Raw genomic sequence first — 72,089 nt, 5'->3', positions numbered from 1 at the left:
AAAACACCAATAACAACTATAAGCAGATTATTAAAGTAGCTTTCACTGCATGTGGAATTAGGTTAGACAAAGCACACACTTCCACTCTGTCTTCTGAGCACTGCTGAGCTGTTCATTTGTCATGTCCAGGCATTCAGAATGGAACCAGCGGTTGCAGTTATCACACTGGATCTGTAAACAAAAACATATGAACTTTCATAAACACATTACATAAATAATTCTATGTTTTAATCAATTACAATCATTAAAGACACAGAGTCAAATATTTTTTGGAAGATAACATAAAAAATTTTTTAAAAATACTATACCCAGTCAGTGATGGAGGGTCCTGGATTAGGTGATTTCACCGTTGCACACATGGCACAGTTGTTGTCACTGTCAAATACTAAAACATAATATATATATATATGTTAGTGTTCATCAGTTTGACACAAATAAATATGTCCATTTGAAGAAGATATTACACACCGGAGGCCTCAAGTATTGTCTGTGCAAATGTCCTTCGTGCCTGGGCCATCTCTTTTTTGGTCGTCAAAAATGTCATTTCTGGTTTATTTGGGAATGCTTCCATTACTTCTTTGGCCATCTGAAATAAAAAAAAACAACAAAAACAATTAATTGAAAACATCTGCAAATGTTACACTTCCTGTTTAAACAATTTAACCTTTTAAGATTATTTTAACTTCCCCCGCCGTTCCTTCTTATCTAATTTCACAGAAAAATATTATTGCGTTAATGTGGTACCATACCATGATGACCATTACTCCACAGCTAGAACCATCGCGTTGAAATGGATGTGTCAGTACTCCTCCTCGAAGTCTCACATTCACCCAGTCTGTTTTGTTGTAGCATGTCCTCCTCATTTTGAAGTATTCACTTTGTGAACATAACATACATCACATTTATATAATAATGAAAGATAAAAGTCACACAGAAAAAGACACATATAGTACATATCACTGTTTTTAATGGTGTGTCAGAAAGCCCTGTGCTCTAGATTATGTTAGATGAAGTATCAAAATTATTAACATGTTCTTTTACATCTACAAATGTTAACTGTCTCAAATGTCTCACTGCTTAAACACTGTCAGTGGTTTTTTTATTATTTAAAATTACATATGTGTGTAATTTTGAATTATTTCTTAAAATTCATTAAAGAACTAATAACCACAGATTTTATTAAACTTTAATCTACAACCATACGTTCACCTTTCGAAAAAGACCTCCTAAGTCCTCCTGTCACTTTTCTAATACTTCATGTTATTATATACATGTAATAACGCATAATTACCGGAATCTTTTGGCTGCACGGTCAGACTCTTCCTGCTCCAAAGAGTTTCTTGAAGGATCGACCAAATACAGACAGCTGTCATCTGCATTTATGTACTGCGATAGATATATAAATTTAAAAAGTACATAAATTTTCAATAATGTGTTATTGAAACAAACTGTTTTCACAGAAATGCTGCTCATACTAACCAGAAACTTCCAGTGTATATTTCCAATGTTCACAAAGGATAAAATGGCTCTGTAGTTGTCAAAGTTCACCTGTGACATATTAGTAATTAATTACAAATTTGCAACAATACCTTTTCCATTTCGAAACATTAATTAACTTTTAAAAAATTTATTCTAGAATATATAAAAAAATTTATTACCTTGGACAAGCTTTGTCTCCTGATTAGTTCTCTCTCTCCATAGAGGATCACACCGCTTGTGTAGTGGTTCATAATGTAGATATTATTCCCCTGATTTAGCCGAATGGCCCAGTGGTACAGGAGACTTTCAATGACCTGAGGAGTATAATAAATAACCTTTTATTACTTTGTAAACATGATAAAGTTTTGGAATACAAAGTTTAATAAAGATTATTTTTACTTACGTATACTCAGTATTCAGTCATGAGGATATGCCTGGAATGTCGATCTAAAGCAGTACTTACTGAATGTGTAGGGAAAAACTATGTCCTGCCCCAGCTTTAACATTAACCTTATGCAGTACTTTTATTTTTTTTAAATAACTAGTTTACATACCTCTCCAACAAGCCAGCTGTGTGGTCTAAGGGTCAGGAACTCACTGTGACGTATGACAAAGTTGTTACCTCTAATCTGAGATGGGACCACAGAAACAACAACTTCCGTTTCCTGTTGTTTCCACAAATATGCGACCTGTGTTTCAACAAGACAATAGTAACTAAATTCAAATAATCCTTCTTATGAGAACATTCATTGTAATCAATTGCAACGGTTTTAAATCTAATTTTTAAAAGAATTTTATGTACCTAATGCAACAACATGAAAACATCTCCAAATTTGACATAGATTTTAATGTAATTTATTTGAGATGTTAAACTATATTAAGAAATTAAAAATTGAGTCAGTTACTGTTGTTTTTGTAATATTAAGGCCAGTAACATGTAAAGTTACATTGATTGTTGGACTGACATTTGTCATTTTTCTGTGGTCTGTTATTTTTCATCCATCAACACATACATATAATAAAATCTAATACATAATTACAAAAATATGTACAAAAAAAAATTGGTTTTTCAAACAGATGACATAGTTAATGAATTAGAGTTTGTTTGTGAAACATCACCTGTGATGCAGTCTGCTTTGTTGGACCGGTTGTGTTTCTCTCAAGGTGCTCTGTCATTTCCAGTGTAGATGGAGAATCCTCTGGCCCCTTGATTTGTGGGTTGAATTTAAAAGAAAATATTTGTTACTGCTGTGATCATTTTAAGTAATTTTTTTATTAAGGAAAAATTGGGTGTACTCACTGTCCTCCTGACATCAGAGAGTGGCTCCAAAAAGATCTCTTTGAAGGCCCTTTCCATTTCCTTCACGGTTGGATCATCGTTGTTTACTAGGTGTATTTCAAATGGAGGACTTGTGGGGTTCTTATGTTCAATGTACTTTTTGATTGTGGTGACTACAACATCAGCACAAATTGAGACTGGAAAGTTGAATATTCCAGAGCTCACTGCTGGAATGGCAACAGAGGAAAATTTGTGCTCTTCTGCACATGTCATGACGTTCAAAATACCTTTCGTTAAAAGGTTCTTTGCATGGGTTATCATGTGCACTGTGGGGTCATTCTGCAGACACGGGCCTACCAAATGAATCAGCTTCATGCAAGGTAGTTTGCCTGCTGTGGTAACTGCAACTTGTCCAGCCTGTAATTTGCCATTTTTGGCAATGAAGAGATCACTCTGTGCTTGGATAGTATGTCCTCCAGTAGCAGACAGTGCCTTTGCAAGTCCACCCATGTGAGAGAGACTTTCATTAGCTGCATTAACAATTGCATCCACTTTGAAGGCACATAAATCTCCTTTCCATACTGTGACCGATGCTTTATTAACCATGCATGTTGCTATTTTTTGGCAAACGGCTATTTGTTCCTGGCTCTCATCCTACAAAGATAGACACATGTCAATTTTTAGAGTCATTTATGACAATAACACACAAAAGTTAAATGTAGACATTAAAAACATTTCTAAAAATACCTGGTTTTGACGAGCATCATATTGTTGGTGCTGTTCCTGTTTAAAGGTTTGAACAGTATTCTTCCCTTTTACCTGTTAACAGATAACATTTTTGAATGACTTAATATAATATAATATAATATAATATAATATAATATACAAAAGCATATGGTCATAAATGAGACAAACTTGTTCTGATTTGAGATGTATGTAACGAGTGAGCATCTGTCCTGCTGTTGGTGTACCACATAGGAACTGATATGACTGTGTATGAGTGCCTAGTCCCCTTAAAGGACTCTGTCCAACATTACGTCCCAAGTAAACAGAGGAACTATGAGATAAAAACACGGGCAGTATGTGATGCCCGGTCCAGCTGTACAGAGAACATGCTAGTGTATGATTGCAAACTTGCTTGCCTGCAGTCAGGGAACGCGAGCTGTGCTTAATACAGTAGGTCTCCAAAAGACAATAATCAGCCTTGAAAGCTTGTTTAATTCAAATGCCCTTGGCCTACAACTGCTGAAAACGAAGCTGTACATAGTGTGACCAGCAAAAAGCAAAAAAATTGAGCTTCCTCCTGCACTTATGTCACCTATGGACATGCATTTTTTGGCATTAAAGTGGGGGTTCACTAAGGCCTATGCGTAGGTGTAATACAATGTCAAAACACATAAAGATTTCAGGTAATCAGTTGTAATACAGTTTGATAAAACATTGAAACACGGAGACGGATGATAATTTATAATTCATGCTTTATAAATATTCAAAGCAGACGCTTTACCCCAGAGGACAAAAGGAGTATGGCAATCGGGAGGACATCACAAGGTTTAATTATTGAAAATAATGGGAACATGATGACTTACCTCAGTTCTCTTTTTCTTCAGTGGCAGTTCTGTCACTAACGGTGACACATACACACCTTTTCGTTTAATGCGTCTGTCTTTCCATTTCTCCATTTCCACGCAAAAAGACTGTTGATTACACATACATACTTTTAATGCTTACTTAATTTTATCATCTCTTAATTATATAGTCACTTTTTCTTAGTTTCTTGTTCTAGTTGTATAAAACACATTTTTCATTATTAGGAAGTTATTCATACCTTTTGTCTTGATTTTTTCATGTCTGCATATTCAAGCAGGAGGGCATCGTGCATTTTTTGATAAATTTCCACAAAGTCATCAAGCCTTGTCAGTCTCCTTCTCTGGATACGGATTTTTTTCAAATCCCACTGGCTTTTCTCCATGATTCCTTGGGTTCTATTGTCTTGTGTAAAATTCTTAAATGCAATAGTACATTGTTTAATTCAGTATCTATGTATTGTAAATTTATGTACAATTTATGTTTCTTTTTCACTTATTCTTCTCAAAATGATACCTGGTTCTTGGATTGCTGAATGTCATCATAGAGTTTACTGAGCTGCTGGTAAGCAGGACCAGTACCATGACGTCCAAGATCCCCTAAGGAGAATACAAGTAATTCAAAAACATATTTAAAATAGATAATTCAACATTTAGCACATTTACATTAATTAATAACTGACAATTTCAGATAGTAATACAACAAATAAAAAAACATACCGAGCATCATTGATGACCACAAAGTTGCATGTGGTAGAAGGTGATTTACCAGACCGGCAATAAATTTGGGTGCATGAAAGCGGTTTCTTTCGCCCTCACAGTCCAGTGTTGCATTGTCAACAATTGCCTGGAAATGGGTCTTCAAGGGGGGATTCTGAACGTCAGTCTGTAAAACAGATATATATCTGTATTCAGCAAGTTATCAAACCAAAGAAAAATTAATTATATAAAATGTTATTGTGGTTTAAAATATATATTTTTAAAATAATGTGAATTCATTAATTCATTTGGGACAGACACAAGTAAAAAAGTTATTAATATGGTTACTTAAAAAATAAATCTTAGCTAACCTTGTAATCTTCAGCAATCACAGTCTTTTCATCCAAATCCAGGGTTCCCCGTTTTTGCATAAGGATTTTCAAGTTGTTGTAGTGTTTTGTTACATTCCTTCCACTACAAGGACTGCAAAACACTATTGCTGCACTATGGACAACATCATCCATGTCTTTTAAGTTATCACAGCATGCAAGGAGCCCAAACACATGCATTCCAAGCCTGTAGTTCTCTGGAATGCTGGGAAAATGAACAAATGAAATCACTGTTAGTAGGACCTTTACATTACAAATCTTGTATTATTTTTTTAAATTATTCATATAAATGTACTCACTGTTTTTTACAAAGGTCCTTGGCATTTTTCATGACATGGCTCAGACATCGATGAAGAATGGGAATGTTGAATTGCTGTGCTGAATGCTGGCCAGTGAGTAAGACATAGTACTTCTGCAGCAGATCCTCTAGACTTGTTCTGCAGAATGTCATGGAAATGGATCGGAGGAGTACCAGGGATCCATCACACATGAACATGACAGGCCTGTTGTAGGCCCGATTACCAAATGCTCTTACAAGATCAGTCTGAAAGGCTTGCAAGAAGTATGTCACAGAGGCTGTAGTGTGGTCACATGTGACATATGTAGCAACTGGAAGAGGAGAAGCACCTTTGGATGGGTTTCTGACAACCAACTCATACACATAGTAAGGTGGCGTTCCAGCACTTTCTTTTCTTATTATACTTCCAGTGGCATCAAAGTACACAATGTCTTCTTTGCATCTTTGATGAAAAACTGACAAGGTTTTCTTAGACCACAGCATTATGCCCTTTGGATGCATCAGAATCTTCTGCAGTACGTCCTTTTCAGTGTACTGATACTGTTGAATTATCTTTTGTAAGCTAATCAACTCGTTGGGATCTGCTCTACTGGCTTTTCTTTCAGACCATGCAATGTTTTTCAACACTTCTTTTGTTGGAGCATCATCTCTGTTTCCAGATTGGATCACCTTTTGTGGCACTTTCTGTAAAGACTCCAAGTACAAGCTCCTTGGTAATTTGTTTTTGAGGAGCCTGTGCACGCACAGGCCGCCTTTTCAGCTCTTTGTTATTATGGCAGACCTCACCTCCTTTGAAAACGACTTCTGCTTTCAGTGTCTCTTCGTCATAAACCACCACAGCCACAGTGACAGGGCAGTCCTGAAATCTGCAGTACCCCATACACCTGAAAACTGGTGCCTTTGATCTTGAAGAGAGTTTTTTCACACTGTGTCTCCGAAATCCAAAACTGCAGTACGGGTTAAGTGTTCTGATTCCACTGGCAATTATATTTGTCCACTGCAATCCTTTAAAATGTCTTCCTGACTGATGTTGCCGTAACTCCTTCCATTCATTCTCATTTATGAAAAAGAAAGTTTTCTGCTGTGGCAAACCAGATGTGAAAAATTTGTCTTCAGAACTGCTACTGTCTGTGTTGACTTTAGCTGATTCATCTGATTCATTCCTCTGCAACAATCAGATATACATTTTTAAAAAATATATAAACACTTTCAATGTTTGTCACTACAGTGTCTCTATGAAAATCCAACAGCATCATTATGTTACAATTTCACTAACGAACCCATAGGACAAGTTTCACAATCTCTTAGTAAATTTGTCTTAGTAAGTGAATATGACTAAGAAATATTTATTTTACCTCAAAAGATCATCACAAAAAGATTTTAAGTTTAAATTTAAACTTTGGATTACTGTTCAAAACACTTGAAATTTTAAATATAATAATTACATGATAGTGTTTAACAAACATATAAACTCTGTGTTTTCTTTCTCTGTTGTGTATTAAAAACAGTGTAAGTTATGAAATTACCTTAGCATTTGCATTTGAAGACGAAGATTTAGAGTCACTCTCGAGGGATTGTGTGTCTGGGGTATGGATGCCGCTCTCTGCAGTTTTTTGAAGTGCATCCTGTGAAGAGAAAGCGATTTCGTTTCTTTACAAATTAATGTTTTTCCAAAGCATCACAATGTAATACTGAATAAAATACAAATAATTACCTCGTATCTTGAAGGTAAAGGTACATTTCCTACAGCTTGTGGAGACTTTGGCGCAACAATGTCTTCCTCACTCTAACGAATCACAAATTAATTAAAACATAACAATTAGACTGAAATTTCTGTATGTCTTTGTTAAAACACATTGTTACAAAATATTTTGAAAAAAATCACTATGTAATGAATGTTTTATAAGGGAATAAATATTCATTAAAGGAATATATTACTGTAATTATTGTAAATGAAAAAGTAATCTTCTGATTCAGATTTTGGAACTTGATTGGGCAATAACAAGATCAAATGGAGAAATTAGAAGAGTGGAAGACATGGAGTGAAAAGTTAGTCAGCAGCAGGAGGATGAGTTGGTTACTCCTTTAAAATGGGGGTCAGATGTGACACTCAGGTCTTTGTGTGGCTCTCTTGTGGGTGCTTAAGGCTCATGGTTTGGTGGCTTGCTTTCATATGTGTTTACCTGCTGAGAAGTCTATTGTAATCTACTTTCTTGCTCTCCATATGACTCATTATTACTCTGTTTCAAGATTTAAATTATTTTCAAGATGACATTTTGGAGTGAATTTGTTTTATTTGTATCTAAAAAGCAGGATAACTACAATGGCTGGATAAGGTTGTCATGATGGCTTCAAATTTTTAAATCTGACAGTAAGTGTATGACACATTGCTTACAATGGAAGGAAAATCATCTCCAAGTGTTGTCTCTGCAGTAGGAAAATCAGTCTGTAGCAAGGGACCCTCTACCCCTGATGTGGTCTGTAAAAATATTTGATTTTTGCATAATAATTTTTAGTACAGGAAGTTCAAACAAAGAAAGAGCTGTTCTTTTTTTAAAGTATTTTTTAAATGGACTAAATATAAATACTAAAAAAACATTGCTTACCTTTTCATACTGCAGGACTGCCTTGACAATTTTTTTCCTATTAAAACATGTATTAGGCACTCCCAAATCTCTTGAGACATTTTCCCAAAAGCCATGCACTTTGTGAACACTGTAGGTCTTTAGACTGGTCCCGGGTTCAGCATACTTGTGAATGACCTCTAATATATTTGGCAGGGGTTTTGAAATTGTCCGTGCCTTTTAATGTAAAAGAGAACAGTGACATTAACACATCATACCTTTATTGTGCTGTAAGTGTATATTATTATCACATTATTGTTTGTTAAATTACTTGCCTTTCCAAAAACTGAAAAAGTGCAGGTCCTGAAATTTTGAGACAAATTAAAATTAGTACAAAGAAAAAAAAAACATATGAACATATCTGTTATACTGAGATCAACCTTGCAACACTGATCAACAATAACATATGAAATGTGAACTCTTCATTAAATTTTAATAGACTTCAGAAAACATTTTGGGGCACTCCAAGTACCCACACTCTAGTGATTGATGCCAAAAAATCTTTTTGGTGACTTTTTCTATGCCAACAACATAACAGGTAGCATTTAGATTTTTGGACATACAAGCGCTAACTAACACAGCCCTCGTTAATGTTTATTTACTAATAAACTATCTCTAAGTTCTAAATTTTAAAATTCACAGTGCAAATTACGGTACTGTAATTAACACTATAGTTAAAAAACACAAGCAATAATCCACTGTGTGTAATACACATTCCCTAATTCCATCCATCCATCTTCATCCGCTTTATCCGAGGCCGGGTCGCGGGGGCAGCAGCCTAAGCAAAGAGGCCCAGACCTCCCTCTCCCCAGCCACCTCCTCCAGCTTGTCTGGGGGAACACCAAGGCGTTCCCAGGCCAGCCGAGAGATATAATCTCTCCAGCGTGTCCTGTGTCTGCCCCGGGGCCTCCTCCCGGTGGGACATGCCTGGAACACCTCGCCCAGGAGGCGCCCAGGGGGCATCCTTGTCAGATGCCCGAACCACCTCAGCTGGCTCCTTTCGATGTGGAGCAGCAGCGGCTCTACTCTGAGCCCCTCCCGGATGGCCGAACTTCTCACCCTATCTCTAAGGGAGAGCCCAGCCACCCTTCGGAGGAAGCTCATTTCCGCCGCTTGTACCCGCGATCTCGTTCTTTCGGTCACTACCCACAGCTCGTGGCCATAGGTGAGGGTAGGGACGTAGATCGACCGGTAAATTGAGAGTTTCGCTTTTACACTCAGCTCCCTCTTCACCACGACGGACCGGTGCAGCGTCCGCATTACTGCAGCTGCAGCCCCAATCCGTCTGTCGATCTCCGGCTCCCTTCTCCCATCACTCGCGAACAAGACCCCGAGATACTTGAACTCCTCCACTTGGGGCACTCTCCAGAGTTTTATGGTCTTCTACTCAAAATCTGGCATTTTCTCATCGTCACCATTCCCTAATTAATTTAGTAATATTAATAATGTTATACTATGTTACATATACATTTTGTTATCACAAAGTGTTATCACTTCTTTTTCTCAATGAATATATATATTTTGGAAAAGATACAACATCAAAAGTCAAAGGACTGAGCAGTTTTCACTAAGCTTAACTGGAGGGTGTTACTTTTAAATGTACGCCTAAGACTACAAAATCTAATCTTCGGTATATGCTATATTTCTATATATGCTCTCTATTGGTTAGTATATCAATATTATTGAGGTTTTCAAATTCTAAAAATTTCGATTTTAGACACATTTCTGGACGAAGACTATACACAAAGCGCAAACAATCTAAAACAATTTTCTCTAATTAGACTGAGGAAAATAACTGGCATTAAATGGCTAGAATGTTCTCGTTTCTTGTTAATAGTCCCATTTGTAGTGTTAATTACTCACCTTTCCATTTTATTGTTGGTGGATAAACCAAAAATTTTAGTCCACGTAGGCCTCGATGAAAAGTTCAGTGTACTAATAATAATTATATGTAATGACAGCGTAACCACATATAAACGTTTCCTGTCGCAATGAAAGCTACGTTATCTGTCCGAGCGACGCAACACCTCAATAAATACTGAAAGATCAAAAGTGGGTTGGCTCTATGTCATGTGACTCTTGTCCCACACATCAGTTTGCATTGAATTAACAAATAATACTAATTTAATTCTAATAATGAAGCAAAAACTAAAAAATGTTAAGGCAATGTACGGCCTTGTTATTTCATGTATAAAATATAATCAAAATAGTATTGGCAGAAATATTTCTACGAGTTACAGTATGAAAAAAAAATTATGAAACCTGTAATCAAAAGGCAAGATATTGTATAGGTAATTCATAATATTAATGTTAAAGACAATGCGTGTCAGAGAAAAAGACAAAAGCATATTGCTTAAAATATATTGTAAAAGATGTGATTAAAGACTTTCATATAAATTATGAGAATTGAAAGTTGTTTTTATACTTCTAAGACTACTATTACTTAGAGTGACGTGAAAATTAACGAACAAGAAGGAAAATATTATTTTCTATTGAACAAGTGAGTTGAATTAGATTTTCAATGTTTTTGCAGTTAACATATTTACTGAGACAATCAAAATTGAGCATGGAACAACATCTGTTACATGCCATGGTACCCAGCTCTTTGTTTTCTCTTACTCTTGTCTTTCAGGTGTCAAGCCTCATTCAATACTCAATACACTCAATGCAAAGGTAATTGGCACGTCTCTATTGGCTGATCTGGGGAACAGTAGACCAATCGCTTGCCTGGGATAATTTCAAAAAACAAGCTCCCAGGCCAGCAGGTTGGCTTCAGACTGTCTTTGAACTTTTGTTAGTAGGTGTCTATGTGTGTGAACAGAGTGTTTGGGTGTGAGGCTGGACAGATAAGATCGGGGTACCCCAAACACATTCAACTGAGCTTTAAGTGTGAAAAACACTAGGTTAGGCAGGTGATGACACTTTTGTGTCATGTGACTGACCTTATGTGTCAAGCAGGTACACAGGCCTTTTGTTTTGCATATTATTTTATTTCCACTTTAGGGAAGCTGTTGGCGTCTTTTTGTTTTAGTAATGTCTTTGATCTGGCTCAGCCGCCCGGTTCTCGTCCCCAACATTTTTCTTTTGTTAAGCTTACTGTTATCAGGGCATGGTAAATGAACAGTAAACCTTGCCTGATGACTAATCTTCCCGTTTCCCTATCATTGATTTATTTTGGTTATCATGGAAGAAGTATTAAACAATGCCTTTTATTAGAACATAAGCATTGATATGCAGTAATTGTATTTGAATTAGTTAAATATGAGTGGGCAACTCTGAACATGACAAGACTGCATTTACTTTAAGGAATTAATAGACAAAAAGTAGACATATTGTTGTCATTATTTTTACTCTTCAATTTGATGTGTTTTTTTCTTTAAGATCAGTATCAGAAGTTGCTCCTCCACCATGAAAAAAAAACAACTGCATGTATTATTTTACTACATCCATGATTCTCCTCTGTGGTCTTCCTCACTCATCCTGTTTGGAGCTTAATGTTCAACATCCTTTATCTATTAAAATTACAGAAGTAGAAGAAAGTAATCATCAGAGCACGAATCATGATAAATGATAAATAGATTACCAGTACATAAAAACATAACATTTGCATAATTTCTCTGATAACCCTGCATTGGATGGGTTTATTAACGGTGGGCTGAAATTGTACTATAGTCTGCGGATGAGGAACTTTTTAGAGTGTTGAATTAAATGTCCTCCACAATCTGTATATGAATTGTCATTAAAACCATAGAGATTCTTACTTATAAAGGAAAGAAAAGTGTGACAATGCCCATCAACATATAGTGTATATTTTTTGAAACATTACAAAGATACATGTAATTCTGGGTTCACCTGAATTACAGATTAGACTGGTGGACAAACAGAGATGCTGTGTACAACTGGTGACAGCATCAGTGACAGGGATGCCAAAAGGAAGAACAAATTAATCAGCAAGGCTGGAAGCAGAATTAGGAGGCGTCATAGTCAGCGAGGGTCAGAGATCAATGAACAAATTGCCCACCTTCTTGGATAATGCATCACCCTCAAAAGGATTCAAAATTTGGGCCATGAAGAACAGTTCAGGAAACCTATTTTATTGTTTCGTCTGTGAAACTGTATAAATGAAATGTAAATTATGTTAAAGGCAAACACATTTGTAAGCAATAAGAAACAAACATGCTTTGCATTATGCCTTTAAACATCTGTATAGACTTGATACAATATTTATTAACTGAATTTAAAAACATGTCTTACATAGTGGGAGTATTTCTTTTACTGATGATATTTCAATGATATGTATTTTCTATGACTAAATAATGCTCTAACACATGGCAATAACAGCAGATGTGGCAATTTTGTAATTTGTTGTATAAATTTGATATTATTTTAGGCAGTATATTTTCTTAGCCTTTGTCATACTCTGTCAACACAGCAATCTCAGAAACCGTACAGTATATTTGGCTGTGGATCACAGGGTGAATAGTGGCAACAGCCTAGAGTCATAATCCAGTGAAATATCTGCGTCACCTCTTACAGTTTTCCTGTAATCTAAGCTCAAAGATGAGAATATATAGAGTACAGTAGAGTAAATTGTGCAAAGTTTACTATCAATTTTCTCAAAATCCGTACAGTAATTTTGGCTGTGGATCACAGGGTGAAGAGTGGAGATGGCCTAGATTCATAATCCAGTGAAATATCTGCGTCACCTCTTACAGTTTTCCTGTAATCGGAGCTCAAAGATGTCAATATATAAAGTACAGTAAAGCAAAATGGGAAGATTTTGCTATGAATTTTCTCAAAATCCATACAGTAATTTTGGCTGTGGATCACAGGGTGCAGAGTGGAGATGGCCTAGATTCATAATCCAGTGAAATATCTGCGTCACCTCTTACAGTTTTCCTGTAATCTAAGCTCAAAGATGAGAATATATAGAGTACAGTAGAGTAAATTGTGCAAAGTTTACTATGGATTTTCTCAAAATCCATACAGTAATTTTTGCTGTGGATCACAGGGTGCAGAGTGGAGATGGCCTAGAGTCATAATCCAGTGAAATATCTGCGTCACCTCTTACAGTTTTCCTGTAATCTGAGCTCAAAGATGAGAATATATATACAGTAGAGTAAATTGTGCAAAGTTTACTATCAATTTTCTCAAAATCCGTACAGTAATTTTGGCTGTGGATCACAGGGTGAAGAGTGGCGACAGCCTAGAGTCAGAATCCAGTGAGATATCTGCGTCACCTCTTATAGTTTTCCTGTAATCGGAGCTCAAAGATGTCAATATGTAGAGTACAGTAAAGCAAAATGGGAAGATTTTACCATGAATTTTCTCAAAAACTGTACAGTAATTTTGGCTGTGGATAACAGGGTGAAGAGTAGCGACAGCCTAGATTCAGAATCCAGTGAAATATCTGCGTCACCTCTTACAGTTTTCTGTAATCTGAGCTCAAAGATGAGAATATATAGAATAGTACAGTAAATTGTGCAAAGTTTACTATGAATTTTCTCAAAAACCGTACAGTAATTTTGGCTGTGGATAACAGGGTGAAGAGTGGCGACAGCCTAGAGTCAGAATCCAGTGAAATATCTGTGTCACCTCTTACAGTTTTCCTGTAATCGGAGCTCAAAGATGTTAATATGTGGAGTACAGTAAAGCACAATGGGAAGATTTTGCTATGAATTTTCTCAAAATCCATACAGTAATTTTGGCTGTGGATCACAGGGTGCAGAGTGGGGGTCACCCAGAGTCATAATCCAGTGAGATATCTGCGTCACCTCTTACAGTTTTCCTGTAATCTGAGCTCAAAGATGTCAATATATAAAGTACAGTAAAGCAAAATGGGAAGATTTTGCTATGAATTTTCTCAAAATCCATACAGTAATTTTTGCTGTGGATCACAGGGTGCAGAGTGGAGATGGCCTAGATTCATAATCCAGTGAAATATCTGCGTCACCTCTTACAGTTTTCCTGTAATCTAAGCTCAAAGATGTTAATATGTGGAGTACAGTAAAGCACAATGGGAAGATTTTGCTATGAATTTTCTCAAAATCCATACAGTAATTTTGGCTGTGGATCACAAGGTGCAGAGTGGGGGTCACCCAGAGTCATAATCCAGTGAGATATCTGCGTCACCTCTTACAGTTTTCCTGTAATCTAAGCTCAAAGATGTCAATATATAAAGTACAGTAAAGCAAAATGGGAAGATTTTGCTATGAATTTTCTCAAAATCCATACAGTAATTTTTGCTGTGGATCACAGGGTGCAGAGTGGAGATGGCCTAGATTCATAATCCAGTGAGATATCTGCGTCACCTCTTACAGTTTTTCTGTAATCTGAGCTCAAAGATGAGAATATATAGAGTATAGTACAGTAAATTGTGCAAAGTTTACTCTCAATTTTCTCAAAAACTGTACAGTAATTTTGGCTGTGGATCACAGGGTGAAGAGTGGCGACAGCCTAGAGTCATAATCCAGTGAGATATCTGCGTCACCTCTTACAGTTTTCCTGTAATCGGAGCTCAAAGATGTTAATATGTGGAGTACAGTAGAGCACAATGGGAAGATTTTGCTATGAATTTTCTCAAAATACGTACAGTAATTTTGGCTGTGGATCACAGGGTGCAGAGTGGGGGTCACCCAGAGTCATAATCCAGTGAAATATCTGTGTCACCTCTTACAGTTTTCCTGTAATCTGAGCTCAAAGATGAGGACATTAAAAGTACAGTTGAGTAAATTGGGTAAATTTTATTGTTAATTGTCTCTGAATCATACAGTAATTTGGGCTGTGGATCACAGGGGGGAAAGTGGAGATACACTAAAAATGGGAGTGGATTGTAAAGTAAAATAGTGTCAGGACACAAAACACTGCGTTTCTAAGCCGGTCTTCACCCATACCGTAATATACGTAAGAGTAGTGCAACCACATTTTCGGTGCGGCTGGCGGGGCGGCTAGCTTGACTGTGACTTCGTAAGTGAGGGCTCACTTGACCGCAGTATTTCAAGGTCCTGTACCCATCCGTCGGTAAACTGTACCTGGGCTTGTTGCAGTGACCTGAAGTTACTATCGTGCCAAACTATGTATCCCCGACAGAATTTGTTTCCCCTGCGTCGGGAGCACACGCTGGACTGTCCAAATCACGGACAAACAGTATCCCGCATTGTTGATTTTTCGTTTACAAACACTTCTTATAATGACTAACTACTCCTGACATTTTTGAGATCTTAGCTCTTTATACAACGAAGTTATAGTGGGATACAAATAATATCAGGCTGGTCCTGCCACAATTTGTTCCCCCTGTGTAAATCACGGACAAACAGTATCCCACATTGCTGATTTTTCGTTCACAAACACTTCTTATTATGATGCATTTCTCCTGAAACTTTGGAGGATTTAGCTCTTTATATAATAAAGTTACAGGAGAATAAAAATAGTTATTAGCCAAAATGTTTATGGTTTATTAAAATAATCCCATCTGATACCCCGTGAGCAATAAATATATAATTTTCTGTTGTAACCCTCAAACTGAATGGTAATGTAACGATACTAATTTTTCACAAAATGAAAACATCAGTACTTCCTGCGTGCTCCCAGCACAGGGGAAACAAATTCTGTCGGGGATACCTACTTTGGCACGACACCGGTCCTACAACCGCATCCAAGAATAACATGCAGCTTATCTCAGAACTGTCGGTGAAAATTATTCTTGGAGCTAGGTTTAATTGAGCTGCATTTTAAAGAGGTGCAATTTCACAATTTGTGTATATTTTCTAAGTTCACTATTTTGTCATGTGTTGAGAAAAACACAGATTTAAAAATTACATGGTCTAATATTTACATTTAGCATAACTGCAACATTCTTTTTTCGTTTTTTTTTTTTTTAAAGACTCGAAAGGACTTGAAATTCAAAATTTCAGACTTGTGACTTGACTCGGACTTTTACACCAGTGACTTGAGACTCGACTCTGACTTGCCTGACATTACTTGAGACTTGACTTGAGACTTGCAAAACAATGACTTGGTCCCACTGTTAGGTTTTGTATTGTTGATTGTCATTTATGCTTAGAAATATTTAACCATATATGCTTATAGGTGTATAATCATTTGTAGATTGAAAGAATGTCTCATCCTAGGAGGTCTGTAACAGCTCTGTGTAGCATGAAGGGGGAGTGCGTTCACTCCCTCTACAGAGTGTTCCGGCGTAGATCACACCTCCTAGGAGAGGTCGTATCTTTTCTTATTGATTTATGGTATAGCAAGCACACGTATATCTGTTTAAGTATAAGAGCCTTTTGTTCAGATGGACCGCTAGACTCCTGGCACCAGCTTTGGGGAGTCTTCACAGGGTCACATCTGGACCTCACACACTCACACACACACACACACACACACACACACACACACACACACACACACAGGCAAGGTACTCTTTGTGTGAATGTAGACGTCATATGTTAATGAACCTATGCATATTCATGTAACCTCAATAAAAGAACAGTGGTACGGGAGAACGGACGAGAGCAACTGGGGTCAAGCGAAGGAACGGCGCCTGTCCGGTTCTCTCCCGTGCACGAGAAACATGAAGAACTTTGCCTACTTGTGTCTTGCTTTGCAGTGTAATTATATTGTCCTCAACGTTCCAGCGAATAGGTTCAAGCTACAAACCTATCATTAATTGGTCCTTCGAGAGCCGGAGCCCTGGAATCGACATTCACCGAGGGGAGGAGGGACACGTTGACAGACTGACGTCAGCCAGGATGTTCCTGTGGATTCACTGTCTGTCTTTTCTCCTCGATGAATGACGATCGGCGGGATCTGAGGCTGATATTACACGCTAAGCAACACCAAGTAAGTTTGAAGAGCCCGACTCTATAACCGTGTGGTTGTGCAGTCTCCGCCACTGTGTGAGGCGTTGAGAGGTTCCTCGCTACTTTGTGCAGCGAGAGGTGAGTTCTCCGCCACTGTGTGAGGCGTTGAGAGGTTCCTCGCTACTTTGTGGAGCGAGAGGTTCCTCGCTACTTTGTGCAGCGAGAGGTGAGTTCTCCGCCACTGTGTGAGGCGTTGAGAAGTTCCGCGGGGTCCAGAATGTGCTGGACAATAGGCCTATTTTGTGTTGTTGTCGTTGTTGTTGTCGTTGTTGTTGTTGTGTGAGTGTGTGCGGAGCAGAACACATGGTCTGTGACACCGACTGTTGTTGTTATCATGGGTTTCTAAGCAACCAAGAGTGAGTCGGAGGGAGACAGACGTTTGTGCTGGACTTTGCTCCTGGCAGCACAAAGTATTTAAATAAAGATGAGAGAGAAGTTTTCAGAAAACACACCAGCCTTGAAGAGCGTGTGGAGAAGGCCTGCCACATCAGCAGCACTTAAGATGTGCTCTGGTAAATGGCTTTCCCCCACCCCCTTGCTGACACAAAATGTTAACTCTTTAGCTTGCCCTGATCGACAGCAGCCTGTGTGCCAGACCATAGACGTAATTGAGGTGGATAGTTGTTAAAAGTAATCTACATTAAGCTTGTGGTTGCTCAAATTCAGTACAATGACATATGAGGTGAAGTGATATAGGCAAATATTTAAACTAATGAAGTGCATAGAGGCACTTGACCTGTGTGAAAGACTGTTGTCTTATTATGAGCCATTGTTGAGATATAGAGCACACCTGTGAAAACAACTAATATGCTGAACCCTGTATGAAACATCTAAAAGTACATGATGGAGAAGCTGTATTGAATATGAAAGTGTAAGACTTTGCCGCTGTGGGCAGAGCATGCAACTACTGTGTGATGTTGCGTTGCGGTTTTTTTTTCTGAGCTGATGAGCAAGCTACACATTATCAGCTGTCTGAGGACTGCTCAAAGAGAGGGAAACAGGGCGTTTCCGTGAGCAGTTTTCCTGCACCTTGACTCGTGTGTGTGTGTAGCATCAGCATCATGTTTTTGTTTATTTGTTTTGTTGGGTTAAAAATAATTAAATAAACTGGTGATCATATTTATGGATCACCATGGTATCATCAGCCATGTGATTTATTTATGCAGATGAAAATGAGAAAGAATTTATATTGTAGATGAAAAATAATCATAGGGAAAAGGTTTTGTGTTGATCAGCCAAAAACAACCACAATTTCATTTTCTGCTTTTAAGAAAGGATTGTTCACAAAAACACAGAGAGAGAGAGAGAGAGAGAGAGATGTGTGTTGATTAAGCAGCGATGATAATAATGAAAATGTCTTAGTTAGTCACTTTCAGGTGAAAAGCAGACCTGAATCAATTTTCCACATGCAGCAGTCGGAAGAAAGTTATAGTTTAACATCATTGGAAACATGCAGGCCAAGTTTCTGGCTGACTTATTTAAAGCGCAATGTGTATGTGTCTCTCAACCTCACAAGCAAGTGCTCACTCCTCCCTGAAGAATGCAGCTCCAAAGAGCAATAACATGGCAGATAAAGAGACAGCAGCAAGTCCTGAGCAAAGAGTCCCAGCAAAGCAGCAGCAATGTGGACAAACAGCATCAGAGAAGAAGAGCAAACCCATCATCCTGACTGATCGGATGAATGGCACTGTGTCTACAACAAGCTGAAACTTCCCTGTGCATGTGAAGAAAACGTTTGAGGAGAACTGAACAGTTGGAGTTTGACATTTGCCACCTGTGGAGTAAAATGGCAAGAAGAGACAGTGGAACACAGGACAAAGCTGAAGGAGAACTGCCGGGACTGTTGAAGTGGGAGAGGACAACAGAGTGAGAAGACTAGGTGAGAACACATAGGAATTATTTAATGTGGGAAATCAAAATTTGGGTTAGCAAACCTGGGGAAAAGAAAACTGACTGCTTAAGTTGGAAAATTGTGAAGGGGTCTGAAACACTGCAAAAATAGAAACATATACAAAATCACACACACAAGCACAACATGCATTAACCCTACTAACACTTCCAAACACAAGAGAGCCTATGAAGATTAGACAACATCTTAAGCGTGTGAGTCTGTTTATCATCTTATCCAAGTCACCTCGTGTGATGCAAAAACCAGTGGACTCATAGCACATTGGTTAAGAAGTGATCAAATAATAGCAGAGAAATGTGTAGGAAAGGCAGAGAACATGCTCTGTTGGATATGCAGCTCCACAGACATGCATTAAACCTGCCTAATAACACAAACACACATGCAATGAAAATCAGCTTATCTTTCATCAGTGTTAAAATAGTGTCAATTTAGCAGACACTTGTTATCAAATACTGAATTTATCCAATGCAAAAAATTGACTCTCTAGGTTGCAGGACAACAGTTTAACTTTTGTGGGAAAAAAGATCCTGGTTTGACCAACCAGTGATCAGACAATAAATTTAGTTGTTAATATAGTAAATTGGGAGAAGCTTCCTGCTTGATTGATGCAGCACAAGTTTACTACTAAATTTACTGTATGAGGGAAATTCTCTTTTAGTGATAACATTTTGAACATGCATTTCTGTTGTCCTGTCATCCTAGTGGGTTAATAGCTGATTCAAATTAGTTGATCGTTTTTAGATTAATGAAAGGTGACTGAATTCTAGCACGAGTGAATGGGATGTGTTGGAGTTGTTGTGTGTTGAGTGGAGGCTCTAAAACACTGAGTTTCCTGCTTTGATGTGCGAGTGAATCCTGTATTTAGATACACAACTCTGAATACGTCAGAACAAACTTCTTTTGTGAAGTGCATGACAGCATGTCACATGTTTTATGATGAAGGGAAAAAAGGAAAATTGAATAAAATAGATCTGTGGCCTAAATGAGTGAAGAGCACAGACCTGGTGATTAAACTCATAAGTTAAAGAAGACATTAGGGTTATGTTGTGAGTTGTGCAGCTGATGGTTGGTTTGGAGTGAATCTAGCTGATGATTCTTCTCCTGTTGTGAAGTTGATGAGGAGTTTGTGTCATGACTTAACAAGGCCTTTTTATTTTGATACTTTCACAGTGCACTGAGAGTTTGGTTTGATAATCTCTGTTATTTTTCATTTTTCATTTTTGAACAGGCACTGATTTTGTTTGTCTATTTCTTTTCTTTAAGCAGATCTGCACGTCAGAAATTAAAAGTGCTATACGACCTGTCGAGAAAGCTGTTACAAGTGAGTTTTCTCCACATTGAAATGGGCTCAGGAGAAAGCTACTTATTTGGGACAATATTAAATGAAAGTCCCGGCCTAAAAGGGATTCAGCAGCGATGTAATCCGATCTAAAGTTCTTTTTCTTTTTGAAATAACGTCATTTTGCTGGAAGTGGAAACTAAATGCGATGACAGGTTCCACTATCAGCAAAGAAAGAAAGAATGACTGAATGAATGAATGAGTGAAAGAAAAAAAAACTGACTGACTGACTGGTAAATGCTGACAAAAGCTGACAAGACTTTACTGACGTAACACGACTGTGCGAAGTTAACCCCCACCTGACAAAGGTGCAGATGAATCTATGTGTGTTTCCTTTTACAGGAGCAGAGAGATGACAGCAACATCCGAGGTTGCGTGATGATTTAACCTTTTAAATGCCATTTTTATGTTTGTGAACTCTGAAAATTTAACCTTTTTAGTTTAAATTCTCTGTCTGTGAATTTACTATGTGTGTGTCATTCACTACCTTGTGTTGCTCACAGACATTACTGTGAGAAAGTGTACACACCTGCGCAGCGCTAACGTTTACATTTCTTTTTACAGCAGATGGTTAATCATGTGTTTGATCATGTGATTTATAAGAGGATTAGTTAATGTTTTCCTACTACAGGATTTCTGGGTTTATATGTGAATGACATTCTTTCCACGGCTAGGGTTGGCTAACTTTATGGTGTTTTTATGGCACCTCTGGAATGTGGATGGCTGCCGCCTGCCCACCAGGATAATCAATGTGTATTGCTAATGTTTGTTTTTCTGAGACTGCATATAGAAGATTCAGCTGAAGCGGACAAGTGACATGAGAAAAATATATAAGGGATTGTTTATGGAATAGTTGAAGATGGGCTATTGAGCTCATAGTAATATATGAGTGGAGTGACTTTGCTTAAGAGCAGTCACTGATTACATTAATGTTGACTGAGTACATGGGATGATCCATGTCTGAGGCGACTTGTGAAAATAATTGTAGTTTACTGATTTGAGAAAACCCGCACATGACACTTGTCTTGCTGATGTTGAATGCTTATTGTTCTTATGATACAATTGTTTACAGGTATGAAGTTTGATTTTACTTCCAGATTTTGCTTTCCAGGCCATGATGGTGTGTATGCAGACTCCTGGGAGAGCCAGGTGTTAAGCAAACTTAATATGCAAGACACACTAACATCTTTTATTGCAGGGTTACGGAGCTACTCCAGCGGAGGTGCCCTGATGTTGCCTGGGACATGATCTAGCTAACCTTTTTCTTTAAGACAGGGATCCAGGTTTGATGAGTTGACTCGTGGGAGTGTCCATGAGTCAAGAGGAGGGGTCCAGGATTAACATTAAACAATGTTTTCTATTATTGTTGCAGTGATTTGTGTGATTAACAGTTTATTTACAGGTATTAAACCTATGCAAGTGGTGCATCCATGTTCAGATGAGGCTTTGATGGCCTATAAGTGAAGTTCACTGAACTAAAGAATGTGGTTTGATGATTGTTGACATGCTCTCCAAGTAGAAGTTTTTCTGAAATACAGGTGCAGCAGTGAGAAGCGAGAAATATTCCAGGCATAGCTGAGCCCAGGCAGTGGTTGAGGTCAAAGGTCGAGCTGGTTGGGGCCCATCATGAGATCAGACTTTGGAGCCACAGTAAGGACCATGAAACTGCGTTGGAATGAGAGCTGTGCCACGGGGGGTTTCCAGAGGCCAACAGAGGAGATTGTGGACAACAGACGGGCACCTGAAGGATGAGGGGAGCGTGCCAAGCTCCATCGACAGCGCAGAGGGAGTCTAAGGATGACGACATGACTCTGTGAAAAGCACAGGAACCAGAAGCTATGGTGGTGATAACAGCAGTTTCCTATGAGGTCTGCAGCTTTGGAAATAGCTGAGACCCATGTTGACAAACAACAAAACCAACTGGTATGTTTGAATGTTTATTCTACATACATTTGGACTCTGGTCCTATGGACAGTGATGGAAACAACTGGAAGAGACATTCATGACGCCCTGCAGAACTCAAACCAGTCTGCAGAGACATGTGATTTGCACACCCGGAGGAAGCATCACCAAGCTGAGATGTTTTTGAAAATGTTACTTTCTTATTTTCACTAAAAATTAACAATTTCTTTGTTTGCTTGTAGGATGCAGTTTGCCATTGGATGAGATGAATGAGTAATGGGATAACTGCTAATACATTTGTTAAACTGTGTATTTTTTTTTCAGTAATTTAGGGTGATTTGACATATGCTGAGTATAAAAATGTTTGCATTGAAACTGTCAGACATGAAGTATTCATAACTGGGAACTTTTCAAGCATAAAGGTCAAAAAGGGGGGAATGTTAGGTTTTGTATTGTTGATTGTCATTTATGCTTAGAAATATTTAACCATATATGCTTAGAGGTGTATAATCATTTGTAGATTGAAAGAATGTCTCATCCTAGGAGGTCTGTAACAGCTCTGTGTAGCATGAAGGGGGAGTGCGTTCACTCCCTCTACAGAGTGTTCCGGCGTAGATCACACCTCCTAGGAGAGGTCGTATCTTTTCTTATTGATTTATGGTATAGCAAGCACACGTATATCTGTTTAAGTATAAGAGCCTTTTGTTCAGATGGACCGCTAGACTCCTGGCACCAGCTTTGGGGAGTCTTCACAGGGTCACATCTGGACCTCACACACACACACACACACACACACACACACACACACACACACACACACACACACAGGCAAGGTACTCTTTGTGTGAATGTAGACGTCATATGTTAATGAACCTATGCATATTCATGTAACCTCAATAAAAGAACAGTGGTACGGGAGAACGGACGAGAGCAACTGGGGTCAAGCGAAGGAACGGCGCCTGTCCGGTTCTCTCCCGTGCACGAGAAACATGAAGAACTTTGCCTACTTGTGTCTTGCTTTGCAGTGTAATTATATTGTCCTCAACGTTCCAGCGGATAGGTTCAAGCTACAAACCTATCACCCACCTCTGGAGAATACACACAGAGCATCTTGCATTTTATTTCTCCACGTAACCTTTTACATATTGTATATGTCTACACACGTGTCCGTTCGGCACACAAAGGAATCAAGTCCAGTTGAGCACTAAGAGAGAAGATTGGTCAAGTTTAGTTTTTGCATCATTCTTTGTAGATTCCCTCACATCCATTCAAAGTTTTAGCAGTCTTCCTTCATAAATTTGCAGAGATGTTTCAATATTAAGTGCATTTAGGCAACTTTTGTTGCAATTTGGTGTTATATAAATAAAACTGAATTAAACTGAACAAATGCACAGGAGGAATGGCACTGAACAGGCCAGTTGCAGTAGTGCACATCTGGTTACAATGTGGGTTACGGCAGTGTGAGGAGCTCAGATGATCATGTCCCAACAGGTTTATTTTGTTCATAGTGAAAGGTAAGGAATCTCAATGGCTGGCTGTTGTGATTTTTTAACATAAATTCCTCAAGTTTTGTGTGATGGAGGGAAATGGGGATAATTTTTGGATTAAAAAACATACAATTTTGTAATACCTCAATTCCTTGCGTTTTCTATTTGTATTTCTCTTGAGTCTCGCTCTTAGAAATATTTACATAACATAAGGAATCATTATTGGATATGTTTTTTGACTCAAGTATAGGATACCAGATTTGCCTTTAGACAACAATTCTGATGGCAAAAGAGCCAAACGGGACAGGCAAAAAAAAAAAAAAAAAGATTTCAGTTTAAGAAAGGGAAATTTTAAGCTTAATTAAACTAAAAACATGAGTTTTGCAAGAAAACCTCACAGAATGTAATTTAAAAAATATTTTTCCCAGTTTCAGTGGGTAAAAATATACACGAAACAAAAATGCAGTTTTTTGGCTGCAGACCTGTTTTATCAGCCATTAATTACTATGTGAACACACGTAAGCCGTTACACATTTACACAGCAGTATTTTGCATACCATTGACAGACGGAAGAAGTAGTAGTTCCTACCAACTATTTAGACACTCCCACCTTGTTAAAATATCCACATTTTAATATGATAATTGATTCTATAACATAAATATCTGGTATTGGAGGAAGTGATGTTTCAGTATTAATCCGCACACCACTACCAGTCAGAGAGACAATTAAATCACACGGCGTGGCTAATTTGCATTGCTTTTTCAAGTACTGCAGGAATCGCAGAAATGCTAAATGGGATAGTTAATCTGTTAGTTAGTTAATCTAAAAGCCAATCCATTTGCTAGTAATTTTATTAATTGTATTAAAAAGAAGAAGATTTTGAAAATCTGTTAGTTAATTTGAAATTTGAAAATGTTATTTGAAATTAGGTTTTTATTCAGGGTATTTAATTTACTATTTTGTAATTATTAAGTGTGGATATTTCATTTTGAAATATAGATTTTTTTCTGTTTCTAGTTTAAATAAAATTACTATACAATACATTAATTTAGTAATGTTTAAATAAATAACAGAATTAAAAAATACATTTTTAAATGAATTCACAAGTCGTTATTGAGGTACAAAGTTTTTATTTTGATGCACGTGGTAGGTATGCACAGGTATACAAGGATTAGAATGAAAAAGAGTGAAAAAAAAAAGAAGCCGGTGCCCAAACAAAAACTTTGAAAGACCTTAAGAAAGCCTGGAGAACTATTGTTCAAGGCCAGTTTAAAAACTTACAAGAACATTTGAAGCAAAATGTAAAGAAAGAGAGTTGGATTCAAGATTTTTGGACAGTATGTATTTACAATAATAAATTAGTTTTACTGATGTACTTTTAATGACCCTAGCTCACATAAATCTTGCAGCTGGTAAAAATGGGTCCATCTTGCATTTTGAATGAACAACATTTAGGCTAATTTAAAACAACAGAATATGTGTTATTTTTTTAAAATTGTCTAAGAATGTGTAATAAGTTACAAATAGTTTTCATTATTAATTAACTCTAAAATATCAGTAAAAACCTAAATGATAAAGATGTCAGAAGAATTTGCTTTCCTTCACTGTCATTATTTTGTTTGTTTATTTTGTTATTAAAAGTCGTTACTCACACACTTTTTTCCAGTGAAAGTGTGATTCAGTATTTTGATACCGGTTTTGTAATTTTGCTGGGAAAATGCCTACTGGGTTTATTTACCAGATAGTTTTTCCCATTCTGAAACTGAATACAGGAGATGTGTGTTTTGCCTCTATGAAAGCACTAAAGAGGACACTCAGATAGTCTATTGACAGTTCATGCAGTGGCGGTCCTAGCCTGTTTGGCGCCCTGGGCGAACACTCCCTCTGGCGCACCCCCCCCGCCCCACACACACACACACACACACACACAGACAAAACATATTAAGGATTGTACATTAACATAAAGCTGTTGTACACACACAAACACATATGAAGAGAGAGAGAGTATGCATAGTATGCAAACGGCTACCAAACAGCCATCATAATTCGTCATACAATGAGAACAGGGCAAATCAACAATTGACAATGACTAATTGTGTGGATGCTTTAAGCATCCACACTATTGTTTTCCTGTTTCTCTTTATTCTTTATTGTGTGGATGCTTTAAGCATCCACACTATTGTTTTCCTGTTTCTCTTTATTCTTTATTGTGTATGATTCAGCTTTTTCAAATGTTTTACTGTTTTACTTTTATGCCTCTTAAAGTTTTGAGTTGCAAAATTGTGATTTTTCACAAAATACATGCGTTGTTATGGTTGCTATGCTCTTGGCTTCCAGTGTGCCACTGAAGCTTTTGCAGTCTTCTCTTCATGTCCGAACAACTGTTTGCTACTTGCTCAATTTTCACTCAACTTCCACAAATTATATATCAAAACGTAGGTATTTTTGCTGGCTTTCAGAAAATGTCACTATCATTGTTGTGGGATTTATAGAATTTTTGCAAATCTCCTCAGACCAACACAATGTCAGAAAACTCTCCATATAAAGTGAATGGAGAGCTTGTTCAAAATCATCGCTGCATTTCTGTAATGAGAGGCATATTCGAATCGTCATATCTCCTTAACGAAGCAAAGTTAAGACATGAGGCTTGTCCCCGTATATCTTCAGACACTCCTGACGCTCACAATTCAAGAATTTCTTTCTCACCTATTACCGTTCTGAAATGAGTTGGACTTGTTTGAGGGTAGGAAATTCGTCCGTCACTCAGATTTCTTCAGATTTCAAACTGTGGAAATGAACCACTTTTTTCTCTCGTCATAACTTTTTGTTGGATTTCCACAGAGACCTGAAAATTTCTATGACTGTTCACCAAAGCCTGCTGTCTCTTACGGTGAAAGAATGATATCGATACTCCAAATAGATTTCGAGTTTCAAAGAGTTGTTTGAGGGCAAGTCAAGGCAGTTTTTGCTTCGCTCTGCTCAGTTATGGTGCATTAGAAGTCTAATATCTTTAATAATTCATATTTTAATGATAAATTGTTAACACTGGAAGATTCCCCCATCTCTTCTGAACAAAACGGTGTAAGAATGACCGCTCTAGCCCCTACGGTTAGGAAATTATGGTCATTTGTTTGAGGGGAGTCCTCACTATGAGAAATAGGCTGCAATAATCCTGTGCCTCTCTGTGCTGCGTGTGTAAAAAGATGCACCTGTTTTGGCGGGAAAACGTAAACAGCCACTCTGATTGGTGGATTTAAATTCGGCAGCTCTCTCCCTCTGTGTCTGTCTGTCTGTGTGTGTGTGTGTGTGTGTGTGTGTGTGTGTGTGTGTGTGTGTGTGTGTGTGTGTGTGTGTGTGTGTGTGTTTAGTGGGAGAGAGAGGACCCTGCCCTTATTTGGCAGCATGTCATTGTAGGATTTAAATTGAATATAGTTAGACTGGTTGACTGGATTAGAGCCTGTGTTTGTGTGTCCCTCTGTGCATTTGTGTTTCAATATGCCTCCATATTTGTAATTTTGTAAGTTATTACTATTCTGCTAAATCATACTATTTCTGCTTTTCATAAGATTTGTGCCTAATATAGTATTTCTGCTAAATTATAGTATTTATTCTTTTTATAGGATTTGTGCCTAACATAGTATTTCTGCTAAATTATAGTATTTCTGCTTTTTATACTATTTGTGCCTAATATAGTATTTCTGCTTTTTATAAGATTTGTGCCTAATATAGTATTTCTGCTTTTTATAGGATTTGTACCTAATATAGTATTTCTGCTTTTTATAGGATTTGTGCTTAATATAGTATTTCTGCTAAATTATAGTATTTCTGCTTTTTATAGTATTTGTGCTAAAACATAGTATTTCTACTAAATGTAGTATTTATGCTTAATCATAGTATTTCTATATATTTCTGCCAGGTCCCCAGGCAGCCAATCCTCTGTGAGGACTGAGAAATTCAAATTTTCAAATCAGGGCCTGCACGGCTTCCCAGCCAATCATATATGTGTCCTGAGGCATTCAAATTTGCATATTGGGGCCTTCATGGCTTCTAAGCCAGCCAATCATATCTGAGGGCTGAGGAATTCAAATCCACAAATCAGGGCCTGCACGGCTTCCCAGCCAGCCAATCATATATGTGGTCTCAGGCATTCATATTTGCATATTGGGGAATTCGTGGCTTCTAAGTCAACAAGTCATCCATGTCATATATCTCTAAAAATTCACATTTTAATGATAAATTGTTAACACTGGAAGATTCCCCCATCTCTTCTGAACAAAACGGTGTAAGAATGACCGCTCTAGCCCCTACGGTTAGGAAATTATGGTCATTTGTTTGAGGGGAGTCCTCACTATGAGAAATAGGCTGCAATAATCCTGTGCCTCTCTGTGCTGCGTGTGTAAAAAGATGCACCTGTTTTGGCGGGAAAACGTAAACAGCCACTCTGATTGGTGGATTTAAATTCGGCAGCTCTCTCCCTCTGTGTGTGTGTGTGTGTGTGTGTGTGTGTGTGTGTGTGTGTGTGTGTGTGTGTGTGTGTGTGTGTGTGTGTGTGTGTTTAGTGGGAGAGAGAGGACCCTGCCCTTATTTGGCAGCATGTCATTGTAGGATTTAAATTGAATATAGTTAGACTGGTTGACTGGATTAGAGCCTGTGTTTGTGTGTCCCTCTGTGCATTTGTGTTTCAATATGCCTCCATATTTGTAATTTTGTAAGTTATTACTATTCTGCTAAATCATAGTATTTCTGGTACTTTTCGGTACTTGTGCTAAATACAGTATTTCTGCTAAATCATACTATTTCTGCTTTTCATAAGATTTGTGCCTAATATAGTATTTCTGCTAAATTATAGTATTTATTCTTTTTATAGGATTTGTGCCTAATATAGTATTTCTGCTAAATTATAGTATTTCTGCTTTTTATACTATTTGTGCCTAATATAGTATTTCTGCTAAATTATAGTATTTCTGCTTTTTATAGTATTTGTGCTAAAACATAGTATTTCTACTAAATGTAGTATTTATGCTTAATCATAGTATTTCTATTTATTTCTGCCAGGTCCCCAGGCAGCCAATCCTCTGTGAGGACTGAGGCATTCAAATTTTCAAATCAGGGCCTGCACGGCTTCCCAGCCAATCATATATGTGTCCTGAGGCATTCAAATTTGCATATTGGGGCCTTCATGGCTTCTAAGCCAGCCAATCATATCAGGGCTGAGGAATTCAAATCCACAAATCAGGGCCTGCACGGCTTCCCAGCCAGCCAATCATATATGTGGCCTTAGCCATTCAAATTTGCATATTGGGGAATTCGTGGCTTCTAAGTCAACAAGTCATCCATGTCATATATCTCTAAAAATTCATATTTTAATGATAAATTGTCAACACTTGAAGATTCCCCAATCACTTCTGAACAAAACGGTGTAAGAATGACCGCTCTAGCCCCTACAGTTAGGAAATTATGGTCATTTGTTTGAGGGGAGTCCTCACTATGAGAAATAGACTGCAATAATCCTGTGTCTCTCTCTGTGCCGCGTGTGTAAACAGAAGCACCTGTTTTGGCGGGAAAAAGTACACAGCCTCTCTGATTGGTGGATTTAAATTCAGCAGTTCCCAGGCTGACCTAGAAACTTACTTCTCTCTCCCTGTGTGTGTGTGTGTGTGTGTGTGTGTGTGTGTGTGTGTGTGTGTGTGTGTGTGTGTGTGTGTGTGTGTGTGTGACAGAGAGAGAGAGAGAGAGAGAGAGAGAGAGATAAAGCTTCTTTAATGGGATGATCTCATTCTAAGATTCAAATTCAATATATTTAGACTGGGTGACTGAATTGGATCTTGTGTGTGTGTGTCTCTGTGCATGTGTTTCCTTATGTGTACATATTTCTGATTGTGTGGCTGTTATATATTTTTTTTGCTGATTTTTTTTTCATTTAACAAGTATATTTGAGGGACCCTCAGCATGTTCAGCATTTTTTCAGCTGTCCATTTTGCTTTTCCAATTTTTCTGTTTAACTTATTACTATTGTGCTAAATCATACTATTTCTGCTTTTAATAGGATTTGTGCTTAATATAGTATTTCTGCTAAATTATAGTATTTCTGCTTTTTATAGTATTTGTGCTAAAACATAGTATTTCTACTAAATGTAGTATTTATGCTTAATCATACCATTTCTGCTTTTTATAGGATTTGTGCTTAATATAGTATTTCTGCTAAATTATAGTATTTCTGGTTTTTATAATATTTGTGCTGAAACATAGTATTTCTGCCAAATTATAGTATTTCTGTCAAATTATAGTATTTGTGCTAAAACATAGTATTAATTTAAAATTACAATATTCATAGTTCATCACAGTGTCTCCTGTAAATCACAGTATTTCTGCTATGTTGTACTATTTTTCTAAATCATAGTGTTTCTGTAATGTTTAAGTATTTTTGGCTAAATATATTCTTTCTGTTATCTTATACTATTTCTCCTAAATTCTTGTATTTTTGAGAAGTTATCATGTTTCTGGTAAGTTACAATATTTCTGCTAAGTTCTGCTATGCTATTGTATTTCTGCCAAGTATTATGTTTCCTCTAAGATATTGCAGTTCTGCTAAATTATTACATTTTAGCAATGTTCCTTTGCTTCTGCAAAGTTTTTACAATTTCTGCAACTTTTAGCTTTTTCAGCTACTTTTTGCATACAGCTTCAGCTTTAAGCATCCACACTGTATTTTCGCAGGAAATGCAAATTTTTCTAGTTTCCTTAGGGATTAATAAAGTATTCTGATTCTGATTGTTTCAGGATGACCTGCCATTATCCAATGACACATCTGCTTACCTGCATCTTTTGCTCGTTTCTCCTGCTCTTCTTTTCTCTTTTTTCTAAACTGAGGAGCTGATGGCTTTGAACTTTTCTTGTCCATTTTCCATTGGTTTTAATTTTGCACTCCAGTATGAACACCCATCCCTCAACCAGAGGATCACCACAACACAACCTAATAGACCTACACCTTAGTTCACAGATTCACTTTGTCTAGGGTGCATTTCTGAGATTTCACACAACCCAGGATTCAAATCATGAATACATAATGGGCTTGGATTTACATCACTATGAATGAAATGTGCTCTATTTGGAAGCAGCACCCCCCCCCCCCCTCCCCTTTCGACGGGTTGTGTGTGAGACTTTAAATCATCAAACTGTAAATTTTAAATTGTTATTGATCCCTTTACCTCTAGTCCTAAAGTGTATATTTATTTTCTTACTCTTCTTATATATATTGTTTGTTTACTTGCACTGCTGTAACTGGAGCCTCACCGTCTCGTCTCTCTATATACTGGACTGTATGTAGCGGAGATGACAATAAAGTTTACTTTGACTTCAGCAGCAAACAGGTGCACCGAGGGCTCTCGCGCTCACTTTTCATGTATAGAATTTCGAAAAAAAACATTGGTGCAAATTATAAGTCTTTATTATAATGTCTGGTGTTTTCGTGTTTGTTGGTTTGTTTTTATTTTGTTTTATTTTGCGAGTTGGTTATTAGATGCTGCTCCAGCCAGCCAGAGAATCCCCCGCCGCCCCGCCCTCTCCTCTCTGCGCTGCAAGCAGCAGGCGCACCTCGCAAACAAAGGGCGCCCTTACTCCCAGGAAATGGGCGATAGAATTCCCAATATGCACTGGCTGACGTCGGGGCAGCATGAGTACGAGCATTTATTTTTTTTTGCTGATGCCCGTGATGCCGCCCCCCACCACGATGCCGCCCCGGGCAACCGCCCGTGTTGCCCGTATCTAAAACCGCTACTGAGTTCATGAATTCAAATTGCTCTGAGAGTAATCAGTCATGTAGTCTGAGAAAAAACGTTATTACAGCATTCTGTGAGTCTTTGTGTTCTCTTTGTGCTTTGGCTTAAAAAAAAAGGGTAAATTAGAATTTATCTGATTTTGCAAAACATGAGGATTTTTGCCAGAACAGACAGAACATTTTTTGTTGCTATTTTTAACAGCATTTCTAATTATTCTGTTGTGTTATATAATGTATTATATTCAGATTATATTAAAACCACTAAAGTAACTAGTCAAAAAGTCACTAAAATAAAACCAAATAAGCAAAAACAGCACAAAGCCTGTCTTAAATTTACAGTTGACATTGAGCCACAATGGCAAAGCAGGCAGTTAGGATTTAACCTTTTCTGTAATGTACAGTCTGAAAAAGAAAAAGATAATAATAAACCTTTGCTTATTGCTTATTATGTGCAGTTTTTCCTTATTGCTTATTAAAGCAACAACTGCACTCATCTGCTTTGTCATAGAGGAAAGTTTTAAACCTAATCGTGAAGGTAGAGAAGGTGTCTGAATCAAAACTGGAAACTGGTTTCACAGAAGAGAGGCCTGAATGCTGAAGGCTCTGCTTCCCATTCTACATTTAAATATCTTAAGAACCACACGTATATCAGTCCGAGAGCAAAGTGCTCAATTAGGATAATACAGTACTGTGAGGTCTTTAAGATAAGACTGAACCTGATTATTCAAGACCTTGCATGTGATGAGAAGCACTTTAAATTCATTTATGGAAAGAAGAGAAACCATTGTGGAAGGGCAGGCCACTTGACAGCAGGTACCACCGGCAAATAGAAGAAATGGCAACTTAAATGGTGCCAACCAATCAGTGTTTTAAAAAATATCAAATTTCAGTTCATTAAGATTTTAAAGTCATTATCAAGCTTGATTTAAAAGTGGAATGTCCGTTTCTGACACATGGTCAAAAGACCACAAGGTGTGAGAAGAAGATAGTCAATTGACAGTTCATGAATTCAAATTGCTCTGACCCCAGGGAGGTGCCACTGGCCCCTCCCTTCCTTCCCTCCGCATCTCCAGCTGCCTCCCTCTTCACGCTCCACCACAATCACCCACACATGCAGGGCCTTGGGGTAAAGATGTGTCACCAGGGTGCAGGGGAGGCATCCCCCCCTCTGTCCCCTTCTGGCTTCTTGTGCCTCAATTTTATCTCACAACTTAGACATTCACATTACTCACACTCTCATAACACATACATATAGGATCTTGGGGGTGGGCACGCTACACGGACTCCAAAAGACCATCAGGGTGTACACCTCACCCCTGGCGTTGTTGCCCACCTCTCAATTTTAAATACACGTAGACATTGAGGGCTAGCAGGAGGGGCTATGCGCTTACCTGCTGCTCTCTGGCAGGTAGCTCCAAGCCCTCCTGGGTTTTAAATGCACCTTAGAACACACATGCATCAACACTACATATGAGCGGGCGGAGGGAGGTTTGGAGTCTTCTCTCACCCCCATTCTCTGCGACCTGCTGGAGCGGGGGGGCCAGAAGGAGGAGTTGGCCGTCCGACTGCGGTCTGGAGTGTGGGGCCTCCCTGCTGCTGCGGAGTCGGGGCGGTCTGCCTCCCCCCACCGCAGGGAAAAGGGAAACACCACCTGGGTCTGGGTGCAGTTCCCCCCCTCCAGGGGCAGGGGTACCTAGACCCGGTTCGTAGAGTACGCTTGGGGAGTGTGATTGTGTGTACAGTGTCTCTCTATGTTTGTCTCCACGTTTGGTGAGTGTTGAGTAATTGCATATGAGAGCATGAGGGTGGGAATGGATGTTTGTATATGTGTGTGCCTGTATTTCTGTGTCTATATGTCAGGTTGGGTATCAGACGCAACCTCTCTGGGGACATCTCAGGCCCTCTAAGGTATGGGGGCCTATCTCCCCCCACCACTTTCCCTACCAGTGGCAGACGCCCTCAGACATCGGTGCGTTGGTGGTTCTTTGTGTCCGGGGATGGGCGCCCAGGTACACACCGGCTCACTCCTTGGTGGCTGCTTGTCGGGGCCTGGAGCCTGGGGCTCGCTCGGGCCACTTCGGGGGTGGGGTGCCCTCAGCCTCTCGGCCTGGGGCTCGGTCACTCTGGCGCAGCTGGCTGCCGGTGGAGCTCACGGGCACGTCACTGCAACCCCCCCTGGCTTCTGCTCCGTGGCTGCTGAGTGACCCCTCATCTGGGACTCTCCTCAGCTCTTTCTGGGACAGTGGCGCGGCTGCCCCTCTGTTGGTCTTCCTTGATCTCTTGTGTTCTGGGGGCCTCTGGATGTCTGGAGTCTTGATCTCCTCCATACCTGCTTCATGCCCTGGAGGACGGGGCTGTGGCCCCCCCACACCCTCTAGCAGATCATTACATGAAGGAGACTGAGATTACCGAAAAGCACCACTGAACGACACAGGAAATCTTTCCTGCCTGTGGCCATCTCCCTGTACAACGCATCCACTTAACACACTGGTTACTGCTATAACTACACATGTTTCTTTTCCAGCTATTTATTTATAAGTGACTTATGTATGTATGTATATATATGTATATATTGTACTATTCTTAGTTAGCGTATTGTCTGTCTTGTCTTAATGTTGGTTTATAATGGAGCACTGTAACAAAAAATAATTTCCCCCAGGGATCAATAAAGTATTCTGATTCTGATTCTGATTCTGAAAACAAGCGCGTTCATGCTCACAGGTGTACACACGGGTGATCACACACACAAACTACACCCTTTTTGGCTCCTACCTCAAAGCACACTGTGCGGTGTCGATATTACATGCTGCACAATAATGTTTAATATTTAGTATTTACAGGTATATTCCCAATTATCATTGTGATGTTGTTTATTCTATTACTCTTGTTCTCTTCTGCTTGTTTTCTTTTTTCTTTTTCAACAGGTGATCCAGGTGATCGATATATGTATTTTTTTTGTCTGCTTATTTAGTTGGTTTTTGTTTTTTTGCCCTTTATCCCCGTCCCTCTTCTCCGCTGATTTTTCCCCCTCTTCCTTTCTCCCTTTTTTTTTCCTCATTCAAGTCTGTCCCGTATCTAGCAAGTGAAAATAAAAAAATAAATAAAATAAACAATAAAAGGTGAATCAAATAGACCATTACGGCAAGGCTGGGATGGTCAATTTGGTAACGTAAATCCGTTGGGCATCTTTCCTCGCCTTTAGACAATAATTCTGATGGCAAAAGAACCAAACGGGACAGGCAAAAAAATAAAAAATAAAAAAAATAAAAAATACATAAAAAATGTCAAAGTTGTTGCATTACCTTCATGTGGAGTTTTAGATGGAGAAAGCAGTCTGCACTACAGCATCCATATGAAGTGAAACTACATTGTAACTCAGAGATTAAATCTGTTACCTGCCAGGAATGTTTAAACTGAGAGTTAAACACAAAGCTGTGGCTTTTTGTTTTGTCTACATGTTTCATTTTGCATTGAAATGTTTGGACCACGTATTTTAAAGACATTTTCCATGAATTCAATTGCATATATGCATATACTTCTTTCAGATCTAACCTTAAAAAACTGGTCTTGTTTAAGGGGACTGAAGTAGAGAAGGTTGGAAGAGATACAGTCTGAACTAACTGGTTCCAACACTGTCAGCTCTGTGAGGACTCCTCAGCTCTAAATATAACCAGTTATTCTGTTCTTGCTTGAAAGGTGGGGTTTTTATTTCAAATTCATACGTCACCAGGTAATTTAATTTTAGTGGCAAAATGAGATTAAAAAACATTGGGATTATTATGTTATGGTATCATATAACATGAGAGATAATTAGGCTTTTTTCTTTTTAATCCTGTCCTGTCTGGCAACTTTTACTATCAGAACTATGATCTGAATGCACTGTTGTGCCAAATATATTCTGCTTTTCTAAGATCAGCTCTATAAATTCTGTACAGGCTCATCTTTGTGTTTCTTTTCCCTCTTTATTTATTCATTTCTATTCAGGTTATTTCAGCTATTACATTACATCTAAAATATATATTATAGTAAGACAATGTCTAAGATGACAGGCAGGGGATAAAAATCAAGAAAAGGGGGATGAAAGAAGAAAAAACATACTGCATTATTTTTCCAAATATGTGTCATATTATTGGTGAAACACCTGCTAATAAAACAGCAAATTAAAGTAACTGTGTGTATTTGAGATATTGGACAAAATTATATTTTCTTCTGTATGACTGAAATGTTTTCTTAACCTATCCAAAACAATGTATGACTGAGGAGAGCTTTCCGATTGGAGATTATACATTTTAATGGCCGGTAAACATGGATTATGTTTAAGATAAGCATTTGGTGCAGCTACTGAAGTCACAGGCACAAGGAATGAAAACCAGAGGTTTGAGGCAGCAATTACCTGCCCTGTTTTTGTTGAGCACAACACTCAGACTAGTTCTGCAAGTGATTTGTTTTTGCTTTTTTTATATCTACAATTCTGCGCCATCTAATGGAGAAGGTCAGGATTGCACTCAGGACAAGCTATTCACTGTGTTTCTCATAATTGAGAGAGAGAGAGAGAGAGAGAGAGAGAGAGAGAGAGTGAGAGAGACTGTTGTGGAAAATTTAACAATAACCTGCAACACACCCAGTAAGCTTGATTTGAAGTGGGTTTAATAAACACATTGCAATGTGGAGAGAGCATCCCAGTGAAACACTAGGACCATCTCCGAATTGTGGCCACCGCACTTAAATCTTATATATGCAGACAAAGACACTCTTAAACAAAGAACATTCCACAGCAGATCAATTATTAGCAGATCCTTCACTGTTCAGTCTAAGAAAAGCTGCAACCAACCGTCACCTCATCTGCAACAGGATGTCCAGAGCCCTCAAGAGGAAAATGAGTCTGCTGTGAAGGTGCAATAAAACTTGGGCCCCACTTGTGATCACATTCCACATGCATACAAACTGGTGACAGGAGTGCTCTTACTATACTAAAGTGATATGGTTAAAATATATGATTAATACATGAGAAAAGAAATCTGCCACCACAATACACTGTTGGAAATCTATGATTAATTTTACTTGGATTTGTTTAATCCTAAAGAAAAATCACACTCAGAGTGAAACTTAAACATGCTTCAGTTTTGCATGAGTCGGCCATCCAAGAGTGAGACTCTGGAGCAATGTTCCCTCTAAGTTTTCATGTGTCTGAGCGAACACACAAACTCCCTGAGCGATCCCTTTGACCACTGTGAGCAACATCAGACATGTGCACTGTGGTCACGCCGGCATCTTATCCATCCAAGTTACATGGTTTATTAAAATAATCAAATTACAGCATTTACATTTATGTTAGACTACTTTTAATTAACTGCTTTAGCCCACTTACAATAAAAATTAATAAATAAATCTTGTTCATGAGCTGTGTAGTATGTTAACACTATTGGAAGTAAAAATAACTTGAACTCCAATTTTGAAAACACAACTTACTTTTTTTATTATTTTTTATAAAGCTCTGACTTGTATTATGATGATAATAATAATAATAATGGATTGCATTTATATAGCACTTTTCAAGAACCTCAAAGCGCTTTACAATACCACTATTCATTCACTCTCACATTCACACACTGGTGGAGGCAAGCTACAGTTGTAGCCACAGCTGCCCTGGGGCAGACTGAGAGAAGCGAGGCTGCCATATCGCACCATCTCTGGCCAACACCAGTAGGCGGTAGGTGAAGTGTCTTGCCCAAGGACACAACGACCGAGACTGTCCAAGCCGGGGCTTGAACCGGCAACCATACAATCATATGAGTATGAGTGTGGTCTGGGAGAGAGTCTGTAACTCTCTGTCTGCAAAATACAGTATATAATGACCAATGTTGGGCAATTAATTATATAGTTACTTCTTCAAAAAGTAACTCAGTTTGGCAAACAACAAAGTTTTTTGCAGCTTCTTAACAACAAGATGCCATGTTGCCATATCATTTTTTGATTGGTCGACATGGTACTTTTTTGGACCAATGGGAAAGGTGGGGGGTGGGGTTTGTTTTTGCTCACAGGCTTTCGAGCCTTTTTTCTTATAAAACGCTGTTTTTACCGTTTCTTACCGCAGTAAATATAACAACGACAGTATTCAGGAAGAAAACCAAACATTGCATATTTTTATCACAACTCTGGTTTTACGTGGCCTATCAACACAATTTGAAAACTGGTATAAAGTCAACACTTTTTCCGTCAATTGTTCCGTCTGTCCTGCTCACATCTCCAATGGTTGTACACGTTGAAATTAACGTGGCTTCACTCCACATCAGCCACGCCGCTTTGCTAGCTAAAACACCGGTGTCGGCACATAAGGACGCTGTCATAGCCTGTCAATGACGTTGATTGATTGCGTATACGCATCGGCTGAACTATAAGGTGGCATCGTTCTAATTCCATATGGGAGCAGCCAGTAGGGTTGCCAACCGTCCCTTAAAATACGGAATCGTCCCGTATTTCGAAACAAAAGTACACGTCCCGTATTGAGCTAATAAGGGACGCACTTTGTCCCGTAATACAGTGAGAATCAAAAGTAGTCTATAAATGTTAATGGAATTAACGCTTTGTTTGAAAACATAATTCCCAGCCCCTCTCCTGCTTTGTGACCAATGAGCTGACAGCACACTTACGAGTATGACAATTCAGATTACCACTCATCTCATTGGTCGAGGAAAGGTCGCTTACGGAGAAAATACCGGAAGACAACAAATGACCACAACAAGAAGCATGGCCAACAGGGAAACAAACGCAGACACTGCGGTGCAAGTCTCGGACGACAGTAAACCTAAAGCTGGGCAGACACTGTGCGATTTTTTTCAGTCACGTTATTCAGCTCCTGCTCAAACTGCACGATTGACTCGCAGGGGTTAGAAGTTGGTAGGTCACGTGCAGGGTCTCACACTATACGGCCCGATGCTCTGATGCGACCTGAGTGCTCACACTGTGCCTCCATAACATGAAGGTTATAACAGAAAATCTGTCGCTCTCTCTCTCTCTCTGTCTTTCACTCACACACACACACCACCACCATCAACTTTGCTAAATTGCTAATGAAAAACATTGATCGGGCAGCTGTGATTGAGCAGCAGTGTAAATCCAACTGTTTTCACGGTTGTTGTGGTCATGATAATTTTGTGATGCCACATCGAAAAGGCTCGGATGAGCTTTCCAAAGTTCTACAAGTTGTGCCTCCATCGCTTGTGTCCAGATCACACGCTGCACAGCCGTGCTGCTCCGTCTTTTTCACGGCGTTTACGTGTTTGCGCGCGAGCAGTGTGAGCGGCTCACGAGCGATTGATGATCGGGAGCTGGTCGTGAGGTGTTTCAGTTTTTTTCAATCGCTAACAAGCGCCTACCCATACTTCAGATACTTTTTCTAAACTCTTAACACAGACTCACACCTACAAAACACAATTGGCCAACTGGATAATTTTCTTCTCAAAAATACATTTTGTTAAATATATACTAACTCTTCATTTCAAAATAGAACACATCTTTCTCTGCACACACTAACTGTACAAAAACACTATAAATCTGACTCAAAATGAAATTAGTCTGTCAAAGAATAACACTTGTTTTCACTTCACAAGGTACATGCAGTCAATCAAAGTACACCAGGTTTCAAAATACTGGCTATTATTGACATTACAAAAACTGCATAGACTTTTATGTTTCAGTTTTACAGGTATTTGCATGCGAAACATGCAATCCACCATTTTGACACCAGAAATGTCTTGGTTGGTAACTGTATGTCCACATGTACAGTAATGTTCACATTCAAAAGCATTCCAGTAAAAAGCAAACAAGTTTATGTTTCTTTACTGTTTACTACAGGAGGTACAGTAGAAACACAGTATGATAGGACAGAGAAAGTTTTACAGTATTGCTTACAGTGAACAAAATATCCATGAAACACACAAGAGCATTCTGAACAAAAAAACAACAGCAAAAAGCCAAGATCAAAAGGGGGGGAGGGGGGCTAAAAAAAGGCAAAAACTTTGCATCTAATCTCTGCGATCTTCAGGGTTAGGCCACATGTTTTCATCAACATCACATCTGATGTTATCCAAGTCGATGCACCTGGGATAGAATCGCCTGGTATGTCAGATCCACCCTTGGCAATCGTCAACTGTGATGTCCCTGGAGCCAGCATCCATGGCTTCGAGGAGGGACATCTGGTCATGTGGCTGATGGTCATAAACCTTCCACCTCCATGCAGAAAAGAACTCCTCTATGGGGTTGAGGAAAGGTGAATAGGGTGGAAGGAAGAGACTTACCAGTCTTGGGTGGACTTCAAACCATGTTGTTATTGCTTGCGAGTGATGGAAAGCCACATTGTCCCAGGTAATTACAAAGGTCCTCATGTTTTCACCCTCCTGACCCTGCTCTGGAACCAGGCGCTGGTGGAGATCATTGAGAAAGGCAAGCAAGCGCTCTGTATTATAGGGTCCAACCTGACATCTGTGAAGGAGTAATCCTGCATTTGCAATTGCTGCACACATGGTAATGTTTGCCCCTCTCTGTCCTGGCACATCAACTGTGGCCCTTTTTCCAATTACATTTCGTCCACGTCGACGCCTTTTGGCCAGATTGAATCCTGCCTCATCGATGTATATGAATTCATGAGGGGCCTGGTTGGCCTCCAATTCCATAACTCTCTGAAACAAAGTTTATGTAAGTCATGTTATTACTGTATACCATACTGTACTGTAACCTAGTATTGTGTAGGTTACCTACTTGCAAAGTGCAAAGCTTATAGAACTGGACATTGGATTGAATATACACTATACCTGGACATATTGTCGTCGTAGCTCCTTGACCCTCTCACTGTTCCTCTCAAAGGGAACAGCGTAGAGCTGCTTCATCCGCACTCTGTGTTTGGACAATGTCCGCGTAATGGTTGTGAGGCTGATTCTATCGATATTGTCAAATATCTCATGGTCCGCCACAATTCTAGTTTGAATTTCACGCAGTTTTATTGCATTATTTGCAGTAACCATTTCTACAATGGCAAGCTCCTGATCATTACTGAGGAGCTTTCCTCTTCCCCCAGAGGGTGGAAGATGTTGCATTCTTTAGAAAGACAAAAAATTCAACATATGCATTACTGTATGACCATATTGACATGTCAAGTGAGAATAGAAACAATCCATGTAAAATGCAATACTTACCTGTTGGTTTGTTGAAAGATGCGTATAATGGAGGCAACTGTTGACCGCCTCAAATTGGGCTGCACTCTTTCACCAGCCTCTCTTAGTGAAAGACCATGGTTGATTACATGGTCAATGATAGTGGCACGAATTTCATCACTGACTACTGTTCTTGCAGCCCTTGGAATGCCACCACCACGCATTCTTACACCTCTACCTTGCCCTCTCCTTGGGCCTGCTCTTCTCCCTGGGCCCCTTGCTCTTACTCTTCCTCGACCAGACATTACAGTGTTTGTCTTTTTTTTGTTTCCAAAAACATCACTCCTCAAGGTCTTGCCTTATAAACCCCACTGAGTCTAAGCCAGAATGGAAGAAGCTGTCGTTGGCCCAATTTACCCAACATAAATCAGCTGTGTGTCAATTATTCAATTGTTTGTTTATTATCAGCTGAGATATATTTTTGATATTGATATTGTTTTTGTACTGATATCATTGCAGAAGCAGAGGTTTTTATACTGTATCTACGGTTTGGAATATTGTTTTTGCTATTGTGGGATGTTGTGTGTTAACATTTGTAAATACTACAAAAACAGTCCATAATTTTGTTGGGAGGTATAGCTTGTCTGTTAAGAAAATGTAAGCATTGTGGAAATGTGTTCACTGACTGCATATTGGGTGAACACGACATGAAATGTAAGAATGGTATGGCCACAACAGACCGATGCTGTGCTAATTGTGTTTAGAGTTTTGCAAATGTGACAACTGTTTGGACAAACGCTTGTTAGCGACTGGAAAAAACTGTAATCGCTTCTCGTTACCCCACGTATACTACACGACGCACGATGAAGGCCAAAATCGGTCCGATCACTCAAAAATCGGCTCAAAATGGGCCTAAAACCGCACAGTGTGAGCCCAGCATTAGAGCAGCAATGTTTGTTCCCCTCAGAGAAAGGGAAGAATGGGAAAAGGAAAACACCTGGCTGGAAAAAGTTAATATGGGCATGTGCAGTGAATATCAGCGCTATGTGGCCAGAAGTGTGATAATATAATTTATTTTGTGTAATAAACAACTGCAAGAATAGATGATTACAACAAATAGATGACTAATACATAAAAGTAATACATAGATGAACAATGATGATGAGTTATGATGCGTAATCATGGGAACAAGCGGGTTTACAAACAGGAGCAGCTGATTAGCATTAGAAAAGCTGAAATAATACCTCAACTGAAGCCAATTGTACTAAATGCACTAAATGTGCACTGTTACAAGAATGTTTTTCTTTCTATTGTTTTCTATTATTTTAAGTTAAGCAGGACAGAGTTCTTTTAAAGAAAGATTTACTTATATTCTCAAAAGTTAAGCATGACAGGCTTCTGTTTAAGAAAGAGACCTGTTTTATTGTGTTAATGTTGTCATTTTGAGCTAAAAATAAATGGCTAAATGATCATTTGTTTCACATGTGTTCATATCACAAAGAATAGAATATGCATCTACTTAAATCAAATTCAAGTCAAATGGTTAAAAAAATAATTTCACACACAAAAAAAGAGCTAGAAAATTCACCACACTGGGAAGGGTGAAGACAATTGGGTCGCCCGGCCCTGGCCACGAGGTGTCCCTTATTTATTTTTCAGGGAGTTGGCAACCCTAGCAGCCAGTCACTTACTGACTAACACTGCAAAACATGATTGTTGGAAGTATTAATTTTAATTTCAATTCAGGTTACTTTTTTTGTGCGCAACGCAGATTTTCTGTGCGCAGAGACCGTGCCAACAGTGCGCAACTGCGCACGTGCGCAGCTTAGAGGGAACATTGCTCTGGAGAGGCAGATGTCTCTTCACAAAACTGCAACTTTGGACCTAATGGCTGACGGTTCAAACCGTGACCTGGAACGCCTCCCTGAATATCAATTAAGTCATTTCAGCATAGAGGTTGCCCTACCTTTTAGCAATGAGCAAACTTATGACCAATATAGTAATTAAAAGAGAGGAAGGCCCTAACATCAGGCAATGAGAGAGTGGGGGAGGCCAGCTTTAACCTTTTTTTTTTTTTTTTTTTCAGTGACAACGTTTATTTTCTCAGCAAGTGCACACAGTCAGAAAACTGAAACGTGAGTTTAACAAGTACTCGAAGCAACACCTAAACCTAAGGGGTTTATGCAGCCTGAGCTAAGTAAACAATCTGGTCGCTCGTCAGTGAAACTGCTGTTCCAAGGATTGGGCTGAAGGGAGAGTCAAACTGGTTGGCTGGGTCCGGGGAAAGGGTCAGAGTCATTGCTGTGGGTGGTCAGTAGTGGCGTGGAGGGGTGAGTGGTCTGGGTGAGTGGTCCGAAATCTGAAATCCCTGGCGTTGAGGCAGGGAGGCAGGCAGGTGCATGGGGCGAGAAACCCGTGAGACTGTCAGGAGGTCCAGATGGGTGTTCTACAGCGGAGATTCGTGTCTGGCAACTTGGTGCGTGGACTTTGTGAGTCAGGTCTCTCCATCAGCTGCTCAGGTGGGGTCAGTGTACTTGGAACGACAGATGTCCAACAGCAATGTCCACACATCACTGATGTCCTTGGAAGTTTTCTCTCTGCCCCCCTCTCTCAGACATTTTTAAAGTCGCTCATGGTAATGTCCAAGAATCTGATTAAATTTTTGGATGTCCTTCCTCTGTGTCCATGCTAGTTCTGACCCACAATGCAACGGTTCTGCCTTCAGCTAAATTCTGGTCATGTGACCGTTACACTGTACCTCAAACAAACTTTACAGCAAGGTGTATAGCTCATTTACACAGCCTTTAAAAAATTATAATTATATTTATTGTATATAATTATAAAATATTATATAACAATATTTTATAATCACATATTTTAGACAATTTAAAAAAAATCTCATTAAAATAATTTTTAATCAATTTCAGCAAATAAATTAAATACACACAAATCTATGACAGAAACATATAAAATAAACCCCTTTTTAAACTGTCTCTGGCACACTTACAGCTCCCAGTCAACATTTAGCTTGATTCTTACTGGAGTGACAACTGGGGTGTTCAAAGCTTTCATTACCAAACTGTATGAATTCATTTGAATTACAGGTGTAAAGGTATGTAGATGGCATTAGACTGAAGGGGAACAGTGACCTTTCTGGAGGGGCCTGGAACCCAAAGGCCCACAAATATCACTGCGAAGAACACAAAATGCATATAATACACCACCAACAACTTCTTCTGTATTCATGTATTTTTTCCACTGGAGGGAGAAGCTGCACTGCTAAAGATCCACAAGTGCTGTGGAGGCACACAGATGGTTATTGTAGACATGAACTGTAGTTTCTGTGAGTGAAAGATGGGTTAAATTTTTCTCTTGAACGACCTGTGTTTTAGGTCCGTATCCCTACTTCACCATGATCTTTAAGGAGCTGAAGATGGAGGGATTCTTGCAAAGTAGGTGGGAGCACAAGCACCCTGAGACCCTCAAGAGACTGTTAGCGTGGGTGAAAGAGGTTAGTGTGAGCCTTTTCTTTTAAATAAAGATATAAACATGCTTCCCCATGTTTCTGTTGTGATGTATTGTATTTGTGATCTGTGTATTGTGCGTCCACAGGGCAAACTGCAGTGTCGGGAGCGCGTCACAAAAGGCTTTGATAACATGCCGGCTGCTTTTATGGGGATGCTGCAGGGAGAAAACACCGGCAAGGCCGTCGTCGCAGTCTGAAGAGTTCAATGCAAGAGAGCCAGCATTACTAATAACTGCCATTATTACTCAATCTATGAATTAATGAAGCAATAAACATAGAACAAAATAATTTCACATTAACATTTCAGCTCTTTGAGTAGTTTTGTAATCACAGAGTTTTGCCTGTGATTGATAGTTGTGTCTTTTGTCATGTTGACAACTTGACATCTGGCAACATCAGCATCAGTTTGCTTAAGTTGTACGTTTTGGTGACTTACTTAACAACACGACCACCAATGAATAAAAGAAGAGATGATAATTCCAGACTCAGGGTTCTTATCCTGTCATTCCAGCGAGTATCTGTGTGTGCAGTGCAGATCTGTTCTGCTGTATTAATGCCCTGTTCACAGTGACATGATCAAAGTTCTTTGTATGCACAGGGAGCGAATAATAAAACATTTTAATTTCGATTGAATCAACATGGTGTGTGGTGGGCTTCATCTTTGAGACTGCGGTTAGCTGTAAATCTGAGGTGAATGGAATAATTATATGTGCTGCTTTTAAGGGCCTGCCTGGTCGACGGGATTCAAGTTGTGCATCAGATATAATAGCACTAACACTTAACATCTGCTACCAATTTTAGCCTTTTGTCAAGGCTTCGGTGAAGTTTAGCTCCATCTCTTTCATCCATTTAATCTCCAGGAGAGTCTATGTTCCTACACTCTGCTTCTATGAAACTCCCTAATGAGGGTATGAAAATGTGTGTGACCGGCTGAACGAAGCCTGTAGAAAGCGCTTGGAGTGCTCAGCTAAGTAGAAAGCTCTATATACTTTTTTTTTTTTCTTTTTTTTTTCGCCTGTCCCGTTTGGCTCTTTTGCCATCAGAATTGTTGTCTAAAGGCAAAGAAAGATGCCCAACGGATTTACTTTACCAAATTGACCATCCCAGCCTTGCCGTAATGGTCCATTTGATTCACCTTTTATTGTTTATTTTATTTTCACTTACTGAATACGGGACAGACTTGACTGGGGGAAAGAAGGGGAGAAAGAAAGAGGGAAAGAGAAACAGCTGAGAAGAGGGACGGGGGAGAAGGGCAAAAACCAACAGAATGAGCAGAAAAAAAAAAGAAAAAAATGCATATATCGATCACCTGGATCACCTGCTGAGAAAGAAAAAAGAAAACAAGCAGAAGAGAACAAGAGTAATAGAATAAACAACATCACAATGATATATGGGAATATGACAGTAAATACTAAATATTAAACATTATTGTGCAGCACATAAGATCAACAGAACACAGTGTGCTTTGAGGTAGGAGCCAAAAAGGGTGTAGTTTGTGGGTGTGATCACCCGTGTGTACACCTGTGAGCATGGACGCGCTTGTTTTTTCAAAAGGTTCCTTCATGTAATGATCTGCTAGAGGGTGTGGGGGGGCCGCAGCCCCGTCCTCCAGGGCATGAAGCAGGTATGGAGGAGATCAAAACTCCAGACATCCAGAGGCCCCCAGAACACAAGAGACCAAGGAAGACCAACAGAGGGGCAGCCGCGCCACTGTCCCAGAAAGAGCTGAGGAGAGTCCCAGATGAGGGGTCACTCAGCAGCCGCGGAGCAGAAGCCAGGGGGAGTTGCAGTGACGCGCCCGTGAGCTCCGCCGGCAGCCAGCCATGCCTGAGTGACCGAGCCCCAGGCCGAGAGGCTGGGGGCACCCCACCTCCGAAGTGGCCCGAGCGAGCCCCAGGCTCCAGGCCCCGATAAGCGGCCGCCAAGGAGTGAGCCGGTGTGTACCTGGACACCCATCCCCGGACACAAAGAACCACCAACGCACCGATGTCTGAGGGAGTCCGCCACTGGCAGGGGAAGTGGTGGTAGGGGGAGATAAGTCTCCAAACCTTGGAGGGCCTAAGATGTCCCCAGAGAGGTGGCGCCTGATACCCAACCTGACATATAGACACAGACATACAGGCACACACAGACACAAACATCCATTCCCACCCTCATGCTCTCATATGCACTTACTCCACACTCAACCAACGTGGAGACAGACATAAAGAGACGCTGTACACACGATCACACTCCCCAAGCGTACTCTACAAACCGGGTCTAGGTACCCTTGCCCCTGGAGGGGGGAACTGCACCCAGACCCAGGTGGTGTTACCCTTTTCCCTGCGGTGGGGGGAGGCAGACCGCCCCGACTCCGCAGCAGCAGGGAGGCCCCACACTCCAGACCGCAGTCGGACGGCCAACTCCTCCTCCTAGCCCCCCCGCTCCAGCAGGTCGCAGAGAATGGGGGTGAGAGAAGACTCCAAACCTCCCTCCACCCGCTCATTGTAATGTTGATGCATGTGTGTTCTAAGGTGCATTTAAAACCCAGGAGGGCATGGAGCTACCTGCCAGAGAGCAGCAGGTGAGCGCATGGTCCCTCCTGCTAGCCCTCAATGTCTACGTGTATTTAACATTGAGAGGTGGGCAACGACGCCAGCGGTGGGGTGTACACCCTGATGGTACTTTGGATTCCGTGTATCATGCCCACCCCCAAGATCCTATATGTATGTGTAATGAGAGTGTGAGTAATGTGAATGTCTAAGTTGTGGGATAAAATTGAGGCAGAGGCAGCCAGAAGGGGACAGGGGGGGTGGTAGCCTCCTCTGAGGAGAGGAAAGCTCCTGCGAGATGTGACAATCTTCCCCACCAGTTGAAGAGCCCCCCAGGTGGCTCGATGCACCGGCGGCACCCTGCTCCAGGGCTGGGCCCCCATGCACCCACCCGCCCACAACCAACACACCAACCAGGACCCAAGCCCCCGAGGCCCGGCCCGGGCCCCAGCCCAGAGACGGAGCGCCCCCAGAACCTCACGCCCATCCCGGACCCACCCAGGGGCAGCCAGGCTACCAGGTCAGTAACCCACGTCCGTCAGCACAGACCCTCCCCTAGCCCCGCTGCACGCAGCCGCGAGGAAACAGTCACCTGAGAGCCAACAGAGCCCCTAACCGGACATGACCGCTACCCCGGGTTGGGCCAGCTTTAACCTGACGGATGAGAAACAACTATTTGGGAACTGCGACACTGCCTCACTCCACCCCGGCTGAAGCTAGAGATCAGAGAGAGACTGGTACCACTAGCATGCCATGAATTTCAACTACAGGAAGAGGCCCCTTAATCCCACCCACAGCCGCGATCTGGATATTGCACAAATAAATAATGAAATAAAATAGACTGAAAGTTTAACTTAGTAATTAGGAAGTCCTGTGTTTGGGTTCAATTTTCCGTAAACCTGACATTTTGTCTCTGTTTTTTTTTTCTTATAACTGTTGCTTCACACTAACGGTGCCTATTCCATCTAAAAACAGCAGCATGGTTTCCATATGACACAGAGTGATAACTTTGATTGAACCTGGTTGATTGAATCTTGATTAAATTTGTATTGTTGTTCTGACCACTTTGCAAAGACAAATTAAAAACTCACAAAGACAACCAGCTTGTGTGTAATTCAATTTAATCCAGAATTTCATAACAGTGGCCAATTATGTTTATAGGCCATATTTTCACCAATATGTTTTAAATATATTTAAATAAACTTTTAAAATATGTAATATCATATTGGTACATTTCCCTGCAGTTTTATTGTCCAGTATTGTGTAAAAACATTTCCATAGTAGTAAGGGAAATTACTACAGTTTACAGTAATCTGCACCACTGGAAGAAAACAGGAAATCACTGCAATTATTACTACTAACTCACTTTTATTTTGACAGAAATATTTTAGAGATATGGATATATGGTTTTCAGGTGAATACAGATAATATGTATTATAATTTCATTGTTAACCTCCCTCGCCACCACCATCATAGTTACACTGAATTAAACAGATAACGAATGGGATGCTGCTTACAGAGAACTACATGCAGGTTTTTTTCTGTAGCTTCTGTGATTCATTGCAAGCAGTTTCTTTATCTCCAGAGCTTCTTTCACAGTCAGGCTCTTGCAGAATCAGCAGTCACCTTGTGCTCCAACCAACAGAAAAGAAAATCAAGCTGCTAGATCTTAATATAACACATGTGTAGTTTATCTCTTGAACACTGGAGGACCCTCAGGCACTCTGGAGTTAATGATTTAGAAGCCTTTGAGAGTGATTATTAATGTACTTTAAGACACACTTTGTTGCTGCATTTGTGTGTCCTCTTTGTGCACTGGCTAAGGAGTCAGAACATGTGTGACCAATTTCAGCTGTTCATATATTTGAACATTGAGTTAAAAGGTGACAAATGTCAACAGGTCTCAGGTTTTAAAATCTTCCCTTTTTGTTATTGTCAACATTGGTATTGAAAGATTAAAACTATCACATCTAATATCACCACACTAATTTGCTGGACACAGTGTAATTATTGCTTTGCTACAAAGTCTAAGCAAGTTAACAAATTAATTTACAATCTATACTGAGCTAAAAATGGCTAAACAAACAGTTTTTTTCTGTGATAAGCACACTGAATACAAAAATTAAGTTAAAATTAAACCAAGGCACAGAGATATCTGATAATGATGATTAGGCAGGTGGAAGATCTCCAGGTTTTCACTGTACTTCATTTGCTTGTAAGAGTCACATTCTCCTCTCTCGCAAACTGAAAAGAAAACAGAAATCCACTCTGGTCAGATGCTTACCACAATGCATGCTACTCCAGGTACCTCCCATCCCTTTCATTATGAATCACATATAATATGATGTAAAATTTGATGTTACCTTTTCATCAGAGGAGGTTGGCAACTTCTTTCCTGTGTGGATCGTTTTGATCTTTGTAGCCCTGGTTAGCGATCCAATTATTAATAGTAGTTAGATGGTCATCTGTCATAACACCTTTGTTTTTAAGCTGGTCAGATCATTCCTTTACCATCTTTTCACTGTGGTGTGGAAAACTTTTTTCAAAATCTTTAAGTCTGCTTTTGCTTATATTTGTATTCTGGAAGTTTTTGAAGTTCCTGCTACTATCCAACCAGAATCTTGGCATTGAACCAAGGATTGTCAGCTTGAAAGTACCCACAACATCATTACTACTTATGGCTGCAGCCAAGAGGTCTCTGAAGGCTGGTGATTTTGTACTGGGAAATTCACGATGTACTTCTGCAGGCACATAAACTGTTGGAAGTTCACGGCCATGATATTTATGTACATCAGAAATGTTCCCAGTAGATGAGTTTGTTGCCACTTCAAGCATGGCTTCTGCTAATCTGCTATTCTGGTTCAATTTTCTGGCCTTCAATATGCTACTGACTGGTGGCTGGTGATCTGCATTGATGAACTTTCCAATTCCTTTATTTCCTTTTGCATGTGTTTGCCAGTTTTTGTATTTTTCTACTTGGCCAACTAATTTCTGACGTAACTCTTTGCTTTCTTTTATGGCTTGTTTGGGTGCAGTTCCCTCTAACATGTACCAGTCCCCTCCCCTGATTGTTTCAGTTAATTCTTTCCGCTTGATGAAAGGCTCCCATTGGCCTGGGTAACTGAGGAGAGCATCAGCCTCCACAGATCGAAGACGATTTGCTTCCACAGTGATCTCTTCTTCACTGGCTTGTGGTTTCATTCCACGTGCCCAAGCAGAAAACAGACAGCTCTTGCCTTTGTTGTCTATGCTCACTGTCTGGTTATTGATGTGCACATCATAATGGCCATCGGGGTATTGGTCACTCTTTGGTCTGTAGATCAGGGTCACAGTTTGATTGGCATGTCGAGTGTCTGGGCTCAGCTCCTGCATTTTGGTAAGTCTTCCATTGCTGTCCTCTGTTAGGATGACAACTTTAGTGCCAGTGGCTTCTGACAGGACTCTGATATCAAGGATGGTGCCTGCAGTCGTGGAGTTCTTGATCTTTTCAGCATGTGATCGTGAGCGCTGACCTGCCTCTCCTTCAACTTTTAGGTTAGAATTTGGGTGTTTTGGCATGTATGCAATGTATCTGTTTTCCTGTCCTGCTCTGAGCTTTTCCTCTGTTCTTTCACTCTTTAAACCCTTTCTCACATATTTACCAATAACACCATTTGCCTTGTCTTTAACAATAGAAACAATGTGACTGGAGAACTTCTGGTGGAAAACTTCCACCAAAGCATCAGCCAATAACGTACTGATGGTGCTGCCTAAATCCTGCTTGAAATCTTTCAGCAGTTTAATGTCTTCTGCAGACAGATCACTTACATTCACAGTCTCTGATTTTCGTTGCTTTTCTTTAAATATTTTCAGCTGTTCGTGAAAATTTGAAAAAAAGTTGTCTGACAGGCTGAGCACTGCACTGATGGCTTCCCCTGCCAGTGTGACCATGTGGACACCTTGTATAAATGTCAGAATTGTTTTTGCTGTTCCTCCAGTGTGTGATTTAGCTTTTTCAATCACTTTGTAGAGGGATGAATTCAGTTTGTTCTGCCAGCTGAGGTCTTCATGGAATGGCTGTATTGCAGTTTTGCTTAAGTCTGTGAAAACGGCCAGCAGCTCTTTCTTTCTTCTCTCGTCATTCAGGAGATCATGAAGTTGTTTTTTGTCCTCAAGGTGTGAAAGAATAATGAGGTCTACTAATGAAGATGAAGGCTCTTTTTCTATTTTTAATTTCACTTCGTGATCAGTTCTCTCTTTCACCTTGCTTTTGATTTCTTCTAATATTGTTTTAATTATTTCATCTTCTGCCTTTCCCAGTCCAAAGGTGATGAGTTCTTCTGCAATTTTTTTAGCTGTGTGTTTTACTGCATTCTTCATATTTGTCTTTAAAACAACACTGAAGCCATCTTTAGCTTGTCTAGAGAGAAATTTTGGCATTGACTTAAGCTGTTTGCCAAATTTAACTAAGGATTTAAAACATTTGAAGCCCTTTGAAATCAGCTTTCCAACTCCGAACCCAATGAGAGAGACACCAATAGAAATGGCTTTTTCTATAGCCCATGACTTCCAGCTGAATTCTCCTGTCACCATGGCCTCAATGCCAGTGATGCAGTCTGATATTCCCTCAATAATCAGTCCCATTCCAACTTGAGCAAATGTTCCAAATGTAAATGCAATGAGCAGTGCTCCTCCAACAATCTGTAAAACTCCAAGAAAGAACACCAGCAGACCTTCCCATGAGAAACGAGGCCTTTCTTCCACAGAAAATACATATTTCAGACCTCGTCTGTAGAGATTGTAAGCTTCATCTTGGAGATCTTTATCAGCATCTGAAAATAGTGAGAACATTGGGGATTTTGGGGCTATTGCATCCCTCCCTTTCTCTCTTATTTCTCGTAACTTTTGGATGGCCTCAGTAATGTTTTTTTCAAAGTAACTATACATTGTGGACCTGGTTGATAACTGTTTTTCCAGGCTGGTTGTGTTGCTGTTGGCTGAGTCTGCAGAGGACATTTTTACAAACTGAAGACAGACTATTAGTTCCTCATTAAGAAACTTCAAAGATTCCTGTGCCTTTGTTAGATCATCTATGGCCTTAGGGAGATAATCTGATTTCTTTTGTTGTATAGTACAGTATGCATGATTGTAAAATGCTACAGCTGCCCAGCTTTTATCCTGTTTCATGGCTTTTTCAAACATTATGGCTGCAGCATCCCACTTTTTTTCATCCAGTGCAATATTTCCAAACTTGATGTAGTGATAAATGCTGGAACATGGTGAAGTCTGACTTTCAGACTGACTTTTTGCCTTTGACAAATCAGCTTTCAGACTCTCTTGCAGTTCATTTCTCTTCAACTGATCAATTTCTTCTGATTTAGTTTGCAGCCAAATCCCCCAGAACTCATTCATGATGGCAACAACAGCTCTTTCCTCGTCTCCATCAGTGGTGTCATAAATATCTTGAAGTGTTTCACAGTATTCTGAAAACAGGTCCTCCCGCAGTTTCATCTCATCAACATCGTTCATCATGTAACTTATCTTTTCTGCTGCAAGTCTGTCTCTTGTGCTCTTGGCTTCCTCCAGAGAGGACACTGTGCTGAAAGATGGCTGCAGGTGTTCAGTGGAAATGATTATCTGAGCAGATCCAGGTTTACCTTTGCGTGCAGTTCTTCCAAAAGCCTGGAGTTCCACTCTTGTGTTCTCAGCAAGGAAAGAGAGGATCACAAATAACCCTCCATTATTGTTCACCTCTGTGGAAACTTTTATGTCTGTGCCACGGCCAGCAAGGTTTGTGGCAACAATGACATCACCAGGAAGCAGCTCCTTGTCTATTTTACTCAAACTGTCTCTGTCACTGCGGCAGTAGAGAATCAATTTTTTATTTGGGATGCTGCTCTTCAGCTCTTCGTAGATCTCTTTGGCTTTGTTGATAGTTTCACAGATCACCAACGCTGCTCTTCCTTCTCTGTATGAATTTGGGGAAATCTGAGCCGTGACCACATCTTTTATTTCAGATTCCCATTCTTCAGCTGTTTTTTTCAGAGTACCTTTGACCTCAAATAACTTTTTCCTGTTGAATGTTGGTATTTTGCACACAGAGAGATTTGGATACAGGTCCTGCAAAAACTGAATGTCTGCTTTGCTCCCCAGTGTTCCTGTTGTTCCGTATATTTTCCCCTGGTATTTCTCAAAAAAAGAAACGTTGGAAATGTAGTTTGTCACTGTTGAAATTGTGCTCAGTTTGACTTGGTGTTTAATCTCCACAAACTGCTGCAGACCATCACCCCATTTCTTATTCAGTTCAACAATACCAGTGGATCTGAAGTCCACTGGACAGACGTTGTCATTTTCTACGACATATTCTTGTCCTTGTTTCAGTAACATTGCCAGAAAGGCATTCTGAACCCACACTGAGACTTTCTTCTCCACCAGAGTCTTCAAGAATCCAGGAATGCTGATTTTGTCTTTATTGTTTTCACATGGGGTGTACTGAATACTCTCAGAGATCAATTCTGCAATGGGCTTGACAAGAACTTCTTCTGACTTATAGAGAGGACAACACAATCCTTCCTCCAAGACAAGAAATGAAAGCTCTGGGATGTCCAGGTCATTGTATGGACTGCACTTTTGAAGACAGAGCAGTCCCTTGTCATCTAGCGTGTAAACAGTAAAGCCGTAAGGCACATAGTCCTCAATTTCTTTGAAAAAGTCAACCATAGCATCCTGACTCACTGTTTTCAGTTTAATGAGAAGTTCATGGTTTTCACTCTTGTAGATATCTTCTGAAAATCCTTTTGGCACAATGTTGGATTCTTCAGCAATAGTTAAAATGTCCATTGGATCACTAATTTCAGTGTCTTCTGTGTTCATTGAGTCATAGATGGCCTTGAAGAATGAAGCAGGAGGACCTCGTACAAATGTCTGATGTCCTGTAGATAGGAAGCCATACTGACTGACGTGGCTCCAGATCATGGTGAGAATAATGTTCAGGTGCTGCATGGAGACCATGGGGCTGGACAGGTATGTCAGCTGCACTCCCTGATCCAGCAGCAGTGAGTCCACTTCATCGATAATGATGCACTGAAAGTTACGATCAGGCCTCACATCCTTCATCTCAAATATTTGGCGAAGGTGATCAGCAGCAAAGGCTTCAATGGTTCCATAGACCACGTCCTTCTGATAGCATTCTTTCCGATCTTTATCCTCATTTTTATTTGTGTTTGTGTCGACTGTAATGCCAAAGTATTTGTAAAATTTGGCCCATTCTTTAGCATCTCTTTGACATAACACAGAGGAGCTGGACACCACATCCACCTTTTCACCTCTAAGCACACGCAGCACTGCAAACATTGCTATGACACAAGACTTCCCTTCTCCAGTTCCCATCTCCAGGAGCTTCCCAGTGTCAGACAAGGCCAACAGGCACCAGCTTATCATCTGAGTTGCCCTGGGAAACCACTTCCTTTCATCTTTGTGGAGGTGTACAGCATTGCATAAGACTGCAAGAACTTCCTGAAGGTCCTCTGTCTCCATGCTGTGACTCAGAGTCCTAGCTCGCCGTATATCTCTCTGTTTTTTAATTTCACCAGTTTCGATGAGGTTTGTTACATGAGTTACTATGTTGTATGATTTACTCAGTGTTTGTTCGTCAATTTCTTTCATCTGCCGTATTTCATAAAAAAGGTTGTCAATGCTTTCAGTTTTCTCATCTTTAAGGCTCTTTTCTAGATGCTGGATCAGATTCTTAGTTGTGCATGAATCTATGAGCTCAAGGAGAGATTTATTGTTTTCATCTTTCCACTTGGAAGAAACCTGATATGTTTCCACCAAATGTAAAATCTTCATGATGGAAATACAGCTTTTATCATGATGGTGTATAGTTAATGCTTCAAGAACGTTTAAGGCCTCTACTGGTGACCAAAGTCTTTGTTCCCCAAGATTTGAAACCATCTCAAAAACTCCTTTGGTTTTTTTTTTTTTTGAGTCTTGAAATTGTTCCACACAGGCAAATAAAATCTCCAAACACCACTTGCCTGCAGGATCTGTCATGTTTTTAACAGCTTCTGTTTCACTAACAAAACTTTTCATCAGATTCTCCAGAAAGGTCAAAATGAAGATCTCATTAAAAAGCAGTTCCTTTCTGGTGATTTTCTTTGAGATTGTGATGATTTTATTGTCAGTGATTGTGTCTTTGTTTAGGGTACTGTGAAGGACCTGAAAAAGGGCCTTAATAAACATGTGTATCAGTCCCACATCTTCACTGTGAAATTTACTCATGAGGTTCTGCAGGACCTCCGCAGCAAACACCAGGGAGTCATCGTCTTTGAGTCTTGAAAGTTCCAGAGCATGCAGAGCACTGAGACTTTGTTTTTCAATAATAAATCCACGACTAAACGGTGTATGCCCTGTTTCCATTGCCTGTATGCCATGTTGAACATAATCTGACACAAAATCATCCATTGTACCATAAACAATGTCTGCTTCATAGACATCCTGGAATGATGGGTCAGTCTTCTTCACGTTTGTGTTAAGTGAAATGTTAAGGTGCTTGTAGAAGTCAGACCACTCCTTTGTTTGCTCCTCTGAGTGAAGATCAGAGCTCAGCACAATGTCCAATTTGTTTCCCATGCAGACTTGCATGGCTGCAAACATGGCTGTAACACATGGGTCTTCTTCCACACCAACCAGTTGTACCACTCCACTTTTATGAGTCAGCACCAGTCCACACCACCGCACCACCTGCCTCACTGTGGGCCACCGGCCTCTTATGTTGAACACTGCTTTGCAGAGCTGACACAGACATTTCTGTATGTTGTCTGCATTCAAAGATTCACATTTAAATGAATCTTTCATAAAAGTTTCTTCTTTTGGTACATTTTCTGTATATTTCAGGACACCAGTGTTAATGTTTTTTATCATATCAATGACAGAGTCATCCAAATTCCACAACATCTTTACTTCTGCTAGAACTGCAGTTACACTGTTCTCATCGTTTCCTCTTAGAGTCTTTTGTAAATCCTGACAAAATCTCTCAGCAGCAGCAGATTCAAGGAGCTGGATTAGAGAGTGCCCACAGTCATCTATCCAGTCTGGTGGTATGTCATACACTCGTACCAAGGTAAGGATTTGAGTTATGGAATCATCATCTGCATATTTCTGTGACAGTGCTTTAAGCAGAGTGACTGCTTCCATTGGAGTCCATTGGTTTCTTTGTACAAGTTTGAGGAGCATTTCAGTGGACTTTGAGTGGGCTTCTTTTCCATTTAGATCTGTGAGTGTGAATAAGAGAAGCTTTAAACACTGGATTTCCATCTTTAAAGTGAACACAGAGGCTCTTCCAACTGCACTCTGCAGTGATGATGTGAGGGTGCTCAGGAATTCAATTATAAAGAGGTTCTCAGTGGAAATCTCATATTCTGCCCATTGTTTGGCTATGAGGACAGCATCATTATCAGATCTGTCACGGTCATTGAAAACATGCATCAGGTTCAGATACAGGGCTTGAGACAAGAGGAAACTCTCAAAAACACCACATGCTGATTGGCTGATGGATACCAAAAGGGACTGCATATGATTGGAGATGGTTTGTAGGGAAACTCCTTCAGATATTTCCAGAGACAGAGCACAGAGCTCTGTGATGAACACCTGAGTGTGCTGCAGAGTGCTAATGGATGGAGGAGCACGAATCCACTCATCAAACAGAAGTTTGTCCAGGACTGAAAGGATCTCACTGAGCTGATTCAGATTGAGATTTGAAACTGGGAGACTGCATTTCACTGAGAGGATTTCAAGAAGGTCATCACTGTCACTACTTGATTCACAGTAAGCTGCAAATTCATCCAGACACCCTATTAGAACATCTCGCTTGGACTCACATTCATCTAAGATGTAGCTGCTCAATTGTTTCTCAAGCTGCTCTTTAGCTTGTTGGTGAGATTCCTTTAGTCTTTGACTCAGTTTTTCTTTCTGTTGCTCCTCTCCTCTCCTCTTCTCCTCCTCTCTTCTCCTCTCCTCTTCTCCTCTCCTCTCCTCTTCCCTTCTCCACTCCTCCTCTCTTCTCTTCCTTTCCTCTTCCCTTCTCCACTCCTCCTCTCTTCTCTTCCTTTCCTCTTCTCTTCTCCTCTCCTCCTCTCTTCTCCTCTCCTCTTCCCTTCTCCTCTCCTGCTCTCTTCTCTTTCTTTCCTCTTCTTTTTTCCTCTCCTCCTCCCTTCTCCTCTCCTCTTCTCTTCTCCACTCCTCCTCCCTTCTGTTCCTTTCCTCCTCTCTTCTTCTCTCCTCTTCTCTTCTCCTCTCCTCTTCTCTTCTCCTCTCCTCCTCTCTTCTTCTCTCCTCTTCTCTTCTCCACTCTTCCTCTCTTCTCTGTCTTTCCTCTTCTCTTCTCCTTTCCTCCTCTCTTCTTCTCTCCTCTTCTCTTCTCCTTTCCTCCTCTCTTCTTCTCTCCTCTTCTCTTCTCCTCTCCTCCTCTCTTCTCTTCCTCTCCTCTTCTCTTCTCATTTCCTCTTGATCTCTGATTGGCTTATTAAAGCAATAATCACACTCATATGCATCATCGTAACCAACTGGTCTGTAGTATTCACCTCCATTGAACACATATACGTATCGCCCATGAATAGTACTTTTGTAGAAGTCATCAAATGATTTGCATGGAGGCAAGACTTTAAAACATTTGCAGCATCTCAGGGAGCTTCCCATGTTACTCTCCTTTGGTAATTCATTACCCATTTTTGATGTTTTGGTGTCTAGAAGAAAGGTTTCTAGAAGAAAAAAAAAAGAAAGAACAACTTAATGATCACAGACTACCCCAAGGCAGTGCCAGAGCATTTAGGCAAAAAGTATCACTCAAGCGCTGGTTTAGGTCATCTCCCAAGACAGGATCCTGGGATCAATTGGGATAGAAGGCAGAGGCAGTGATACAGGAAACAAAAATGAGCCTGCCAAGCTGGTGAGTGAGAAAGGGTAAAGAAAACACTGCACAAACCTACGCTGCCCAGCCTTTTCCTCACAAACCACGATTATTAACAAAGGGGATGAGCTGAGGCTACAGCTGGAAGATAATAGACTCACTGGGGACTGCTGCAGAGGATTTACCCAGCAAAACCCAATGCACTTGTCAATACAGAAACCAGAACTCAAAGAAACAACAGCAAGGTGGGGGTCTTTCCCTTTATATTAATGAAAAATGAGCAAATAATACTAAGACTGTGGACAATCACTGCTCTCCAGACTTAGAGTTTGTGAGATTTTTCTTCCTCGTGAGATTCAAGCTATTCTGACCACGGCACTAGATATAGCTTCCAATGCTAAATCTAACTCAGCCCTTAGCCTTCTACATAATGCCATTCACACCCACCTGAATAAGAAAGATGAATAAGAAGCAGCACACATTAAAGCTGACGTCTTTAATCATGTGGACTTAAAAGTAGTGTTCCCCAAATTTCACCTGCATGTAAACTGTGCTACATCTGCGAAAAGGATAAAGTCTGCTCCAACATTAAACAGAGCTACTACAAAGCCTCACCATCACCCGCCTGGGCCAGTTGGACCACATATCCCTGTTTATGTTGCCAGCTTACATCCCCCTCGGGAAAGGTTTTATTAGAGACAGAGCTAAGCATTTTGCAATTTGGCATAATTTGTAAAAGTTTCAATTTCTCTGGTATTGAACAGCAGAAATTAGGCTTTCTTGTCAGAGGTCATTTTTGAAAAAGTAAATAAATAAATAATAGTGGGCGACAGTGCTGTAAAGAACAGTAGACTGGTGAAAAAGCTTGCACACAATTGCAGCCAGTGACATATTTACCAAAAGAATCTTTGAAAAAAGTGGGATACAGTAATATTGTTTTCCAATGGAAACTAAAAAACAGGTCACTGCCTATTCAAATACACTCAGCACTGAAGTCATTAGACTTAACCGAGTAATAAAACAGATTTGCTCCTGGGATACACTGCATTGGCCGTTGGAGTCTGGGGCTCAAGCTCATAGATGTGTGGAAGTAACAAAATAATTTCAGAGTATTTAATCAAATAAATGTTCAGTTTATTCCAAAATAGAAAAGGCTTTTACTTTGAATTACATCTCTGCTCTCCTTGTAATATATGCATTCAAATAAAATAATTTGAATGCAGCTAAACAGAAACAACATAAAAAGACATTACATTTTCAACTTCGTTTAACCCGATTTAAGCCTAGAAGTCTTTTACCACATGTTGTGGGCATCTGTTGAATTAACAGCAGCCTTTTTCTTATTTTAAAGAAAGACATAAACTCATCATTTCAAATCCTGTTTGTAAATTGCTTCCATTTTACATTTTAAGCACCCCCAAAACAAAAGCTTCCCTGTCAACTTGTGGCATCACGGCAGCATCTTAGTACCATCTAAGTATGTTTCTCTAAGTAAAAAGGTGAATGGTGATACTGTCATGTTTGGAGTTGGTTCAAGTGTGGACCCAAAAGCAGACAGAGGAGGAGGCAGATTGCAAAGTGAAGCAAAACTAAATATAACATACATGAGACAAGAGTTTCCAAAATAAACCAGGAAATAACTAAAGCATGAGAACACCTTACACAGAGATGGGTGGTATATACTGAAACAGTGACTAAAAGCAAACTATAACCAAGAACTAAGCTAGATAGCAAAACTGTAAATAAGAATAGCCCAAGGATGAAAACAAAGAAACTAACCATGAATATTTGTAATAGAAAACTCCAAAAACTCAAAGCACCATAACACAGGACACCCCAAAATAAACATAAAAGCAAATGACAAGATTTTAACTAGCTGTCTCTCCAGCAATATGTTATATTGTGGACTGTATTGTGGACGCTGTCCCCAAGTCTTAAATGAATAAATAAGATGTCATTAACACAGCAGTAGGCCCAGGCTATAACTAAACAATGGACACGCCATGCAGTTATGTCTTACATACTTGGCTTTGAAATGACGACTCTGGTTCAGTTTTGTTGAATTCCTATTTCCAGACTCCGCACTCCTTTGCTTGTCTATGAGGATGTAGAGACTGTGAAGAGAGAACGGGGGACTGAGAAACAACAAGGGAAAAGCAGAAGTGCAAAATGCTAACCGGTGTCTTATTTTACGAGTAATATCTTTGACAGCCCATGTTGCTCATATGCAGAGGAATTTGGCTGAAAGTCTTTTCTCCTCAGTGCATCTCTCCATCAGTATTTTCTAACTGTATCTTTGGGAAATATAAACATGCAAAACAAGTCCATCTAAACAACACCATGCAGCTCTGTGTGTCTTCATAGCTCCAAATTAGGTTAACTTAGTGTGTGCACAGTAACCTTATTGCCATCTGTCAAACAGATTATTTAATAGCCAAATCTAGAAATGAACACACACACACACACAACACACAAAATACAGCACTTACTTTCTTGCTATGTCAAAATAAAAGCAATACGAAAACAACTTCTCATCATTAAGTTTTTTTTATGCTTTATGTGTAATAATGGCCATAACTCCTAGTAGTTAATAGCCCTACTTTATGATAACCTCTTGAAGTTAAGCTAAAAGTCTGCGCATAAATCACATTTTGACTAAAGAAATATGCATTAAAATCAGTCATTTAATCAAATCAAATTTGATTATTGATCACATATAAACAGATATGAAAGAAACTCCTTAGCTCACTCTGGATGTGCATGAAGTGTTCTGAAGTCTGCCACATATAAAATAACACATTTATGCTTTTCACCTGTCTCTTGGTGTGATTTCCTGCTGCCTCGACGTAAAGACAAAGGTACACGTCTTTGCTTCAGAGGATGTCCAACACCATCTGGGTTTACAGCTGTGTCATCCAGAAAACCACAGTTTGTGTCCCCATCGGAGCTTTTATTCTGCCCGTGAGTTTCGTTTTGAGTCGTTGTAACGGGACATGTTATGCTTTGTACGTTTTTTAAACTTTCTGTTTGGGGGTTGTTTCACCAGCTATTTACTTTTGCTTTCAGAGTTAGTCATTTGAGCTGTTTGCAAAGGTCAAGGCATGTAAGGGCTTAGAAACGTGACACTGAAAACAAATGTTGACTTTTCAGATTAAAGATATTTTCACTTGGACTATTCCACCAGGCTCCTCTCACAGTGGTACATCCCATCTTCCCAATATAGAAAAGTCACGTGTTTTCTGAGAAATTTTGTTGAAATGTCCTTAATTTATGGTTGACCATAAAACGACAATGATGCATATTAAGTAGAAAACCTTGAATCAATAAATAAGTGAGTATAAAAGTTTGTTATGGTTTTTTTTCTCATTAGATTTACTCAGTTATTGCTTTTGGTTTTTTCTTTTGTAGATGGAGTGACTGAGCAAATGGGCTGGGTGGGACTCTCCTTTACAGATATGATCCAGACCAGTTGGAGGCAGAATATCATACAATTAAAACAACAACAACAACACCAACAAAACAAACAAAAACAAAAAAAATTCTAAATTTTTAATATTGATTTAATGAAATGAATAAACCTGTGATTTTAATGCAAAGCTGCCTCTTGTTATTTACATGTTAGAATCCTAATGTTTAATGGTAAGGTTAAAAAGGTTAAAAATATTTAAAACAGCATCATCACAACATTCATCCTGCCCATACATAAAGAAGCACAATAGTTTAAAGTGTTATTAGTAATTTGCTGTGTATCAGCAGAAATACCATTGAAGTCTTACTGCACTTTAGCAGTGACCTCGCTGCTGTTTCAGTATTGTGTTAGGGTACAAATATGATCAAGGATCAATGTCAGACTTCAACATATATATTCAGTTAAATTCAGTGATGGGAATAACAGCTTTATAAGTAACGGTGTTACTAATGGTGTTACTTTTTTCAGTAACAAGTAATCTAACTAATTACTATCATTACAATGCCATTACCGTTACTAACAAGAAACTTGATCACTTCAAGATGACAAAGCAACAAGGTGTTATATACCAGTTTTTAAATTGTGTTGATAGGCCACGTAAAACCAGAGTCATGATAAACAGTATATACGCGGCGTTTTTTCCTAAATACTTTCATAACGTTTACTTTCTAAGGACAGCGCTACACTCAGAAAAATTATGGTTCTTAAATGGTTCTTCAGATGTCTTCATGGTTCTTTAAAGAACCATCATACGTCAAAGAACCTTTTTATTTTGTGGATGGTTCTTCAGCTATTACAAATGGTTCTTTAAAGAACAAAAGGTTCTTCATCCTTAGCAATCTAAGTTTGATGGTGTAAATGGCATAAATATTTATTCACTATAACGAGGCTGTGAATTATACTGTGTGTTTTCTTTGTGTGCATGTGTGTGCGAAGGGGGAGGGCGGATTACCTGGCAATTACCCTTTAAGAGAAGATGGTAGGAAACTGAATATTCAAATAGAAGTTAGAAATATTTGTGTGGCGGAGGCGTGGCCCCGGGCGCAGCTGCCGGGGAGGAGTGGAGCAGAAGGCTCAACAGGGCGGCGCTGCGAGGCCGGTAAGAACAGCTGATGGTGTTTATGTACTGATGATGGTCTCCCTCCGCTGTGTTTATAGTGAGACGGGGAGGAGCGGCGAGGAGATCAGCTGGGCTCGTGAGCTGTCAGGCTGTGCGACTGAGTCAGCTGTCAAAACAAACAAATCAATAAATGTGGAAATTGGCAGTACATACCTGCGTGTGCGTGTATTTGTGCCTGGTGTATTCCACAATTTGCTTAAAAATATACTGGTGGCAGGGGTGGGGGGGCCTAAAGACCCTAACCCCCCCCCCCCCCCCCACACACACACACACACACACACACCCCTAACCCCGCAAACCCATTATGAATATGGTGAGTTAACAAACAGTAGACACAATACACACATTCAAATACTGTACTTTAGTTTTAAATTTTAATAAAGCATTACTATTTTCTACTCCACGGCATTACTTTTGAGATTATTATATATTTTTGAAAATATAGTATAATGATAATACTAGTTATTGTAAACTTTACAAACCACCCAGCAGTATGTAAAGTCAAATTATAAAATACAAGTAAACAACAATTGCAGAACAGAATGTCAGTGTAATGAACACACACTTCGTTTTGACAAAGCGCACTGCTTAGGTAAATGATCTGAGTAGTTGTTCATCACTGAGCAATTTGTTAATATGTGTTTCGAGCCAAATAAATGACAGGCAGAGAGAGTGACGTCAGAACACGTCATACTATAACCTCCCGGGAGTGGATGGAGGGGGTCAGTCTTTTTTTTTTCTTTTTTTTTTTATTTATTTATTTGTCCTTCTTGTTTCATTGTACTATATATTGTTGCTTTTGTTTGCCTTGTATGTCTACTATTTAGGCTGAACTGGAATGACTGGCTGTTCATTTTGCAATTTCAATAAAGTTTGAAAAAAAAAAAAGCACGGAAAAAAAAATGGAGGGGTCAGTCGTTGGGATGCGCATGCGCAGACAGAGTGCGCGAGTGGCGGGCCTTGACCTTTCGGGGAAAAAAAACCACTTTCTCACGGCTGGTGACAGCGAGGCGGATAACAGCCTTCAGTACCTGCTGGACTTTGAAGCTCTGGATTCTGGGACTGTTGGAAAAGGTAAAACATTTTCATTAAAACCTTATTACGGTTTTGTTTTTGTTACTCGTCATTGTAGCTTGCTGTTAATGTTGTGCTAACAGTAGCGATTAGCTAGATACGTTAGCCGTTGACGTCAGCGCAATTTAGTATCCGGTATACAGAAACTGTTTTCCTAACAAAACCACTGTTATAATTAAGTGAAGGTGCTCCCAGCTAATTTGAACCTTTGGCTTCTAAAATATGTGGTTCAATTGCGTGCTGCGTACATAACCTAATGTCAGCTAGACCGGAATTAAAATTTAATATATTGTTAACGTCACTAAAATGGCGCCTGAAGCCTGTTGTGATGTGAGCTCTGTGTCTGCTCTAGAAACTCTGAAATTCTGTAGATCTGAGCCGTACATTAAATACTCACATGAACCTGTACTTTGAATTCTGTATGAGCTGTATAAAATACAGCTATGCATAAGTGTTTTGAATGAATAATTAGATTAGATAACTCTTTATTGTATAATATAGAAATGAATAGAAATGTGACATGAGAAGGTGTGTCTTTGACTGTTCCTGTATAACTTATTTTTGGACTAGTTGACAAGTTATGCTCCGGTCATTTGATGTTTCCAAGATAGATGTTCTTTTGTAATATAGTTAAATTTTCTTTGTATATTTCATTATCCACCATCATACATACAAGCTAAGAAGAGGTCGTTATACTAACAAGAGGTATCAACGCTGGGCCAAAGTTCAGCACATGGTTAAAGTTTGTAATCCAGCCAGGGTGTAAATATCACTCAGCAGCCAGAGCTGAAGCAGGCAGCATCAACACATAAATCTACTCTACCCGGCTTAAATCACAAGAGCACCTCTGACCAAAAAGCTGTAGATTTTTCTTGTTTGCACAAATTAATCCAGATTCACATTGTGTTCACAGCTCCACCAAAATGAGGAAGAGGAGGGGGAGAAACACAATTGGGTTGAATTACAATTGGATGGAAGGCAAGGACAAGGAGAAGGAAGCTTAGGATGAGGAGGAAGAGAAGCAGCAGGAGCATCTTTAGGGATCCCTATGATGTCATTGAGGTTTGTTTCATTAATATGGTCCTCTCACAAAGAAAGATGACTTGTTTTAGTTCACCTACTTACTGTATTAACTAGTGATGTGCAAAATGTTGTGAAAAACCATGGAGCAGGTACGTATAGTGCATCTGCAGGTAAATGAACATCAAATCTCTAAAACAGACTGAAATCTGTATATTTATCACCCTTATGATAAAACCCATGTCAGCCATTGGTTTATGGACTTTGTATTTTGAAGCCTCAACATTTGCTTTATTGCTGTTGCTATGTTGGGACCATATTAGGATGAGGGATCAGAATCTGGAGTCATGCACACTATTGTTTCATTTAGTGTGTATCCATAAGATTCATACAGCAGATCCAAGTTGTGCCTTGAAAACAGGAAAGTCGTCTGCATAGAGGAGAACTTTAATAGCGGGCTTGTACAAAGTGAGGCTTTGTGCTCACATTTGCTGCAAACACTCGTTTTACCCTGTTTTGATGCAGAATTCATTTGAAATCAGGCAAGAACTGGACTTGTTTTTTATAATGTGTTCTTGTGAATTGATTGTGTATCGCATATGTTTGATTTGACTTTCTGCAAGACAACAGTCGTCCACTGGCCAAAAAAGTTTTACAAATACCTCCACGTGATCTAGCCTGGATTTAGAAAAGAATAGCACAAAAAATCTGCACCTCCTGCTTCAGATGCAATTTGTGTTTGTGTGTTCAGAGGCAGCGGCGAGAGGGGAGACCTTGGATCATCCAGCTGGAGAGCCTGACCAGGAGGAGTGAAACATTAACTCAGCTCTTCCAGGGCACCCTGCAGACTTGGCTGTTGGCATCGGCGAGGGATGACGTGAACATCAAACTGGTCCATCACAGGTCAACTGCAGGTATGCGAGTCAGACCTTCTGAGGAGGGTTTCACTTTTCTCTCTTCTTTATAATTGACTCTTTTCTCTCTCTCTTTCAGCTCCTTGTCTCAGAGTGGGAGGGATTTGAAGCACAAAGGGAGGAACTTGTCGTTTGGTTGGCTGATATGGATGTCCGCCTGAGTGAGGTTGACCAGCTGACAGGAAACACCAGTGAAAAACTGAAACAACTGCAGGTGTGGGCTTGTTTTGATATGACATATATTTGATATGATACATACGTCAGAGACATTATCCTAAACTGGACTAACAAAGGACCATGAGTACAACATGAAACGTACATTACATAGCGTAAGGCTGAAGTTCATTGATCATTTTAATCATAAACTTGTTGTTGAAATATTTTTATTGAACATGCAAGCATCTGCTGATGAAAATGTGTTGATTTATTGGTCTGTTATGAAGCTATCCGGTTGTTCAGTGATGACGCGACGAATCCTACTTCCGGGTCTAAAGTAGTCTGCGTTTAATATGGCTTTTGTGTTGTTAACATATTTAATGTTATGTATTTTCTTCTATTTGATCTCAAAAAGCTCCTAAAACAGTCAGTGATCACTGTTGACCTCCCTCGGCTTTTATTACCACTAATCATTTATTTAAGCTCAGTTTTTAAAACCCTAGGATGTAGCTACAGCCCGTCCCATGCAGCAGTATATGAATGACTAACCTCGTATTGTGGATGGATTATCTCAGTTGTTCTCCTGGCTGAAGTTTGGTCCTTTTACAGCATCCTGCCATGCGATTACATTTGTTCCTGACCACCGAGAACACTCACGTTAACTTTCATCGAGTGGAAAAAAAGTTAGCTTGTTTATATTATGCTAACATAGCTGTGTCGCTAGCGGTCACGTAGCACATCATTATATACCAGCTAGCCAAACTTCAGTAACCCTACAAACATCACTGCTGTTTAGTTTTCTGTTTTCATTTATGCTGGAAGTGATAGCAGAGCTGTACGTTTTAATTTGTTTCCAAAACCCCGCAGTCAGGACATGCTATATATTGTATTTAGATAGAAGCTAGCGAGCTAACTCCCTGCTAACTTCTAACTCCGTTAAATGTCATAAATTCCGTTTTCATGGATGCCTGGATGTTAAACTCAATTGTTACACCTGGTAGAGCAGAACGCTGATCATTTTATTAAAGATGAAAGACCTTAGACAGTTTTTCAACTCTCAGTAATGTCATAGTGATCGTTTGATATATGGACCTGCAGCGGAGTTTAGACCCAGACACGGCTAGTGACGTCAGACTGAACAATCGGATTGCTATTTCTAATGTGTTTTATCACTTTCTGATGTTTTATTAATTAAACAATACATATATTAATTGTGTTATCTATAGATATAGTATTTATATATATTTATTTTACCCTACTCAAATTCAATTTATGATACATTTTATTTTGAAAGATTTAAAATGGTTTTTTAAAGAACCACTCAAAAAAGGTTCTTTAAAATGGTTTTTTTTAAGAACCATTTGAAGGATCTTTTTAAAAATGGTTCTTTGAAAAACCATTAAAGGTGCCCCAAAGAACCATTTCTTGATGGTTCTTTGGGGCACCTTTAAAGGTTCTTCAATGAACCACTGAAAGAAATGGTTCTTCAAAGAACCATTGTTTGAAAGGTTCTTTGTGGCACCAAAAAATGTTCCTCTATGGCAGTGGTTCTTAACCTGGGTTCGATCGAACCCTAGGGGTTCGGTGAGACGGTCTCAGGGGTTCGGCAGAGCCTCCGACATGACATGCACGGCTCATTTTGTGCACCAGTAAAAAACAATAATAATAATAATAATAATAATAATAATAAATAATAATAAAATTTTATTTATATAGCACCTTTCAAGATAAAATCACAAAGTGCTTTACAGAGGCAGAAAACAGACATTAAAATCTAAAACAAAATAACATATCTATGTCTTGAATTTGAAAAAAATCATATTTTATTTTTCACTAAACAGGGGTTCAGTGAATGCAGATATGAAACTGGTGGGGTTCGGTACCTCCAGCAAGGTTAAGAACCACTGCTCTATGGCATCAGTCTAAAGAACCACTTTTGGTTCCAGATGGCACCTTTATTTTTCTGAGTGTAGCAAGCACTCTCTGCTTATGACCCAAAAATAAAAAAATAAAACAAAACAAAAGACACCCCAAGTGTGTAGTTAGTGTGTAGCGTAGTGGATAGTTTTGTGTTGTGTGTCAGAACAATGAGACAACTGCTGAATGACACAGGTGCTGCTAAAAAGCCACCAAAGGTAGATTACAGTGTAAACGGTGTCTCCAGGTAGAAAACAGGAGGAGTGATACACCTGTTCTGTCAGACCTGCAGGTATCAGGCTGTGATGTTCTCCTTTATAGTGGACAGAAATTATTTTTGGGAGTGGCACAAATAATTCGTGTGGCATCTTATTTAATGCAGAATACCTGATTGTTATGTAAATAGTTTGAAATGGCTGCAAATAACTTTGTTTGCAAAACTTGTGCTTAGGATTTTAAAATTTACAATTTATATTTGCATTTAAAGTTATGTAATATGGTAAATGGTAAATGGCCTGTATTTGTATAGCGCTTTTCTAGTCCCTAAGGACCCCAAAGCGCTTTACATATCCAGTCATCCACCCATTCACACACTGGTGATGGCAAGCTACATTGTAGCCACAGCCACCCTGGGGCGCACTGACAGAGGCGAGGCTGCCGGACACTGGCGCCACCGGGCCCTCTGACCACCACCAGTAGGCAACGGGTGAAGTGTCTTGCCCAAGGACACAACGGCCAAGACTGTCCAAGCCGGGGCTCGAACCAGCAACCTTCCGATTACAAGGCGAACTCCCAACTCTTGAGCCACGATCGCCCCATGATTCATTAAACATGTTTGTGGTTGTTACAGTAGAAAATATAACTTTTTCTACTCTGATTTTATGTTTTTTGTCTGATTTTAGATCATGTGTGTTAATACAGTATGTCAAAATGAAAACACAACTGTAAATTCAGATGTGAGGTTCGTGTTGAAAAGAATGATACCAAACAAAGCAAAGTAACTAGTTTTTAAAGGTGAAATGTAGAGATAAAAATAAAAGTAGTCAAAAACGGCCAATTATACTCTGGACCCCAGAGGGTTAAACATTTTTTAAAGTAACGCGATAGTTACTTTCCCTAGTAATTAATTACTTTTAGAATCTTGTAACTCAGTTACTAACTCAGTTACTTTTGAAAGAAGTAACTAGTAGCTATAATTAATTACTTTTTCAAAGTAGCTTGCCCAACACTGGTTAAATTAAATATTCAGTTAAATTAAACCTGACAGTCGGTTTTCATACCATTGAAGTCCCATTGACCTTCAGTCATGATTTCAACATCGTTTCAGTATAGACTAGTCTGATTTCACAGTGATGTAACTTTAAACTTCATATTTTGGATATTTACTCTAATTGACACTTTTCTGAGCAGTGATGATGGGAAATCAGTTGGATATTAAATAAAACAAGTTGAGTGTTAAGAGGAACAATTTAGTGGTAAATGAAAGTCAACCACTGACCTGAGTTTGACCTCAGTTTCAGGGCTGAGAAATCACAGTACCAAAAAAAGATTTATTGTTACTCGTTATTCTGAAAGTCAATCACTTCCTTAAACTTTGTTCCAGTTTTGTTAAAAACTTTCCACTCAGTTTGAGGCAACTGGAAATCCCTAACATATGTAAAAGCAGTACTATTCGGCATTACAGTATTATAATGTTCCATCTAGCTTTCACTCAACAGTGATCAAGTGGTTTACTTTGGGCTGCCTTTGTTTGTCCCACATTCTAGTGGCAAACATTTCAAAGACCCATGAAAGTCTCGCCAAAGACACACAAAGAAAACCTCTGCTGTCTTCCCAGTCTAAATCCCAAACTTTACTTTAAATCCATCATCTTTTTCTTTCAGTCAAAGTAGCAATACCACAGTATAAGAACCAAGTGTTGAAATTACCTTCATAAATTTAATTTAGCAATGTAGTATTCATCGCCCTAGCTCACATAAATGTTGCTGGCCCATTTTGTTGTTTTTATATCCCTCAGCTGTTGAGATCGTGTGAGATTTACAGACTTTAATTGAACTAAAGCCAATTTTATTTCAGGGGTCTCATTTATGTCATGAGCTGGAATCGGCTTGACTGTTTTTGAATTCAAAAGCACAACCCAACAACAGACTCTTCCTTGTTTCCCAACAAGTTTATTTACAAGATCACTCATCAGTCACCGGCATTTTAGGGACACAGTTCAGATGGATGAGGACAGAGTGGTAAGTTAGAGCCAGAGCAGATGTAAAGCACTCCTTCCTCAGGGAATGCAGACCAGCTCAGAGTTTCCAGGGAAGGCTGTCACTGAAGGTGAATGGTTTCGCTGACAAAGAAGGTAACATATTAACAAAACAACGATGCACCAGTGCGGAGTCTTAGAACCTGATATTGGACATTGTTTAACGAACAGTTATGTCTATAACTTCTGTTCCATGAAGGAGAGGGACGATGTATAACACGTACAAGTATGGAATGTCACGCCCTCGTGTGTCAATGTAGGTTCACAGCACACACACTGGACAAAGAGAATGCATCCTCCTCTGCTCCTCAGATGCAAAAGGAGGGGAGCAAAAGCTCAGCAACTCAAACTCCATTGAGCTATAAAATGTAGGCATCTTGGGAAAATAGGTAGCATTTGAACGCAATACAACCTTGTGGCCATCAGGAGACAACTGTGTGCAGGAGGGACACAAAGACAGCACATGAAGGTCACCCACTTGCTTTGCCGAAGCCAAAGTAAGATGTAATACATCATATGCCATCATGCCCAACAAACGTAATATTGTCTGGAAACACACTCTGCGTCCCAGCTGAAACTGAGCAAGGCAGCGATGAAACGCGGCCATTCTGTGCTCCGACAAACGTGCAAGGCTGGAAAGCAGCATATTTCTAAACCGAGGAAAGAAATCTGCTGACTCGGGATTAGCGAGCTCTTTTGAAAGTTCACAGAGAACCCCAGTGTCTGAATGTGTGACAGAACCAGCGACAGCTGTGTCTCCGCCTGCTCTCTTGAGCAAGCTACAAGAGCCCAGTTGTTTAGGTAGGCTAAAGTGCGGATGCCTCTCTCTGAGGGGCGCTAGCGCTGCCTCGGAACATTTCGCAAAGGTGCGAGGAGTGAGCAACGACTCAAACGGCAGCACCAGGTATTCGTAGGCTATGCCCTCAAATGCAAACCTCAGAAACTGCTTGTGATTTTGGTGTATAGCCACATGAAAATAAGCATCTGTTAGATCGATTGTTACAAACCAATCTCGCGGGTGACTGCATTCAAGAGCTGTCTGAGTATTAGCATCTTGAACTTGTATGTTCATAGATACCTGTTCAAGACTCGCAGCTCGCAGGATGGGACAAAGTCCTCCAACTTTTTTTGGAACAACAAAATAACAGCTGTACTAACCGTTTTATGTCTCTGACGCAAGGACCACTCGTATTGCTCTTTTCTGCAATAGCGCCTTTATTTCTTCCCTCAGTATCATTGCTGCTTCAATGCCAGTGGTAGTGTTTACAACTCTGCAGAAAGGAGGCGGCTTGACCCGGAACTGCAACTGGTAACCCATAGCAACAGTTTGCAGCACCCACGGAGAGGGCGCAAGTGTGTCACTGAGGGAAGTGAGCAGCCAGCCAGCTGGCCTGCAGCACCTCGGTGGGGCATGTCGTCCCCGAGTGTGTCTGCAGGGGAATGCATCACCTGCCTGACCTGGCTCATTCTGCCTGCATGCTGAGTATTTGTGATTATTTGACAGTAAACACTCTTTATTGATTGTAACATGGGAATGTGCACATTCATATATTTTAATGGAGGCAACTTTCCAGAGTTACAGCCTGAGGCATTTTGTGGGCATGGGGTTTGTGCTTGGGAGACAGTGTTAGGAAAGTGCAGCGCCTTCTGGGGCTGACAACCTGAACAGAACTTGGACGGCGACAGAGGGGTAAAAGCAGCGTCTCCCTGCCGCTGGACTCTTTCTTCACTTAGAACCAGAACTGGGAGGGCTGAGGCTTTTTCCTCCTTGGCGTCGGGTCCCGCCGGTGCCCTTTGCTCCAGGCTGACTGGCGTGTAGATCAGACTGGAGGATGTGCTCCAGTCTCTTGCCAGTTGGCAGAGGAGTGGCGGGCCTGTGAGAGCTAGCTGTGGGCTTGGGCTTCGCCTGACGTCTGGGGATGATGTTGCACAGAGCTTCTGTCTGCTTCTTCCTCAGATCAAACCTAGCCTGAATGGCTTCAAGTGAATGTCTGAATAACCCAGCTGTAGACACTGGTTCGTCCATATATACAGCCCTGTCCCTCTCCGGGACATCAGAGAGGGTCAGCCATAGGTGCCCCTATGCCACTACTGTCAAAGCCATCCTTCTGCCCAGGGAGAGCGCTGCACAGCGGGACTGACCACATTAAGAACAGGTGCCAGCGGGCTGTCATCAGGAACCAGCGACCCGAGCTCCACCAGGCACATCGCCTGGTACGTCTGGAGCATGGTGACAAATCATAGATGTCCAGGCTGATGTCCAGCACGTCATCGTCTTCCTGGAAAGCGTGCTGGGAAGCATGCTCCTGCATGGTTCTGGCTTGTCTTTGACTAACCCCTCAACGCATTCCATGTGGTAAGCCCAGCAAACTGCGGGGACATCGACCAGGCTTCAGGCTCCGTCTACGCTCTCCTAGCGCGGACGATCCCCAGACAGA

General features: G+C 39.9%; 2 protein-coding genes, 1 long non-coding RNA gene and 1 pseudogene across 4 annotated transcripts in view; 1 reads left to right on the top strand and 3 right to left on the bottom strand.

Moving 5' to 3' along the window:
- Nucleotides 1–1,745, bottom strand: part of LOC147308191 (uncharacterized) — a 2,066-nt gene extending 321 nt beyond the window's left edge. Inside the window, exons 1-7 of the mRNA XM_086272041.1 lie at nucleotides 1,659–1,745; nucleotides 1,480–1,548; nucleotides 1,292–1,386; nucleotides 750–876; nucleotides 469–586; nucleotides 309–385; nucleotides 1–171 (exon numbers count right to left, since the gene is read on the bottom strand). The exon at nucleotides 1–171 is cut by the window's left edge and continues 321 nt beyond it. Of these exons, the coding sequence (XP_086128167.1) occupies nucleotides 58–171; nucleotides 309–385; nucleotides 469–586; nucleotides 750–876; nucleotides 1,292–1,386; nucleotides 1,480–1,548; nucleotides 1,659–1,730 (672 nt within the window). The 5' untranslated portion in view covers nucleotides 1,731–1,745 and the 3' untranslated portion in view covers nucleotides 1–57. The remainder of the gene's footprint in view (nucleotides 172–308; nucleotides 386–468; nucleotides 587–749; nucleotides 877–1,291; nucleotides 1,387–1,479; nucleotides 1,549–1,658) is intronic.
- Nucleotides 1,746–2,565: 820 nt separating this feature from the next.
- On the bottom strand, nucleotides 2,566–5,779 carry LOC147308190 (uncharacterized). The gene is made up of 8 exons (XM_086272028.1): nucleotides 5,742–5,779; nucleotides 5,415–5,637; nucleotides 5,065–5,230; nucleotides 4,862–4,944; nucleotides 4,587–4,763; nucleotides 3,506–3,577; nucleotides 2,780–3,412; nucleotides 2,566–2,685 (listed from the first exon to the last, which is right to left on the bottom strand). Exons 1-8 carry the CDS (start codon nucleotides 5,777–5,779, stop codon nucleotides 2,566–2,568), a joined length of 1,512 nt encoding a protein of 503 aa, XP_086128154.1.
- A 41,673-nt stretch (nucleotides 5,780–47,452) lies between these two features.
- LOC147308189 (uncharacterized) lies at nucleotides 47,453–56,796 on the bottom strand (annotated as a pseudogene). The gene is made up of 2 exons (XR_015126223.1): nucleotides 49,203–56,796; nucleotides 47,453–49,083 (listed from the first exon to the last, which is right to left on the bottom strand). The product of XR_015126223.1 is annotated as an uncharacterized LOC147308189 (transcript).
- Nucleotides 56,797–63,267: 6,471 nt separating this feature from the next.
- LOC147308188 (uncharacterized) lies at nucleotides 63,268–65,653 on the top strand. Its single transcript, XR_015125935.1, has 4 exons — nucleotides 63,268–63,387; nucleotides 64,301–64,449; nucleotides 65,159–65,321; nucleotides 65,401–65,653. It is a non-coding gene; the product is annotated as an uncharacterized LOC147308188 (long non-coding RNA).
- The last annotated feature ends 6,436 nt before the right edge of the window (nucleotides 65,654–72,089 follow it).

Source organism: Aulonocara sp. 'chitande type north' Nkhata Bay, linkage group LG18, assembly GCF_057382095.1.
Source record: "Aulonocara sp. 'chitande type north' Nkhata Bay isolate Kocher_YH1m ecotype deep benthic linkage group LG18, A_spYH_male_GT1.1, whole genome shotgun sequence".
Taxonomy (NCBI): domain Eukaryota; kingdom Metazoa; phylum Chordata; class Actinopteri; order Cichliformes; family Cichlidae; genus Aulonocara; species Aulonocara sp. 'chitande type north' Nkhata Bay.
Note: the sequence above shows the minus strand (reverse complement) of the source record. Positions and strands in the feature narration are given on the sequence as shown.

Excerpts from the sequence above, each read along its gene's own strand:
- LOC147308190 (XM_086272028.1), bottom strand. The coding sequence starts at position 5,779 with ATGTCTGAGCCATGTCATGAAAAATGCCAAGGACCTTT. Across the intron at positions 5,231-5,414 it reads TGATTGCTGAAGATTACAAG|ACTGACGTTCAGAATCCCCC; the intron begins GTTAGCTAAGAT and ends TCTGTTTTACAG. Across the intron at positions 4,945-5,064 it reads GTGGTCATCAATGATGCTCG|GGGATCTTGGACGTCATGGT; the intron begins GTATGTTTTTTT and ends TATTCTCCTTAG.